This window comes from Elgaria multicarinata, chromosome 3 (assembly GCF_023053635.1).
Source record: "Elgaria multicarinata webbii isolate HBS135686 ecotype San Diego chromosome 3, rElgMul1.1.pri, whole genome shotgun sequence".
In the NCBI taxonomy this organism is placed as follows: Eukaryota; Metazoa; Chordata; class Lepidosauria; order Squamata; family Anguidae; genus Elgaria; species Elgaria multicarinata.
Window position 1 is genome coordinate 95,492,139 of NC_086173.1, and position 72,089 is coordinate 95,564,227.

Below are 72,089 nucleotides of genomic sequence, written 5' to 3' on the forward strand. Positions count from 1 at the left end.
CAATTAACAGTGCAATCCTATGCACACCTATTGGGAATAAATCCCTTGATGTTCAATGAGACTTTAGATAAGTGTGTATAAGATGGCTGCCTAAGTTTTTGAAATGGCTGAACAAATGGTTTTTCATCTTTAGATGACTCTGTAAAGCCAAATATGCTCTGCACTCTTCCTTGTATCGGCAAATAAATCTTTGTGAAACGTTGCTTCACCGCAAAGCAATTACAGGCTTTAATGGGCGAATAAAGGGGCTAGTTCCAGCTGTCATAATCATCTGCCATCATTTATATAGGACACTGGAGAACTGACATGCTGACAGGTTACATCAAGTTTTACCTACTGAATATATCTAATTGTCAGATACCAAGTAGGAGTTGCAACAGTGCAAACTACAAAGTTGTGGCTATGGTAATTCCTCCCATGGGAGGAATATAAATGCGGGATATAAATGCAATAATAAATAAATAAATCTTATGGCATCCCAGACATTGTCTAAGGGCCATAAAATTGCTATCTTAAATAAGGTATGTGTATTATTACACACACACACACACACACACACACAAGATGTTACTTATCCCAGGTTACAAATAAACATTTTTTTCTTTGTATATACATAGATTTTATAAATAGCTAAAGCAGGTTATTTAAAGAACAGAATGAAATATTTCTATGGATTGCTTTATTTCTACAAAAATTAAAGAATATTACAATGGACATTTGGGGAAACCTGTCGAGTAAGAAAAATATTTTTTCATTAAATATGTCAGAAAATGTCAGAAACAAACGTCAGAAAGAAATAGGATTTTTTATCATTTATTGTGGGAATGTCCTTATGTGATACACAGAAGGATTAATAAAAATATGTAGAAAACATTAGGTTACAAAATCTCATTACATCTCATATTTCATCTTCTTAATTTTATGGACAGATTTGTTAGTCAGCAACATGAGGAATTAACAGCTCTTTGTTGATTGTAGCAATAATTATGTATTCAAAACAGTGGAGAGAACAGATAACACTTTCAAGAGATGAGTGGTTGGATAAAATATGACATTTTACTATCATGGCATTTTTTAAAAAAAATTAACAGAAAAAAGTAAATGAGGGGACAAATTTAAAAAACAAATAAAAATAAAAATGGACAGGCTTATTTACCTGTTCTGATTCCATTCCATATTTGAATAGTAATTTATTAATCTTAGATAATAGATGTTCTTTATGCCTCAACAGATCCATTCTTTAATCCACAACAGATCCATTCTTTCTCTCAATTTGAATATATGCCAACAGGAAGCAATGTGACATGTGCTAATAATACACCCTTGTTAAATATTAAAGCAAAAATAATTGCTTTACCTCTGAATCCTCATGTTAGTTAGATTTCAGGTGATCCAAGACAGGCCAAATGCGTCTGTATGAACAACTTTAAGGAGAGAATTATTTCACCTCTCAGACCACAACTATAGGGTTCTGAGAATTGCAAATAAAACACTGCTGTTTCCTGTCCAGACTGAACAAACATACAGGAACATGATGATAGCTGATGTCACCAGGGCTTTGATGCCATCCTGAACAAATGAATTTCTTTTTTGACATTTAGCTGATTCTATGCTTCCTTGCTGAAAACACTTTAATCCCTCTTGGACTGCATTCAAGTGCACACGAAGAAAAGATGGAAGTTAAGAACATAAGTATAGCTATGCTGGATCAGACCAAGGACCCATTTTGTACAGCATTGTGTTGAATCTGTTCAGCCAGTGGCCAACCAGCCTTTCTGGAAGATATCTAATCCTTTGAATTGTAGTATCTCTATATACACTGGGAAATACAACAGAATCTTGGCATGAAAAGAAAGCTATCCTTGTGGACCACCCTAGTCACAGCAAGGTGGCAGAACTACGGCTATGGCAGGCACTTTGCTATGGTTCCATGCTAGCACCAGGCAGATCTGCCCATCAAGGCCAGACACAAGGACTTTGGTTGCCCTTGAGGGTCCGTGGTGGATTTTCGCAACAATGCTGGTTCCAGCAGACAGGTTTCTGTTCAAGGGACTTCAGGCAAAGCAGGAATGGTCAACAGGCAAATGGTCAAAGCAGAGGCAATCAGTCCAGTATGGAGTCAGGCAAAGCAGGTGTGGCTTTCCTGGTTTGTCCTTGGCCCGACAGCAGTTGTCGTCAAAATGATGAGGGAAAAACACTATGTAGCTTGACATTCCGGATCTGGCGATCCTTCCTCAGGAGCTGATTAGACAGAATAACATGAAAAAACAAAGAAATAAAATGGAGCGGTTAAAAGCCTTCTTCACGTTCTTGTCGCCTGTTGTTTGCTGCAGAGACGTCGAGCTCCTTTTTCAAACAGTTTTTTACAAAAATATTTTTAAACAGTACAGACATTTGTGTAAAGAGATTAAAAACTTTTCTACTCTTCAGCACTAGAGTCTACCTCTCTTTCTATTGGTCTGACAGCAGGTGTCACATGCAGCAGTACAGAGTGTCTTTAGATGAGCATTTTATCGCATATTTGTGACTGGCCACTCATGGAATTTTGTGGGTTATTTTGATGATGCAGTGATCCTCCCGTGCATCTCCCACTTCTTCTGTTGTTTTTTTGCACTACAAAATAAGACCCCAGAAATTCATTTCTTCTTGGCTCTGTCGATAATTGGCATCATTTCCTGCTGTGTGCAGGAGAAGCTGCACTATAAAATGTCCACTGAATGGGCCACAAGGTCGCTACTTGCTTCTTCTTTCTTCCCTGTGTGAATATTTATTTATTTATTTATTTATTTATTTATTTCACTTATATACCGCTCCAATAGCCAAGGCTCTCTGGGCAGTTTACAGAAATTCTAAAATTGAGGTAAAAACAAGTATACAAAATTTAAAACTCTAAAACACAGAACATACACACATAAAGCATTAAAAACCGATTAAAAACTAAACATGTGGGTAATTAGGATGTGCTGTCATATGCCTGGGCAAAGAGGAAAGTCTTAACCTGGCACCCGAAAGATAGCAGCGTTGGTGCCAGGCGAGCCTCATCAGGGAGATCATTCCGTAGTCTGGGGGCCATCACTGAAAAGGCCCTATTCCTCATTGCCACACTCCGAGCCTCTCTCGGAGTAGGCACCCAGAGGAGGACCTTAGATGTTGAACGTAGTGACCAGGTATATTCACGTCGGGAGAGGCGTTCCGTCAGGTATTGTGGTCCCAAGCCGTGTAAGGCTTTATAGGTCAAAAACAGCACCTTGAATTGGGCTCGGAAACATACAGGCAGCCAGTGCAAGCGGACCAGAGCAGGTGTTATATGGTCAAACCTTCTGGTTCCCGAAATCCATCTGGCCGCTGCATTTTGCACGAGCTGCAGCTTCCGAACCATCCTCAAAGGCAGCCCTACGTAGAGTGCATTGCAGTAATCTAACTTGGAGGTTACCAGAGCATGGACAACTGAAGCCAGGTTATCCCTGTCTAGATAGGGGCGTAGCTGGGCCACCAACCGGAGTTTGTAGAAGGCACTCCGTGCCACTGAGGTCACCTGAGCCTCAAGTGACAATGATGGGTCTAAAAGAACCCCCAAGCTATGAACCTGCTCCTTCAGGGTGAGTGCAATCCCATCCAGAACCGGTAGAACACCCCGCATCCTGTCAGCAGAATCACCTACTAACAGCATCTCAGTCTTGTCTGGATTGAGTCTCAGGCCATAGCTAGACCTAAGGTTTATCCCTGGATCATCCAGGGGTCAAACCTGTTCATCTAGGTGACACACAGGGGATCCAGCTCAGGCAGGGGCGAACCCTGGATGATCCCAGGATAAACCTTAGGTCTAGCTGTGGCCCAAGTTTATTAGCCCTCATCCAGTCCATTGTCGCAGCCAGGCACCGGTTCAACTCATCCACAGCTTCTCCTGCTGAAGATGAAAAGGAGAAATAGAGCTGCGTGTCGTCAGCGTACTGATGACAGCACACTCCAAAGCTCTGGATGACTGCACCCAGCGGCTTCATGTAAATGTTAAACAACATGGGGGACAAAACCGACCCCTGCGGGACCCCATACTTGAGAGTCCACAGGGCCGAGTAATGTTTCCCAAGCACCACCTTCTGTATCCGACCCACCAAATAGGAGTGGAACCACTGCAGAGCAGTACCTCCCACTCTCAGCTCAGCGAGTCGTCCCAGAAGGATACCATGGTCAATGGTATCGAAAGCCGCTGAGAGGTTGAGGAGAATCAACAGAGTCACAATAAAGAGGAAGCTGCTTGTCCCTATTGTGGGAGAGAACCAGGAGGCAGAGCGATGGCAGGGAAATATGTTTTTTTCCCCAGCATCTCAAAATGCCCATAGTGTTCTGTAGCAGAACATAACTTTGGCCAACAAAGTAGAGGGTCTTCAAAAGGCTGAAATGTCATGCTGGTTGGCTGTCATGACAAAGCTGAAATACTTCAGCCCACAGGGACCCTGAAGTGTGGTCCTGGTTTCTGGGGGCTCTACTTCTTTGAGGAGGATTCCTCTAGTGAGGGCATGACACACTTTAAGCATGTCTAAGGGGTACCCTACATAGATGTCACATCATGTAACAAAGCCTCCAACAATACTTTCAGCTTTGGAAAACACAAATTCTATCCCAATCTGTGAGCCAGAAAGAAAGGAGAGCTTGACTATTCCTTGCTGGTCAGTTTCCAGCCCTGTAGCCCCAATTCTTTTTACCTCTGTGTGATTTCACACTTGTGTTTGCAAGGTATGCACAGCTTTACAACATGGACAAGGGTGAAAGAAGCTGGGCAGAGACAATTTCAAGAGAAAATGGGCTGCCAGAGACAGGGCTACTTTCTATTCCATCTTAAGCCTCCTCTGGTGTAAATCACCACCTTTGTAATGGAGAAGTCCCCATGAGAGCTTTGTTACATGACACTGCTGTGACATATGCAATTTGCCCCTAGCTTTTAATGGATCAAAGTGTCATTCTCAGGGCTTGCTCACTCACATAACATTTCCTCATGCAATTGCTCCAACATACGCATCTCAGACTGGCATTTCCTGCCAATAAATGGATTGTTACTAAGTTTACTACCTAAAAACCGCATTAGAAAATGTTAAACAAGAACAGGTCCCAATTCATTGGGAACACAATTTATTCCGCTCCGAATATCACACAGATAAATGCTTAAATATTTGTGCTTGTTTTTCATGCTTTGCATAATTATTGACAGAGAATTTCAATTTGTGTCACGCCCTCACCTCAACAAATACGTCCGATAGTTTGCAACAACAAGAGGCTGGGTGGCTGGGAGGATCTTGGGTTCCATATATATATACACATATATATATATATTATATATATATATATATATATATATATATATATATCCAAGAGCCCTACTGATGGAGCTATTTCCTAATTTTGAACTGGATTACTGCTTCTACCATGAAGATCACGGGTGAATTTGTGGTCATCTCTCTGGCCCTTTGTTTCTTTGCAGGTAAGTTTCTTTCAGGCAGGATTTCTTTCAGACACAATTGGTACAACCGAGGGTTGGGGGTTGGAATGTATTAATGAGACTTGACAATTGGATTAATGGGACTTTGCAATTCTGGAAAAACATGTTTGAATAGTGACATGGAAAACTGGACTGGGCCCACTGAATCTCTGAAATCTTCTTGAAAGACAGCAATAAAGCCTTGGCAATGCAGAGAACATCTTAGGGAGACTTATGAGTTTAGAGAAACCGGATAATGAATTTTGTCCACATAGTGCAATATGGGGTTCATTTAGTAAAAGAACTTTAACGAATACAAAACATTTAGGTAAAGTTAGATTTTTCAAAAAAGTGTAAGATACTCTCATAGGTCCTTTGACTGAACTCCTCCTTAACAAATTTCTTCCAAAGACCCAGTTTGTTTTATGAGATGTATTTGGCCTCTCTACTCTCATATGCAAAAGAGCATAATGGCAGGTTCCTCAGTGTAGGAACTGGAGTACAGCAGAATTTGGGGACAGTGTGATAAATGTTCCTCAGAGAAGGCAATGTGTGCCACCCCTACAGTAATCATGGAAAAAGGAGGCTAAGGAGATATATAGAGATGTACAAAATTATGCATGGTGTGGAGAATGTGGATAGGGAGACATTTTTCTCCTCAACCCCCTTTAAAAGCCATCCAAATTGGTGACCATCACTACATCTTGTGGTAGTGAATTCCATAAATTAACTATGCACTGTGTGAAGAACTACTTTGTTTTATCTGTCCTGAATCTCCCACCAATCATCTTCATGGGATGACCCCGGGTTCTAGTATTTTGAGAGAGGAGAAAAATGTATCCTTATCCACATTCTCCACACCATGCATTATTTTGTACATCTCTATCATGTCTCCACTTAGCCTACTTTTTTCCAAGCTAAACAATCCCAGCTGTTGTAACCTTCCCTCATAAGGGAGATGCTCCAGCCCCTTAACCATTTTAGTTGCCCTCTTTCCAGCTCTATAATATCTTTTTTTAGGTGTGGTGACCAGAACTGTACACAGTATACCAAGTGTGGTCACACCATAGGTTTGTATAACGGCAGTATGAAACTGACAGTTTTATTCTGAATTCCTTTTCCTAGAATGCCTAACATGGAGTTTGCCTTCTTTACAGGGTCCACACACTGGGTGGACATTTTCATTGACCTGTCCACCCCTCCCCCCCGCCAAGATCTCTTTCTTGGTCAGTCACCACCAGCTCAGATCCCATCAGGTTATTTCCTCACTGAGAACCACTTGGCACCCTAAAGGCAGTTGCGTAACAAAAGACTTGGCACCATTTCCAATGAAGTGGAGGACCAGGGGAAGAAAGAGAGGGCTGCCCAATCACTTCCTTCCCAGCTAAGTTCCTGCTAGAGTAGCTGCTTAATTGGCTGTTTTTCTTTGAGATATATATTTTTGTAGCTTTGCTTATGTTTTATTTTAAACTCCTCAATATGGATGATTTTAGGATACCTAAAAATGTTTTTTAGAATAGTCAAAATCTGACCAACAGACCACCTGGGTAGCAAACTGTGAACAGCAAATGTTAAGTTTTGATTTAATACCCCAAGTTCTCAAAGAATGGCCCCGGGGATCAGATTCAGAGACACATAAAAAATAAAGTTTTACTCCCAACATGATCTAGAAGTAATTTAAAAATCATTTTCTCCACACCTGCGTCTTTTAAAATTAACTCGTGGGTTTGAGTGCAATCTACATGAGTTATCAGTAGCATCCTTTAGAAAGGCATTTCTGGCATTGCATTTCCAAACTATGCCTTCTCAATACTTAAGGGTCGTTACCATAAAATACCTATAGAGCAGAGGTACTGTATATGTGGTGCTCAAGCAGTATAGGACCTCAACCATTATTTATTATATTGTTCTCTGTATTCTGAACCCAGGACAAAATTTATTTTGAATCTGTTATGGGATATATCTGACAGTGATGATCAAGTTAAAGTTATATATTTGCTCTCTGATGCTGACAAATTTGTGACAAGACAGAGTTGCAAGATTCGCAGTGGCTGCCCAAAAGTTGAGAAGAAGATTCATAGAGGTCAATATGGTGAACTGTAATTATGTAATTTAACATGAAGTTTTAACATATCACTAATATTAATTTTTATACATTTATAGACCTTTTAATGTAAATTCTCAGTGTTTCTTATTTTAATTCTTTGTATTAAAATGAACTTTTAAATATTTGTGAAAACCTTTTTTAAAAAAATCTTTTTGTATTTTACTTCTTTGTATTGTAGAGTTTTTGTGTGCTTACCTGTATTGCATTTGTAAAGTTGGTATGACCATGATGGTTGAAACAACAAATAAATAAGAAACTATATAAAGAGAGAGAGAGAGAGAGAGAGAGAGAGAGAGAGAGAGAGAGAGAGAGACCCAGTATTGGGCAAAAGGTGGGATACAAATAATAATAATAATAATAATAATAATAATAATAATAATAATAATAATAAGCAGCATGTGGTGGGCAGGGAGAGCAGCAGAGTGGAGAAGCTGTCATGTGCAATAGCTTACGGGCTCTCCAAGCCCCACCCAATCCTCTGAAAGGTAAGTCGGCTAGATGACCTCAGAGGCCCATTTCGCTTTTTACTTTTTAAATGGAGGAATGGAGGTGAAATTGCCTCAGTCCTCTTCTTGTCCTGCCTGGCTCTTGGTGGCAAGGCACAGGATAGGCAGAGGGCTCTGAACTTGGAGCCCTCTGTCTATCAGGAGTGCAACGCATGGAACTGATTTAGAGAAGGGATTTAGTATTGTAATATGTATTGTATTTACTCTTGTTTGGAGGGGGGAAGAGTCAGGATGATTGTCTGCACTTGAAAACAACAATGAACAAATGGTTTGAGTTTAAAAATAAATACGTAAATGGAGAACTGGACTACAAGGTGAGATAGGGGAAACTACAATAGCCCACAACTTTGCACTGCAGTAACTCCTAATTGGTCTTTGACAGATATATTCACTAGGTAAAACTTCCTTCTTTTAAGAATTGTGTGTACTGAATGGTGCTATTAAGGGATCTGTGCATCTGTTAAGTAAATCCTCAGTGTGATTAGCAACACTAAAATTTTAATTAAATCAAGGTCAAGATATCCATCTATTGAAATCAATCAGTCTATTGGAAGATCCTTAGTTATTCCCAATGAGAATTTAGAGGACCAAAAAACCCTGAAACTTTCAGATGGTTCAACATATCCTTAAGCATGGACAAAAGGAACAACTGATTAGGGATCCTCTTAGTTTATTTTATTGAAGAAACACAGTGAGACTGAGGGAGGTGATAAGAGTTGTAGAGAGTCCATGGGAGTAGTAAGAGTGGAAATCAAGAAGGAAGTGACTGGATGAGTAAATAGGATTATTTTACAGCATCAGCAAGGCCTGTCTCCTTAGTGCACATTCATTGACCATATATTACAGATATGAAATTGATCCTTATATTTAGGATGAAGGCAGGCTTAGCAGCACTTAAGGATTCAGCAGCTTCCTTGGTTCTGAGTGTCAATTCTTCCATCACCTGCTCTGGAGAAAACAGAAGGAATTTAGGGTCAGAGTCATGAAGATATCAAAAACATTTTAAAGAAAATTTGATGGAGCTGGCTAAGGTTATTATACATTTGTGCCAAGGTAAACGTTTGTCCAAATCACAGTGATATCACTTAAATATTTCTTTCTTTCACTAATGGAGAAGAGTGACTTGCAAAGGTCTAACTATATGTGGAACAATACCTATTTGAACACCTTTAATGTCTTTTGTTGCTATTGTAGAATATAGCTTTACATTTTCTAAAATAATTTTGTTACAAGGTATATTGACCATTTTTCAGTTGTTCTTAGAGATTTTTTTAATGCCATATTCCCAAATTCTTTTGGGGAAATGAAAACAATTGCTTGCAATCAAAAGGTCTTCTATACCTTGTCAACCTATTGGATTAAAAGAAAAAGGACACCTGAGGGGTGGAGAACAGTTTGATATCCAAAATTTAATGAAATCGTCAATTTTCAGTAACCAGACAGGATATAGGAATTTCTGATACAGTCTTCATAGACTGGAATCTTCTCTGGAAGAAGCATGGAGATGGGAGGGCAGAGGGAATGAGCGCTGTTCAAGATTGCTAGGATTCTCCAAACATTTCATGCCCAATTCCCATTCGTACTTGCAATTGCTGGTCACGTTGTACGAATGGGAAACTTGAGTAAACTGAGCAGCAATCGAACAGGAGTCATGTACAAATCTCCCCAGATTTCCAGAAATCTCCCCAAATTTGCACAAATTTTCTCCATAGACAAAAGTGAGACTGATTCAGGCCTTAGCTAGACTGGGCGAAATCCCAGGGCGAACCCTGGGATTGTCCCTGTGCGTCCACATGATGCACAGGGGATCCTGGGATCAGGGAGGGATTATCCTCCCTCGCCCCGGGATCTCCTCCTCCCCTTTCGGCCCGCTTTTTCCGCGGTCTTGGGCAGAGCCAGGAGCGCTGCACCCATTGGGGATAGGGTGGGGGTAGTGGGGAAAGTACTTAAAATTAAAAAGAAAACTTACCTTTAGCGCATAAGCGTTCATGCGCTCCTGTGTCTTTAAAAAATTAAAAAATGGCAGGTGCAGTACCTCTCCTCCTGAGGTCGACGTGCCTCACATGTAAACGGAGGAGGGATCTCGCATTAATCACAATATGAGATCTTCCCTCCTCCGTCACGGACTATGAGGTAGCTCTAGCTAAGGCCTCAGGCTACTGAGGAAATTTACACAAATTGGGAAGTTTGGACAAATCGGCCTGGGAATCAGGAATGAGACAAACATGAGCAGGCGTTCGACAATTTGTGAAGGATGTGTGCTCATGCTTTTGCTCATGTTCAGAGCTTTAGCACAGGGCGTGTATGCATGTTTTGTGGGCCAAAACAAAATTCTCATACATTTCTAGTAGGGTTGGTCGGACCTATGTGGGTCTGTGACCACCGGGCGCTCGCTGAACCCTTGCCGTAGCCCAGCCCTGCTCGCCAGCATCTGACATGATGTTTCACTGGGTCTTGCTCCCAAATAAAGAGACATGTGATTGCAGACTTAGTGTACTGGATCAAGGTATAATGAAAGGCCAAAGTGAAATTCCCACGTTAAGTGTGAACTAGACCTTATGAGGTCAATGTCTGTGTCCAAATCCTTATTTCCTTTTGACTCTAATACAGGGACAGCATTTGCAGTGGAAAACAGGTGGGTGGGAGAGCCACTGTAAATAGCCCCCAGGCAGTTTTTAACAGATCCTCACCCCTTCACCTGGATTCTGAAATGAGAAGTAAGATGAGAGAAAAATGCATCTTCTCCATTGTGACCAAATTACTTTGTCTTTTTCCCCCTCTTTCTGTCTTACCTTTGTCACTCTTTCTTCTTCAAACTTTCTGGCAGCCTGCACTGCTTTACATCTGAGAAGAGAACCACAGTGTGAGAGAGGTATTATTACACTTCTGAAGGCCCCATAAGTGTGCACAGCACATTTCATTAGGGTGTGCACCCAGGTAATTTTATTTTTATTTTTAATAAAGGACATTATTTTTATTCGTTTATTTATTATACACTGTAGACACTGATGTGCTACTCTGCATTTGGCTTGCCTGATCGTGGAAGGGTGATTGGAGGTGAGGGGGTCATTGGTGGGACTTTGTGATGACACTGGCTAGAGGAGAGGCTCACAAGGCAATATTAGCCTTCAGGGGCCCTCCTCCTCCTGGCCTCTTTGAAGCATGGCTCTGGGCAGAGTGATTCCTTTTTGCTCCTCCTGCTGGGAGCAACAGCATGCTTTTGGGGGCAGCAGCAGTGGAGCAGCTGGAGGGTAGCCAGAGGACTGTTCCTGCTGTGTCTGAATCCCCTCTGGATCCCTACTCAATGGCTCCCTCAATCAGCGCTTAGTGCTTGAGACATTAGGGTGTGTCTGGGCACACCCTGCACACCCCTTGCACACGCCTATGTAAGGACCACTTATGCCAGAATGACGTCAGCTTGGGTGGGTATCATAAGCGGCACTAGGCATTAAGAGGAAGCCTGGAATATGTGGAAGAGGCAAAGCACAAACTGACTGCACTATTTACTTTACCTGTAATTAATTATTATAAATTTCTAGAGACAATCTATATAATAAGAGCAAGACAAACCTTAGGGCATGGTCCTATATTCTTGATGCCAATTTCAGATTTAGTTTTCCTGAGAAAAGAAAGAGAACAAAAATGAATGAGAACATAGATACATCCCTAATAACTTCATGCTGGAAAGATCATCTCATACATGGTGTGAGCCCATATGTGAATAATCAGAAATATCTTGAGTTCAATTGGATTTAATCTCAAGAAAATGGGCATAGGATTGCAGCCTAAATTTAAACAACATTCTGCAGATTAATGGCTAAAATCTCTTTACGGTAATTTCTAATCAGCTATCAAGATTCAGGAAGATTTCTTTTTCCAACTCAGCCTAGACATTTCTGTTGGGCCTGCTGCTGATGGCTGCTTCAGCTCCTGCATAGACATTGCATAGACATATCTTTTACAAATTATGGTTCCTTAACAACTGTCACACATATTCCTTCAGCTTGAAAATGCAAACTGTCCTGATATCATTTGCCCGCTTTGAGTTTATTCCAAACCACATAATTCTGTAAAAATAAAAACAGAGCCTGGATGGTGCAGATATCGATTAAGTGCCAAATGATGCTTTCCTGCTGACTTAGCTTGCTGTCTTGATCAAGGCACAGCTAGGAAATGATGGTGAAGTATATGTGCTCGAATATATGTGCTCGAATCCCTGTGTATTCAGCCATGCTAGTGCTGTACTAGAGTTGCCACCTCTTTTTTCCTGACAGTTGCCTCATCTCTAACAGCTGTATGGCAGGCAGGTATATCATGGTCCTCTCCATGGTGAGAATAGATTTGCCTAATGAATATTGCCAGTGCTGGTGGGTGTCAGCTTGGTTTTAATAAGAATTTACCAAAATTGGCAACTTTCTTCATATCTGGGATGGACACAACTTGAGACTTAAAAAAATCTGAATCAGGTGAACGTGAAACTGATAGAGTCATCCAACTCTAGGCACAGTGTTAGCTGCATGAATATCCCAGTGAATATCTGTTTCAGTTCCATTAATGAAAACATAAGTCATCCAAATATTATTATGGAAAAAGCTAGCCATAAAAGGAAATACATATGTATGTCAGTATACTCACAGGATTTTGTCACAGAGCATACATTCATTGCGGTGTGTCTCACCATCTGTGTCACAAACTTCCTGAATGCTCCTCTTGCAAAGAACTCTTCCTCTGTTTTGGGGATACTTACTGCAGTTAACCTAATGAAACACAGCAACATTATCAGAATGGACACCACTTGCAGAATTCCACTGCAGGGGAATACTGACTGTGCTGTGCCTCCCTGTCACATTAAACATATTGTTTTGAGCTAATACATAAACTACATATTATGTTAAATGCGTAGTGTGTAGGGGTTATAACATTTTGCTTTAATTTAGTGTAAGCATGTAGGGGCCCTGATCTAAATTGGAACCATCATGTGTGTATGGCGTGGGTGGAGGTTAAACCAAGCCACACATGCATCAGTCTGGATCAGGGATTCATAAGCTTACATTAAATCTGAAGTAAAACAAAAAGTTAGAATCCCATAGATCATACACATTTTACTTAGCATATAGTTTAGCCCTGGAAGAGATAATTACAAGCAATCTTGGATAGACTGCAACCCCAGAGTAGTTCCATTTCAGCCAACAGATCAGTAATGTTAATCCTCACCATGGCCTCACACTATTCACAGAGTGGAATCAAAGAAGGGCAGAATTCATGTGCACTTTCTAGAGTTAATTGGCTGGCCGCCACATCAAAAACTGGGTATCGGACTAGATGGCCCTTTGGTCTGATCCAGCAGTGCTATTCTTTTATTCTTAATCCACAGTTCCCCATGCTGGGAAACTTTGCCTGGATGACACTTTGAAGACATTATAGCTAACAGTAAAAATAAAAAAGCATTGCTGCTACCTCAATTTTATTAGATGAGATTTATGCAACAGTCGGACAACTACATCTTAAGTCTAGGGCCCCTTGTTTTCTATTTGTCTCCTCTCAACTTTTGGTTCTCTCCATGTTGTTTCTCCCATGTCCAACTCCCATTGGACCTATGCTGCAGGCAACAGTGGAAGAAGAATGAACACATTGATAGATTAGAGCAGGGGTGGGCAACTTGTGGCTCTCCAGATGTTTTGGACTACAACTTACATCAGCCCTGGCCAACATAGATAATGGTAAGGTAAGATGAGAGTTGGAGGCCAAAACATCTGGAGGCCACAAGTTGCCTACCCCTGGCTTAGTGCCCCTGAATGCCACCTTGGTGAATGCCAAGTGTATTTACAAAAGAACCAACAAGATCATTAGGTATATGTCTTAGAGTTCTCTTGTCAATTCTATAGATCTTTCTTCAAGGAACAGTTTTATACTAGTTTCTGTCATTACTCCTCCAAGATCCTTATGTTGTACATAAACCTGTAGGAATTTAACTAATTCTGGGATGATATATTCATACGGGCAATAAATACTAACATTTTGGTGACAAAAACAAGTACCTAAAGTTGTATCCCTATGCACACTTACTTGGCAGTAAATCCCACTGAACTCAATGAGGACTTACTTATGGACTCCAAGTAAACATGCCTAGGAACATGTTGCCTGAATCCCTGGCACTGTGAGTGAAAGATAATCTCACCGTTCCACGACCAACTTCAGGACATTCACCTTCATGCTTTAGTGCAAGGATATGTTCAGCTTTCCTGTAAAGAGAAGAAGTGTTAAATTGGCTTCCTACTATTACAGGCAATAAACACTCACTAAAGTGATGAAAGCCTATGGTCAGGTTATGGTGTAGTATGTACAGAATAGTCCTAAGACAACACACACAGAGAAGACATAAAGTCTGGGCTTGCATGATCAAATTGAACCATGGTGGTTCAAATAAGCCACCCGGCAAGCAATGTCGTAAAACCAGGGTGGTTTAAATAAGCCACTGTGGTTTGCGGGCACTGTTTTAGAGTTGTGATGACTTGTTAATCATGCGAACAATGTACCCTCACTTGGTTCGCATGACACAACAACCTACAAGGGTGACTTGATTATGGAACAGGCACTTGTGGGCACCCATAATTTGATCATGTGAACCCTTGATGTCAGAGGAATCCATTTGGGAAGAATCCCCCCCAACTTCAGCTCACGCATCCCGAAGCTTGCCAAACACTCCGCACAATGAGTCAGGCAAACTTGTGGTTTTCCACTCTTTAAATATGTGGAAATCATGATCTGCACAAAATTGCGAGTATAACTATTTATGGATATTGCGATGTGAGCAAATTGCACTATTTGTGGCCACAATTTTGCTCAAATTGCGATTTCCATAAATAGTTATACCTGTGATTTTCCTCAAATTGTGACTCATACTTAAAAAAAAAAAAAAAAAAAAAAAGTGGAAATATTTCTGCGCTTTGGGAACTGACTCGCTGCTCAACTCACAAATGTGTGCTGAATTAGGAGCACCAGAGGGATCTATTGAGCCAAAAGCGAACAGAATTTCCCCACAATGGCCATCCCTAGTAAACCTTGTTGAAATATTCATGCTGAGATTGGAGAACAGTGGCACAGGCAGGCATTTTAAATGCACTTAATTAATGGCACCATCATGACTACATGTACACATTTAGTTTCGAATATGCACCATTTTGTAATAGAAAGATATCATATATTTTTAAAGTAAAAATAATAAAATGTGCATCTGTAACAATGTGCATAAAATTCCGGCTGTTCCATGAATATGGCAGGGCGCCATCAGCACCAGTGGGCCCTGGTATGCCCATGCCAGCTTAGTGCTGGCAACTGCCCCAATTACCTGCTGATCTCTGGATGATAATTTTGTGGGGGGTGGGATGCTGGGCTACAGGGTCCTAGGCTTCCCCCTGATCTCCAGTCCCAGCAGCGCCACTGGTAGAAAAAGACCTAATGGCATTCTAAATAGTGTGTGTGTATGTGTGTGTGTGTGTGTGTGTGTGTGTGTGTGTGTGTGAAATGCTGTAGTCACCCATGTTCCCATAGTCACACATTTGGGATGATACTGGCCAAAGCCATTCCCGCACCCCCAGGATAAGCCACAACTGCCGCTTCCCTGAGTACCCAACTTCTATAGTTCATAATTGAACAAATGCTGCCAAAGTATTAAGAGATGTATTGTCAGATTTGAGGATCTTTTCACATGACTATTGGGTATAGAGCCATTATGGGAATGGTTCTTGAAAGTCCATCACACAATGACTTACAAACCAGAACTTATGTGCAACTTCTACTATGAGCAGGATCCAGTTTTGGATTCCACTGTAAATGCTGCAAAATTTGATAAAAAATGAACAATGACCAAGATATTTGTAAAAGCATCACCATCTGTCATCTCTTTAACTGAGATTGTTTCTACCCTTGTTTTGGGTTATGGCAAATCACCAAGAAGATGTTTGATAGCTCACTATGGGATGTAAACACAATTAGTATCCCACAATGAAGGCTTGCATGAGTGTAATAATGCACCAAGTGTTGTTTTTACTCACAGTATCTCTGAACACAGGAAACATTTATTTCTGTATGTTTTGCCATCAGTGCCACAAACAGGAGACCACAGAGCACTGCAGGAAGTCCCTTCCTTCTCGAGATCAGCTAGAATTTTACTGCAGTCCAACTAGAAGGGGGGAAAAAGAGCTAAGATATTTTCAGGGGTTGTTTCAGTGTTTCCAACTTGGCTGAAATGATGGAGGCGAGTTACAATACAAGAAAGATTATGGCCATCCAATTCTTGCTAATGGTTTCAATTGGGAAAGAAATTGGTGCAGACAAATATCAGTAAAAGCTCTAGACTGACAGATAATAAGTGGATGTCACGTATGACAAATAAATGTCCACTCATTTATCAACAAGTTTTCTGATCTTAAGCATATACATTATGGAGTAAAGCTGCAGTCCTATGCAGTTTACAAGGGAACAAGTCCCACAAACATCTTCCTTAGAACTCATAAGAACATAAGAAAAGCCATACAGGATCAGACCAAGGGTCCATCTAGTCTAGCACTCTGTTCCCACAGTGGTCGACCATCTGTCAACCAGGGAACCATAAGCAGGGCACGGTGCAACAGCCCCCTCCCACCTATGTTACCCAGCAGTTGGTTATATAGACTTACTGCCTCTTTGGCCTTAGCTAGACCTAAGGTTTATCCTGGGATCATCCAGGGTTCGCCCCTGCCTGAGCACTGGATCCCCTGTGTGTCACCTAGATGAACAGGTTTGACCCCTGGATGATCCAGGGATAAACCTTAGGTCTAGCTATGGCCTTAGACTGAAGGCAGCACATTGCTATCAGGACTAGTAGCCATTGAGAGCCTTTTCCTCCAGAAATGTATCCAACCCCCTTTTAAAGCCATTCAAATTGGTGGACATCACCACATCTTATGGTAATGAGTTCCACAGTTTAACTCTGTGCTGAGTGAAGAAGTACTTTGATCTGTCCTGCATCTCTCACCAATCGGCTTCATGGGATGACCCTGGGTTCTAGTATTATGGGACAGGGAAAAAAATGTCTCCCTATCCATATTCTCCACATCGTGCATGATTTTGTACACCTCTATCATGCCCCTCCCCTTAGCCTCCTTTTTTCCAAGCTATACAATCCTAGCTATTGTAACCTTCCCTTATAGGGGAGATGCTCCCTTAATCACCATTCAAGATCTAGAAGCAGTCCACCATCTTTCAGACTGGTGCCCACCTCTGAATTTATGGGGGGGTTTGCAGGCAGAGGTGGGGGCAAACTTTGGAAACTTCAGTGTCACAGATCCAAGACATTGGCGCTTTTAAGCAAGCTGTCAAGAACTTTCTCTTTAGGTAAGCCTTTTACAACTAAGATGTTGTTTTAAGTTAATGCTACCTCTCTGTTTTTAATTTGCAATTGTAATCTGCAACTATGGTTATTGCTGTCATTGTATTGCAGCTTTTATTCTCCCTCATGACTTTGAGAACATTCCTTGAAAGACAGGCTATTCATTTGTCAAATAATCAACCAACTCAGTGAGGCTCATTTCTAAGTAAACTGAATCAATTGTGCTCACTTATTCATAAGTATGTTTAGGATTGGCAGAATCCATATCAGAACTGTCTGACCCATCAGTTCACAGCTGTTATTATTCACTGCCACACTGAATAGTTTTTGTGTGCTGCTTTGATGGCTTTCACTCCCTACCCTCCCATTCCATGCTTGCCACTTAAAGCAACCAGAGTGACAAAGAATATAGAAACTTAGGGCTGGCATCAAGGGTAGGTATGGTTGGGAACCTGCCAGGGGCCCACAGCTCAGCAGGGGCCCACTGAGAAGATCCCCTCGCAGTAGCTCTTTCTCTTTACCATTGCGACCTGCTTGTTCACCTGCCTCTCGCTATGGCAGTGGTGAGAAGGAGGAGCAGTGGATATGGCTGCCTACTTACTCATTAGCTCTCTGACTGTCAAGCAAGCAAGTGGTAGCAGTGATGAGAAAGAGGATGAGGGGCAATAGCAGCGTTGACAATGGTGGTGGGAAGACAGATTTGGTGGGCATGTTCAGAAGACACCTTAAACCATGGCTTTAACCATGATGGCTAAGCCAGAAAGCCAGGCTGAGTTCAGAAGACACCTTAAACCACAGCTTCAACAATGGTGAATAAAGCTTTTTGCTTTATTCATCATGGTTAAAGCCATGGTTTAAGGTGTCTTGTGAACACAGCCTGACTTTCTGGTTTAACCACCATGGTTGAAGCCATGGTTTAAGGTGTCTTCTGAATGGGGCCATTGAAGGAGGGAGCTCCTTGAGGGCATTTTGCCCAAGGGACTTCAAAATCCTGGAGCTGGTTTCTACTTAGCAGAAACCTCCATTAGCATCTCTAATTAACAGAGCTGCCCTTGTATTTGTCTGTAAATAAGTGGTTACAATCACAAGCTGTGAGCTCTTTCTTTACAAAAATACCTTTCTGATTTTCCCTGTAGACTTGGCATTCTAGTTTCTCAACATGTTAGCAATATAATTTGCAAGGTATTATTTATCATTGTTGATCAGATATGTGCTGGCTGGCTTGTTCGCTTCTATGAGGTTCATCAGATGAGGGTTTTAGTGCACGCTCGCTACTGCCCAGTTACAGATGTGCATGCATCCTTTAACGACTACGTCCTCCTCCTGTGCACCTCCCATTCCTTCTGCTCGATTTTCCATAGCAAAATAGACACCTTTTATTTCAACTTTTTTTAAAAAAAAATTGGAATGTGCCACAATCCCATGTGCATACAGGAAAAACAGCGTAATTAAAACGGACCCTGAATGGGCCACATGGTCTTAATTTACTTCCTCTTTCCCTTCCAGGGAGAAGAGGAAGTAATGAGGAACAAAAACAGGGGCGGAGAAGAGATGGTAAGGACACACGATTTCCCCCCATGTGATGACGCTCTGTGTTCATTTGTACCAGCCATGTGTCTTTTATTATTAGCTGCAATTCATACTCAGTATAATGTACCCTTAAATGGCAAGTGGCAAAAATGATAATAAAAATAATACACAATTGTAACTATTGTCAGAGAAATCTGCAATGGATTCAAATGAGCTTGTATTTCTGTGAATCCAACCTGCAGATTTCACAGTGGACTGGCTTTTACTAAATTGTGTAGATTCTTCTGGGAGTTCTTTTTTTTAAAAAAAAAGTTGCGGGGGGGGGAGGTTATCACAACTGCGCTCTTGCACAAATTTACATTTGGAATGAATGAAATTCTTGTACAAAAAACTCCAGTTCCATCAATGAAAGATACCTGACAATCTGTGAAACACAGACAGAACAGATGTAACAAAATTTGTACATCCCTAACTGAACCCGATTCAATGCAAGACAGGGCTGATATACTTTCAAGAGATGTACAATAGGAAGACTTACAACTTTTCACACAATTGTGCTGCTGTGATGGCAAAAGCTACACCTTCTGAAGTGTAGTGCCAACCTTCCAAGATCTGACTACATAGAATCATAGAATCATAGAAAAGCAGAGTTGGAAGGGGCCTACAAGGCCATCAAGTCCAACCCCCTGCTCGATGCAGGAATCCACCCTAAAGCATCCACCCTAAAGCAAGTGATGATGAGGAAACTAGCAGCTTTAAAAGTGCCTTCATGATTGTAACAATTTCATTCTTTGATCTAGGCAGAAAGAATCATCTATCTGGAAGCAGTAAAAGCTGTTCTAGAACAAGGATACAAGAATGGAGAATCGATGAAGCTACCCGGGAGTCCTTCAAAGAGCAGCCCATACATTCCTGAATCACAGCTTTTCACAGGGAGAGATAGCTCAGTTATAAGGGAGCACCCATCCTATAAAACCACACAATAAAAGATCCCATACCTGAGATGATCCCTGTGAACGGATATATATGCAAGCATACTATGAGAATAGCTCATACACTACAACACGTTTGCATTCTTTGCATCCAGCCAGAGGAGTCATCCGGTGAACTGACCCTTCCTTGCAATAAAGGATCTAGTGTTCAGTACCTAACATAACTGGTTTTGATTTAAGACACTAGAGGGCACTACTTCATTCGAACGATAGCAATTAACACAGTTCTCTGCTATTTGTGGATGGTCTGAGTGTGTTTTTCCAAAGGTCCCTGTTCTGGATGGGGTTGCACGCCCTCTGAACGAGCAAGTGTGTAGCCAGGGTGCTCCTAGATCCATCAGTGTCTATGGAGGAAGAAGTGGCCTCCACAGTGAGGAAAGCCCTTTTCTAGGTTTGTATAGCTATGGCTGTTCTTGGACAGGGATAGCCTAGCCGAAGTGAGCCATATGGTGGTATCTCAAGATGGGACCATTGCAATGCACTTCAGGTGGCACTGCATCTGAGGTTGGCCTGTGCAAAATGCCACAGCTAAGGCTGCTGAATGGGACAGCTTAACGGAGCCGTATTACACCAATTCTAAGGGAGTTGCTCTGGGTGCCAATAAGCTACTGGGCCAAGTTCAAGGTGCTTGTGTTATAATATAACCCCCAACATAGCTTAAAACCTGAATACATGACGGAACACCTTCTCTCTTATGCATCTGCCCAGATGTTAAGATTGAATGTGGATGCCTTCCTGACAGTGCTGCATTGGCCTGGAGTTCAATATGAGGTAACCCAGGTGACTGTTTTCGATACAGGCACCCTGACTATGAAATACCCTCCCTCCACATATATGGTCAATACTGGGTCTTACAAGCTTTTGGCACCAAACAAAGATCTATCTGTTCACTCAGACTTGATTTCCTGCCCTTCCCTGCATTGTGTAAACTGTTATTTATCTGTTACTATTCTTCCCTATTTGATTGGGAGGGTTTGGTCAATGTTTTATTATTTATTTATTTATTTATTTATTTTATTTATTACATTTTTATACGTTGTATGATTGTATTGCATTATTGGTAGTACCCTGCTTTGGGATTATTTTATAATGAACAGTGAGTAATACATTTTCCTAAATTAAAATAAATATATAAATAATTGTTAATGGAAAATGGAGAAAAAGTGTGCCTTTCCAGTTAAGTCGCCCTATATCTGTGAACCTTCTGAGGTTCTTCTTTCTGCAAACAAGAGCCCTGTTCCATATTGAATTTATTAACTTTAAATTCAGCCATCACAGTTGATGTATAAATGAATTAAATAAATAAAATGATTTCAACCTTATTGTAAACACAACTACATGCACTAACATTGGAATGTGTACTGCAAATTTCAGCCTGCAAAGGATAATGCACTGAATTCAGCACCACATCTTTCAAGGTATTTTGTACTTGGGGTCATATAACAGTTTTTATTTAGCAACGCTACAAACCTGACTCACCGTTATTGTCTTGTGACCAATATTTGCTCCATCGTTTTATAAGGAATTGAGTTTACCTTGACAGCCTTTCTTTTCTGTCTGTTGCTGAAAGGTCCTCTTTGGCAATTTTCATTGTAGTATGTCGATGTTCCCATCCTAGTAGAAAAAGGACATACATTTGTCGAATCCTTGGAAAAAAAAAGTTCTCTGGCAGAGTAGCCACCACAACATCCAGCCTCTCCCATAGAAATGACCAACTGTATAAAATGCTGACATAGTTTTAGAATATTGTTTGCTGTCTGTTGGAGCTAGTCTTGCTTGTCCTTCTCTCCAGTAGAATCTTATCCTGCAAGAACCCTAATGACCTGGCATTTTTCTTTGATCCCATGTTTTTTTGAGATGCAAGGTAATTTAAAAAGAATGTTTTGTTTCTAGCAATTATGGTTTTAGACATAAGCTTAAAACCATCTTGGAAGCATATCCTAAAGCAGACTTACACAGCAGGTGGTCCCACAATAATTGAGACTGGATTGGAACTTATAAAAGCATGGATGATGACTGACAACCCTCATTTCTCCAGGAAAAGCTTCTGTCTGTCTGATAAAATGTGCTGCTGACCATTGTCCTGTGCTTAAGACATTAAGCTCAGATCCAGGACCACAACAACTGTGTGGACTTTGTTCAACAACAAAGGAAAAAAGTATCAAACATCAGATGGTAATTATTTATCTCTGAGAGCAGGGATTACCAATCCTCATCAAGTCTTCTATAGATCTGTTCAACCTCATCCACCCAACCATAGTCTTCAAACAGTTTTAAAATGAGACCGATTCTCCTGGATGAGATCCAACAAAATGTAGACCTAACTATCATCAGCAATACTGATGACATCACACTCCAGATTTCCGGATAGCTATGCTCTTGCCCCTAAAATCAACTGTAGGAGAAATCAGTAGGACATTCCCAGTCATAGAAAATTAAGGCAGAGATTTGCAACCTGTCTCCCCACATTATGGTGCAGAATTGACAAATTCCACACTATAGCTTGTTTCACACAGATCTTTGAATATCTAGCATACTCACCCTCCACAATTGGTATACGATCTATAATCACCCTGTGCAATCCGATTATTCACTGAGCAGGGGTTGTTTGCATCGTATCTTTGAAGTGACCCACCATATTCATTGCAGTTTTTCTGTCAATGGAGAAGAAATACGTTTGATACTAGGATTACCTATTTGCTTGTTCACAAATGGAGACCATAATTGGGTGGAGAAATTTATTCAGTTGGGGAGGGGAGGTGTTTTGGTTTTTTTAAAAAACACCTCCTGGACTTGAACATGGACCCAAATGCAGTTTGAAGTAAGAAATCTATACATTTCCAAGCTTGTGATGTGTTAAACACAGACACACACACACACACACACAAATGTGTAAAGAAAAATGTCTACATTTACAAAATGTACACAAATACATTTTAGTCAATAGGTATATGTAACATAAAAACACATACGTTTAAAAAGGCATAGAAAAATGCATACATCATTGGCCTCAAAAACACCACCCTGATCACATGTTGATTTTGCATAGAACTCTTCTGCACTTAGGTGCTACAATGAAATATAGAGTTGGGAAACAGGTTATATCTCTACCCTGTAGATAATATATTATCCTCTCTTAAAAAGCATATAAAGATTCTATATTGGAACTATAATGGGCCGTTGCTAAGAGGTGCTGAAGCCCCCTATAGCATTTCCCCTCAAGGCTTTGTTGCATATACTTCTTCTGAAGAGGTGCAAGTGGGATGGTCAAATCTATTGACTTTTGTACTTCTCTGGATCTCTTATGCAGAGCCATAATTAATGCCACCTTGCTTCTCTCTTGCAGTTTAAAAATGTGCTAAGAATAACATAAAATGCATACATTAATACACACATTACAAAAAATGCATACCAGTTTCCATAAGGATTTTTAACATAAATAAATTACAAGCTCATGCAGAAATGAAACTGAACGCACTTGACCTCAAAAATCATGGCGAGATCAAGATTGACAGAGCTGTCCATCCCTAGGTGGATGAGGTCTGCTCTCTTTTCCACCAAGAGAATGATGAACCACAGTACTCCAGATCAGGAGTGCTTCACATTCCCCCAACCCTTTATACAGGCCTTCAGAGACTTTATCTAAAGGACTTTCTAAATGCCCCTCACTTGATCAGTGTGCTTATTGGAAGCTTGATGAGCCACATGTCACGTCCTTGTAGCTCAGAATGTGCCCATTTAACTGTCTAGTCCTCATGGCACAGGAGTGCACGTTTTATCCCACTGTCATCCTGCCTTGTTTACTGTTTTGCCCCTTGACCCTCACACGATGTCGTCCCTGTCTTTCAGTCATCTCGTTTCTTCCCCTCCATTTTCCATGTTTTTCTAGGGCAGGGAAAGTGTGGCATTTTTTTCTCCACATGGGATAGAACCACCCTTCCATCCCTATGTATTGCCATCCTCACGCTATGTCGCAAAACCTCTCTTCTTGGAGGCATCGGCATTGAAGGGCAGTTTTGCTGATGGAAGAGGAGGGCGTGCTGAGTTGCTTGAACGACCGGGATTGTGTTGAATCACTGTAACGTACTTCCGCTGCTCAAACCTCACTCTTATTCCTCTCTCATTCCTATTTCTCCTCCTCAAAAGGCAGAAACAGTGCCTAATTGATCAAATGCTAAATTGTTAAAACAGTTGACAACAAAAACAGAGCGAGGTGGGGGGGGAAGGCACCCACGTCCATCACAATGTTCATCAACCGCAAGATCCAATGAACTGGAGGGGGAAGGACAGCACAGTGGTGATACCAGGAAGCGTGAGCTGGCCCAGGTGAAAAGGTAAACAAGATGAAATAATGCAAGAATGCACGCACATGAAAGTGACTGGTCCTTGGCGTGCTAATGAACAGAGATAGAAATCGTGGATGCATACCAGGAAAAAAAAGTAGGCATGATGGAGCTTTGAGAAATGACATGCCACTATTCACAAGTTGAACATTCCTGGCTTTATTTGCATCAATGAAAAGGGAATATCATTGCATCAGAATAATTTTTTGATTGTAACCCACATTGGAAAATATCAATGTTATGATGCCTGCACTGATGGCTGCTTAATGGGATTACAGTCATGGGATACCCAAAATGTTTGCATAGTTTGGTTTTACATAGGCAGCTATCATTCTTCTTTTGATAAACATTTACTGAAGCAGAGTCAGAGGCTGGGTTCACATCCATGGTGGTGTATAAGTTATTGTATCCCCAACATGATCAGACAAATAAGCTACTGTGCTTATTTTCCCTGCCCTCACCCCTCCTCCCACTTGGCCAAGATGGTATCCCAGCTTCCTTTGCATTGGAAACCAAATGCTCTAATGCCTTTATAGTTTGCTGGAACGGGGTGAATTTTATATGCTGAGTCTCCTCATGGGGAGCCTCCAAAAGCTGTATTGGATAACTTCACAACTCTCCTTTTTCATAGAAAAGTGACCAGAAATGAACCACCTGCTAGCCCTTCATTCCCTGCCTTCACTTCGCATGCCCATCTTTTAGTCCTATCCCACAGCCCTTAGCCTCTCCCCTGTACCCCGCCAGCAGCCAGCAGCAAAGTAACAACACAGAAATAACAGGAAGTTGTTTATTGGCATACAAAGTGGCTTGTTTGGCTTCTTTTGTTTGCTTGGAACTGGGCTTGCTTAATACTGCGTTGAAGCTACTAAGTGCAATCTGTTGCTAGGCAGATCTTGGAAACAGATATCTGCCGACTGGAGCAGAGCAATGGCTTTGACCGCTCTTGCCAAGCAACTCTGTAGGTGATCTTTAAACTACTCTTTAAGTCACTGTGGAGCACCAGATAACATGATAAACCATGATAGTTTAAATAAACCTCACTACAGGCCATGGCTTATCACCATGGCTTATTTTGACTAAATAATCTACCATGGTGGGGAAAACCACTCACAAATAACACAATAAACCATGGTGGTTTTTAAGCTTATAAATCATGATGGCTTAAAGAGACATGTGAAGTAACTTTGGGAGTTCTGGGGGTGGTGGATTTTCTTCCCCTGGCTTCTCCCTCATGGGCCACAGTCTGAGAGAGCTGAAAACAAACACTAAAAAAATTATAGGGGGAAAATGGATTCTGTAGCACTACAGTCTACCAAAAAAGTCAAATTTAGCTTGTAAACAAACTAAATTTGAATTTTCTGGGACTCTGTGGTGCTACGGACACCATTTTCCTCCTACTTTTTCCCCCCAGAGGGTGCAGCAGCAGGGGCTGCATGCATTCTGTGTAGTGCATGTTGGCCACCCCCAATCTAAAACAAGCAGCAGTGGGAAAAACTGGAACACGTGATACAGCAGTGGTGCAGAACCTCAGATTCGGGAGCCAAATCCAGCCTGCCTGGGGTCCCAATCCAGCCATCTGAGGCTCCCCAGATGGTCACCCAACCTTTTCCCAACCCCCCCTACCCCCTGACCAGCTATTGGCAGTACCCCCCACTCTAAAAGTTACCAATGCCTCTCCTAAGGTTTTGCTACTGGCAGTAAGAGCTTTGAGCTAAAGTAGGCTGGAGTTCTGGATATTTTGGGCTCTGACCCATTTTGCCTTTGTCCCCACCCACCACTGGAATGTCGGCCCTTAGAACTTTTCCAAAATGCAGTTTGGCCCTTGGGTTGAAAAAGGTTCAACACTCCTGTGCTACAGAATCAAATCAAACAATAGCATTTAACAGAGCAAAACAATCAAACACCATATTAGCCCTCAAACAGAGAAAAGTGCTAGTTAGCCTGTAGTTAGCCTGTCAGTTACCGCCTGTCCTACTACTGGAGGGTGAATACAAATGAGGTCACTGTTGCAGCAATTCTGAAATCCTTGAAAACTATCTTGAGCGATCAATGTACTTAAGAGAGAGCTTTGTGGAAGGCAAAAAGAAAAAGAAAACCCCCCAGCATGGATAGTATCTCTTAGGCCTTAGCTAGACCTAAGGTTTATCCCGGGGTCGTCCCGGGGTCATCCCTGCCTGCTCCCGGGATATCCTGTGTGCCATTTACATGAACAGGGATGACCCTGGGACGATCCCGGGATAAACCTTAGGTCTAGCTAAGGCCTCAGACTGATATGAACACTGTGGAAAGATGGATATAAACAATATCAGGTCACAAAGAAGTCTGAAAATTGCCTAACCAAATTGGTGGGAGGCATCTGACTGGATGTTCCGGAAGGGTGGTATTGTGGCCTACATGACAGTGCTTAGTATACCAGGCTTGCAGTAGGAAAAGAGACTTGGTGGTGCATGAGGTAAGATGCCAGAGCCTAACTGCTAGGTGCCCCAATTTGATACCCCAACCCAACCCCTCACCCGTGTGCCAGTTCACACAAAAATCCTGATCACTGTTAAGCCTTGGCAGCTCATGGAACAATTTGAGAAGTCTTGCAGCTTCCATTGCCTAGTGTCTCTGCATGGGGAAGGGGGACCTGGATAGGCCTTGAAGTTGTCCATCAAGAACAACTTTACCTGGACAGCAAATAAGGTTGTTGCGAGGTAAGTGAAGAAACCTCAGGATGTATTAACTCAACACTGTGCAGGTCCATGGCCTTAGCACCCAACACAGATCACTGACATACTTGCCTAACCTATTTTTAGGATGTTTTAAGGATGTTTTAAATATGTTTTAATCATGTATGGTATGTTTTTAATCAGTTTTCAATGTGTATTTTATATCATGTTTTTATACTGTTTGTTTTATACTTTGAATGGTTTTAGTTTTGTGAACCACCCAGGGAGCTTCGGCTGTTGGGCGGCATAAAAATGCAATAAATAATAATAATAATAATAATAATAATAATAATAATAATAATAATAGTGCCTGCTAGCCATTTAGCAGCAGAAGCTAGCAGTTTCTACCACATAGGCCACTGCTGTTTTTAAGCTGTCTGTTCCTTAGCAGAAATGCCATCACCTCCTGCCACTTCCTTTGTCCATCCATGTCCATCTAAAATTAACAACAATTTGGGATTCCTTGACCAAAAAATATATTATTCTATCAGTCACCTTTCAGCTGTAATGGCTCCCAAGGTTATTTATAGTAAAAGCAATTGAGAAGCAATTCACAATTAAAGCAATTGAGATCTCAGAAGCTAAATCCAAAACCAATAGGCAGGGTACCTAAACAAATAACCGCAGAACATTATAAAAGTTTTTTTAAAAAACACACACACCAAGAAACCTATACAAATACATGCAGACACCCCCTAAACTTGCTTAAATGAATCTCTGAAGTCAAAGGAGACAAGAACGTTCTGAAATAGTCTAGAAAGCTGCCATACGTCAGTCAAAAGGTTCAAGGAAAGTACAAATTCATTTTCAGATTTGATACTATCAGACTGGGAGCTCAATAGAGACTGGGAGTGCCTAGCTCACAGAAAATAATTGTCTCTCCGTAAATGTTTATGTACGTTATTCATGCTGCTTTACTAATTCACTATAAGGTGGGAGTGAGTCACACCCTCTCTGTCTGGATTTTTAAAAGCTTCTTTGAATCTCATTTACAATTGTGCCTTGCAGAGTGATGTGGCACACCTATTGCTTGTATTGCTGTAGTAACATTTTTCTCTTGCCCCAGCTTTCCTAAGGGTGTGTGTATGTGATAACTCCTCATGCATCTGATGAAGTGGGCTCTGGCCTGTGCAGTTATGCTGTATTTATTAGTCTTAAGATGCCTCCAGCCTCTTGTTGTCATTTGCAGCAATGGAGTGACATGTCTATCCCCAAATGGTACATTTTCTTTCCCCTCTGAAAAGAGAGGAGAGTCAATTCTCCTTGAACCTCCAAAGGGAGGGAGTTCAACAGATTAGGAGCCACCACAGAAAGCATGACATTGGTAGTAATCTGATCCACCAGGAACTTCCACTGTGCAAATAGTCAACAGAGCTCATGCCAGGACAATAACAGACATAATTGTGTCATGATGTTCCACTTGTACAAGTTTGCTTCATTCTTCTTCATCATCACCATCTCCTGGCATCCTGCTTTAGTATGGGAGTCTTCTCTCCAGAGGCACCTCCACAACCATCTCTGCTGGGGAACATAAGCGGGAGGGTGCTGTCACAACCATGGCCTGCTTGTGAGTTTCCCGGGGGCAGCTGGTTGGCCACTCTGTGAACACTAGATGCACTAGATGGACGCTTGGTCTAATCCAGCATGTCTCTTCTTATATTCTTATCTTGCATTGCTGGATTCTGTGGTTTCTTGGCTCTGATCCTCCACTGCCAATTAGGAAACTCCCACACTATTCAGAATCTGTGGCTGGTGTTCAGAAATAATTTGTGTATTGTTCTCTGCTAAGTTTTTGGACTGATCTCTTTTATGCTTTATACTTCCCTGCAGAAAGTCATCTTCTGGGATTATTTTTCTATGAGAATGTGAACTCTTAGCCTGAACATGTGACCTAGGCTATGAATGTTATGACATAGAATTTGTGTTTTCTACACCATAGTGATGCAAGCAGAGACAAACCACTGGATACAATATAAGGGAAAAGCAGTAATCACTAATGGTGAGGTCGCACCTTGCATAACATCCTCACCTCGTTTAAGTTCCCTCCATTTAGGTTCCCTTGAGCGATTCTGTTCCCATTTGCATTCAGGCTTTGTCCTCTTCCACCACCTCCACCGCCAATCTTGCCTTCTCTTGCTTCTCTTTTGCTGGAAGGCATGGAATGCAGAAGAACATGATTATCAGGAATGGGAAGCTCAGATTTCCACATTGAAATGCTTGTTAGATACTGAACATTCAGTGAAAAAATGGAAAGAAGAAAAAAAGACCAGCCAGTGCAAAAACAAAAAATGGAAACAAAAAAAACCATACCCATGTAGCAAATGTTAATGAAATATCAACTGGTTTGTTTATATGCGGCACATACTTATAGGCTAGTTTTCCAGGATTCTGGCTGGAGTTGCTAGATTGTATGATAGAACAGGGACTGGATTAAATTGGGGAGGGGGTATAGATTCTGTAGGGCCTCTGGCAGGGGCGCTTAACTGCTTTCAGTCTGAGGGTTTGATTCAATTTCAGAGAAACTCTTAGGGGATGCATTCCAGTAGTGGGTGGGACAAAAGAAAAAGAGGAGGGGCCAAAATTACAAGTATATTGTAACTTAAAGCTCTTATTGCCAGTAACTAAGCCTTAAGATGCAGTCCAACCTTTTATAATGGGAAAAAACATACAAAACCTGGGGCCACAGCTAGACCTAAGGTTTATCCCGGGATCATCCAGGGTTCGCCCCTGCCTGAGCACTGGATCCCCTGTGTGTCACCTAGATGAACAAGTTTGACCCCTGGACGATCCAGGGATAAATCTTAGGTCTAGCTATGGCCTGGAAAACCACCAATCGGTGTTTGGGGAAAGTGATGAGGCCAGGGGAATGGGTGTGATCATTCGGAAAACCCTGGAGGGGCAGACTTGGTCCATGGGCCTGAGGTTTCGCATCCCTGGATTGTTAAATTTGAGCAGGGAATCCTGAGTTCAAATCCCCACTCAGCCATGAAGCTCACTGGATAACCTTGGGCCAGCCAATGAGCTCCATCAGATGAGTGTTTTATTCCACACTCATTGCTGGGTACTCACAGATTTTTGCGGGTCCCTCTCAAGACATCATCTGCCTTTTGCGTGCCTCCCGCCCCTTCTAGCCTTCTTTATGCCACAAAAAACAAAAACAAAAACCACACCCCAGTAAGTCTGACTTATTTTAAAGATGGAAGTCGCTGCTATCTTCTGTTGTGTGCTGGAAAAGCAGTGTTCAAAACGGCCCACTGAATGGGCCATGAGCACATTGTTTACTTCCTCTTTCAAAAGAGGATGTAATGGGGGACAAACACACAGGCAGAGAAGCGATGGTAAGGAAACACTATTTTCCCCCATATGTTGACACTCACTATCTCCCAGCTTAACCTACTTCAAGAGTTGTTGTGGTGGGGGGGGGGAGGTAACAAGGGAGAAAAAAAATCTGTCCTCTACAGGAGATGGGGAGGATAAAACCACATGAAACAAAGAAATACCATGGCTTACATATAGGACACCACAGTGAGAAGTGTTCACCAACACAGTGGGAAGGATCTACCAACTTAAAACAGCTTGATGAATGTGCTGTTAAGATGCAACATTTCTCCCCTACTCTCACAGAGAATGTTGCCTACACTGATCAATACAAATGCTATGAAATGGGTAGGGAAAGTACTTCAGGGCTATAACTGCATGTGGCCCTTGCCCCCGTTGTGCCCCCCCCACCTACTTCCACTGAAATCTTTAAAAATGCCCTTTTTATGAAAGAAAGGGTGGCTTTAGAACTACAGAGTGTCGAAAGGGTCAAATTTACCTTGCAAATAAGCTAATTTTGAACCTTTGGGTGTTCCGTTGTGCTACAAACACCAACTTTTAATTTACAAAATTACAGTATTTCTGGCACCCTCGGTGGAGGGATGCAGTTGGCAAAAATGCTCCCTGAACTTCCCACAGTTGTCTATGGATGAAAATTTTAAAACAATTGTAAATAAGAAAAAAAATCTAATACTTAAAATAGGGCTGTATAGTAACCTAAGAATGGGTTCAATAACTAGCTCACTCTAACAGTAATGAAAAGGTAAGCCAAATAAGAACGCCGTCACTGCTGGCCAAAAGTTGATATTCATTTGATATGGACTGGCCAGTTCCTTCCAAGGAAAGTTCTGTGTGAAGCGATACAACCTGATATGTGCATATCAGGTGGCTTATTATACTGAAGAAAATGGTCATGTTCAACGTTGCTGGTTTTAAAACACAGTTGTCTTCAATGGGAAGAATGCCAGATTGCCAACAGACTTTAGCTGCACATTACAAATTTTCCATTCTTCATCATTTTGGCTAGGTGGTTATTATTATTATTATTATTATTATTATTATTATTATTATTATTATTATTTTCACTCCCTCCAGGCCCATGATTTCATCATCCCGCAGTTAGAGAACACTCACAATTTCTCTGCACACATGATGCACTTGTTGCTATGAGTGTTGCCGGAAGTGTCACGTACTGGGTTATTCTCACGGGTGCAGAAGAGCTCTCCATCAGGCCCCATCTGTGATCGATACTCATAGCATTCATCACCCCTCTGGAGAGAAAGAACACAATTTAATTTGCTGGTCTGGTTCTTAGAAACTCTGGAAGATCTTCATCCACAGGAAACTCATCACACATACATACACACACTTGAGACAGGGTGTGACAGGGTCAACCAGATGCCACCTATCATCTTGTCTCCAACTGGGGAATTACTCAGAGGAGTGTCTCTGTCTTAGCAGCACGTGTTGGGTGTTGTCTATTATGGCAAACCTAATTATCATTCTTTCACAGGGATATTCATATTCAAAGCACACAATTGATCTGGATTATAAAGGATTTCTCCCCCACTTTTCCCAACATGTTTAAAACACAGTGGAGACTACCAGATCACAGCAATCAGAAGGTGAACAGCAGCATTAAAACAATTCAGAGATTGCACATGCCTCTATATCAACTATTGCAGAGGATGATGAAATGGGAAGAGTTGCAAGGCCATCAGCAGTGAATAAAGCCAAGGATGTGGCTTGGAAAGCAGACAAGGAAGAGCCTGCCCTTGATATTGCAATATTACTTCATGGCAAAAATGTTCTGAAGGTAGCTTATGGAATTCCATCTCTATGAATGAGAGAGAATGAGCTGGTCAGGTAGCTCTTTGGGAATATCATATATACTACTTTTTGTCCTTTGGCAGACAGGTGGGGTACTAATATAGGCTTGAATCCAACATTGCATTTATGCAAAGGATATTTCTGTCCTCTCCTCCACCACCTCCCAGCAGTTCCTTTTATTCCTCCAAAACCTGCTTTGGAGGAGTCTCCCAACCATCTGGAGCAGATTTGGGGTGTGTCAGCTACAGAATAGGGATGTCAGAGAAATCCACAAAAGAATAAATTCAGATTTATATGGATTCTGCAGCAAACTTGCAGACCAGCTTTTCTTGAGTCACACGAATTCTGAGGATTTTTTAAAAAAACCTTTCTGGAATTTTATGTAAATTTAGTTGTAGAAAAATATATAAAATTAAAAAAACACCAGCTGAAAATGTGCATTTCCCCCATAGGCTAAAGCATGAAAATATTTCGGGGGATTTTATGCATTTTAGTTACGGGGGGGTGAGTGTGAATTTGCCCAAATGTGAATTTATGCAAACTTGGGAAAATGGAAAAACTCTAATTCCACCAATGAGCATTCGATGAATCAAAAGGCATGTGGTAATCTGCAAAACACAGATGGAACTGATTTTACAGTACCTGTACATCCCTAGTCCAGAATACAAGACCTTGATTATGTTTTGTGAACCGCCCAGAGAGCTCCGGCTATTGGGCAGTATAGAAATGTAATAAATAAATAATGTTTAGAGTTTTGGTACATGTTTGGGATGAAGCTCACCCTTCTCCTTCTTGGTCACCATGGGAAAGAAATACAGAATGCTAACAACCAGTGATACACATTTAGATACAATTTTATCTCACCACATTATTTCCATTTTGTGGTGGGTTCTTTTCAACAGAAGTCATTGTACCTCCATTTTTGCTGAAAGAAAGAGTTAAGAAAGCTTTAGTTTATAGCAGATGAGTGGCCTGATTTAGTTAAAAAGTAAACAGATGATTGTCTACTCACAACTTCTGTAGGCACATTATGCACTTATTGTTATGTTGTTTGCCAAAAGCGTCACGCACTGGATTAAGCTCTCTGGTACAGGAAACATACCCCTTCTTGAAATAAGGCCAATATGCACTGCAGTCTTCATCCTACAGTGAAGGAAGAAGATTCATTTTTCTCATTATAGTCTCAATGAAGATAGACTGTATACTAGCATGGGAAAGGGAAGCTATTTCCTGGATCTAAGTTCACTAGAGCAGGGGTCCCCAACTCCCAGGCCACAGACCAGGAGCGGTCCGTGGCCTGTTAGGAACCGGGCCACACAGGTGAGCTGTTTTCACACACCCCACCCCCACCACAGCGTACCTGGGTGCAGGGCGCCATCTTGCCTGCCCAGCCGAAGAGAAGCAAGGATGCTGGGGTGGGGTGGGGCGGCTTTGGAACGGCATGCCCAGCTGGAAGCCACTCTGGGAGAGCGACTTCCAGGCGCGCCGTTCCGAAGCTGCCCGCCCGCCCCAGCGTCCTGGCTTCGCTTCGGCTGGGTGCCCACCCAGTCGAAGAGAAGCCAGGATGCTGGAATGGGGGGGCAGGGGGATTCCCCAAACCATCCCCTCAATGCCCACCCATCCCGGTCCATATAAAAATTGTCTTTCACTAAACCAGTCCCTGGTGCCAAAATGGTTGGCGACCGCTGCACTAGAGAGCAATGTGGTCAGGACAATTTCAGTCATTTTGGATAAATTGGAGAGGAGAAGGTACATGTAAGCTACCTTCGGTTCCTTGCATGAGGGAAAAAAAGAAGGGATATAGATGTAATCATAATCAGTGGCTGAATCACACCCAGTGGCTCAAGTTTTCTATTTGAGGTAAGGAGCACTGCAAGCAATTTTCAAGATGATAATAAAGCTAATGATTTAATCACAAAGAGTACAAACTACTCAAGATTAGCGCTGATTTCAACAGGAGTGTTAAGGACATATACAACTCTTTGTCATATAAATCAATCAGACAAATGTGCTTCATATTGAATTAATTGTGCCCAGTGCTTGAGAATCAATTTTGTTTGTTTATACCTTTAAATGTACCATACTGTTTGTGGCCTTTGTTGCGCATTCATTGCTTGCGGCTTTTAAAAATATGTTTGACACTCACTAAGGCCATAGCTAGACCTAAGGTTTATCACTGGATCGTCCAGGGGTCAAACCTGTTCATCTAGGTAACACACAAAGGATCCAGTGCTAAGGCAGGGGCGAACCCTGGATGATCCCAGGATAAACCTTAGGTCTAGCTGTGGCCTAAGACCGGGCAGCTTATGTTTGGAACTTTTTTATACTCTGCAGAGTCACATTGGGAGGGCGCAATCTGAACAGGAAAAGCAGCAGGGCTCATCCTGAACCCTTGTTCCTCCAATGGTGCAGCTATGTAATTTTAGACCCTAGCCTTAATGTTCGTATGCTACCCCACATATAACTTTAGATGGCCATATGTATTACTTCAGCTGTGAAACACAAAGCCAACATTTATTTTCTCCTCCATTCCCCTGTACTGCTACTCCATGCTTTAGAACAGCTTCTATATTCCTGATACATATAGCAATGACCCCCTAAAAAACCTGTTTGCCTAACTAAAAAGAAGAAGAAATACTCTGAGCATGTGCAGTTTCACATTCTAAACTCACTTAGGGAGCAATCCTATCACCCATAAACAACATCTAGGGGACCATAGGATTTATCGAATTCCTGGATACAAGGTTGAAGACAGCACTTTGGTCTTGGACCCAGGAGCCCTAGCTCCCCTCCCCCCTCCCACGCCCAGTGTGGAGAGAAGTACACCAGCTGCCTCCCCTAGCCCCAAAATCAGCCTCAGAGAGGAGGCAAAGGCGGAGTGGGGCCGTGATTGGGGAAGCTAGCTTATGAAGACTCCTCTAGACTCCTTCCCTCCCACTCTGCAGAGCCCCAGCTAGACAGGCAAAAAAAGCCCATCTAACAAAAATGTGGAGCGAGAGGAGCAGGAACATTGCCTCTGCTCTCCTCCCAGTCTGCAGGGAATGCCCATTAGACTCTGAGTTTGGAGGCTGATGGGCATCCCCCTAGGATTTCATCCCTAAATCGTAACACCGTCATGACTTGAAGAATAAAATGTTTGTTTCTGATGCTCTGACAAGAAACACATGTACTTGGGAATAAGCACCATTTCGTTGTAGGAAATGATAATATAGTTTTAATTTAAAATAATAAAATGAGCATCTGAAACATCTGGTACATCTGGCCAGTTGCCTCTGACTATCTTGCCTGTGTAATGTCAGCCCCACTGAGCCCCATCACTTGCCACTTTCTGGGTGGTTATTTGGGGGCTCTCTAGGCTGCGCAGACCTGGACTTCAGCACTGAGGTCTATCACTATCTGCACCCCTGGTCCCACCCACGTTTTTTCTACAAGTTCCCTCCCCCAGTCAGCCCAGTGGGGTGCTCAGCCTATGTTTATAAAATTTTACCTACACAACTGTACGTAGGATAAAAGAAAGCACTGAAATCAGGAATTGATCCAAGCAATTCTATCAAGAAACAAAGGACTAGTTTGGGAAAGAAAAGCCCAATAATAATAAAAAGGTTTGCTGCCTAGAAAAATACGCACATAAGAAAAGGATTGGCCAAGATAAACAAGCTGCAATTAGGGCTTCCTTATGCTTGGTTCCACACCTTGCCCTAGCTAGACCTCTTGTGTGTCATTACTTCATTAAGCACTAATTGGATGCCAACAATGTGCTTTGAATTTTACAAATAGAGAAGGCGGTATGGTCACTGCCCTGAGGAGTTTACAGTCTCACAGTAAAATCCTAGACTTGTCTATTTAGAAAGTGTGTCCCATTGAACCTAATGTGAATAGGATTCCAGCCTTAACCACCGAAAGGTGATAAAGAAAAGCCACATTGGCTTGTGCTTGTTAGAAATCAAAAAGCACACTAAGGCAATTTCAGTTGTCAGTTACCAAATGGCAGAAAAACGTGGAGCCAGAATGTTGCTGTTTTGCAGTCACTGTACAGAGACAGGTTTGTAGTGATCAGAGTGTCAAATAAGGACTACAGATACTTGGGTTGACATTCCTGCTTAGCCATGTAGCTCACTGGGTGAGCTGGGGCTAGTTAACCAAGGTTACCTATTTCTCTAAGGATGAACAAACCAGTCTATACTTGACCCATGCCAGTTTTGCATCTATTCAATCATAAGTCAATTCCATCCAATTCCTGCACAATTCTACATTTTTTTTAAAGCACAACAATTTGCATTCATTTTTGTACACAACCTTTCCTAATATATAATTTTATATGTGTCTTTCCGGAATATACACTTTTTGGGGGGGCAACTTTCACTTTTGTATGCAGTGCTTGAGTTGCGAACTTAATCACAAAATTTGGATAAGTATTACTGTGTTCTGATCCACATATTAGCTGGAAAGTGAAGATGAGACCTGTTCGCTTTTAAAATGCAGACCAAACAAAATTCTCCACCATCCCTACCAATCTTATTGGGAGTATAAAATAGGAGAAAAGGTAGAACAAAACTGGAATATATTGAAATACATTTCCTATTCAGTTGCAAAACCATTGGGTCAAATGCAAGGCTTAATATCATAATATCCAGTTTTAGGTATAAGATGTTTGAAAAAGTTATCAAAAGGTCCATCCTCAGCTCCTCACCATTTCTGAAGAAGAATCTTTGGGCCAGACTCTTCCACCATTGTTGGCTAATGCGCTGCCTCTCCTGTTAAAGAAGACAATGAAGTTATGAATGGAGAATGTAAATGGAATATCACTATGGGGATGGGAAACTTGTAACCCTCCAGATGTTTCTGGAATCTAACTCCCATGAGCCCCAGTAAGCATAATCAATGGCCGTCAATATCAGGACGTTTCCTACTCCTGCTATAGCATAAAATGCATTATGAATCCTAAAACCTTTTCTTCACTCAAGGATTTCTTCTCCTGGAATGCATGGCATCTTGAGTTCCATGATGAAAGAATGGTGCAAAATAAAATGTACGTATGATAAAAGAAAACATTAGAAATAAAGATTTAAATTAGGAAATGAGTTTATTTGCATAAAATTTTTACAGCCAAGGAATTTTCCTTACTGAATCTTCTCTCATGTACTTAAATGGGATCCCATTACCATAATATTAGAGTGCTTTTCATCTTTTACAGTCCCAATTCAATGGAAGTTAGTTGTGCTGAATCTCTATTTAAATCAATAGAACCTATTACTCATGTAACTACTTTGTACCATTGATTTCAATGGGAATAAAATGTTACTAACTTTCTCTGAATTATGGCCTAGATATGTATTTGCACAAGCCATGCATAAGACAAGGAGGTTAATGAAGAGCCCATCTGTACAGATCTGGTTCTAGTTTAGAGAGAAAGAGATTGAATAACTGATCCCTGATCGCCCTACAAATCATAAGGAATGAGCCCAAATCTCTCATTATTGTTGATGGAGCCCTAATAATGAAATCTAGATAGCTTCTCTTTGAATGAGAGGCACTGTTGAAACTAAACACCGGCATGATTTCTAATAAATCCTGCTGTCTTGAGGACTTTGAATAAGAAAGCGACAGGATCCTTGAATTCAGCTTTGGTGTAGATCTTGCGTGGATTGGGAGAAAAGAGTTGCTTGAAACTGATCTCACTGTTCTGGGGGTTATAGGTTGTAGTGTTTGCCTCAGCCAGGGGGTTTCTGCTATAATGATGAAACTACGAATATGTAGGAGGAGGAGACACATGGGAAACAACGAGTATAGCAGCTCTCATCATTGCATGAGCATCTGTGAAGCAATCATATAGCTCTAATACTCACAAGACTTGTCGGCACATGACACATATATTTGTGTGTGTTCTGCCATCAGGGCCGAAAACAGGGTCAATGTCTCTATTGCAGTATAACTTCCCACTTTGCAATAATTGTCGGAAATTACGGCACATGCCCTCCTAATGGGATAAAGGTGCAGTTAGTGAGGCTTGCCTGCCTTTGGCTAATGCAACCTTAAACTATTTACATCGATTGGAGTGAACAATTTGAAGAAATAAAAAAAATACAGCACTTTTCTGTCTTTTGCTTTCTCTTTCTCTATCACTGAATGTCAAGATTTATTTTGTTTGGCAGGAAGAAAAGCACACAACCAAAGACCTTCTTCCAAAATTCAGGCAGTGTTTTCTAGAGGGAAAAGATTTTTTTTTAAAAAAAATGCATCTGAGTTGACACCCAAGCTCTTTGAACACCCCCCAAGAGATTTCGCTGTGCAAAACCCATTAAAATCAACAGGAGCCAGTGGCAGAGGAGACCTTCATAGTGGATTCCACTCATTGTTACCCAGGTGTTTCAATCATGATTATAATTGATGAGGACAGTGGTTCTATAACTGTGTACCAGGGCACAGTAGTATACTATGGAACAAAGCTGCCTTATACCAACTCAGATAACTGTTTCCACTGACTGGCAGAGACTCTCTAAAGTTTCAGACAGGAGCCTAATCCCAGCTCTACCTGGCGACCCTAGGGATTGAAGCAGGGGGCCTCTCCGTGCAAAGTAGGTGACACATACCATATACCACTTTCATAGTGCTATATTCTGCTTGGTGTGCCTCCTGCCTTTTATATACTGCTTTCATACCGCTTTCATAGTGCAATATCCTGCTTGGTGTAGATTAGGCCTTAGTATGCGCTAAGATTCCTTCATGCAACCTGTGTTGACAGTGCAGGGGGATCCCAGAAGCAGCATCATTGCTCAGAAAGCATTACCAAGTAGGCATTGAAGAGGATGGGATGCTAAGAGGCAAGGGTAACTGGGCTATCCCAGAGTTCCCAAGTGAATTCCTGTCCATCTTTTAAAGCAGGGTCCCCAATATGCCATCCTCAGGCACCATTTTATTATTTTATCCTATGTGGTGTTCACCACTCCAAAAATCTTGGATTTGGATCTGTATACAAATATTGAAAATAAGTAAATAATATAAACCAAAGCATTCACGGAGACCTCCAATGGCTCCCTTCCTTTCCCCCTTAAAAATAACTTTTTATGGAAAACCTTCAAAAATATTAGAGCAGTCTTCTTTCTCTCCCTTTCTAGCTCATGGGCTTGGTCTTTCTCTGTCCTCCATCCCTTTGCCTTGCTATTTCCCCTTCCTTCCAGCCTCTACTCTTGCTATTTCTTTGCTGCATACACACCCACAGCAGTTTCTCATATTCCCAAATGTGCCCAAATGAGCTGGAGAACCCTGCTTTAGAGAGTTGATCAAGAAAATGACTGCCTCTTGCTGAATGTAAGAGTGAAGTTTTAATCCAGAAAACAAAAACAAACAAACCCAAGACTGGCCCAAGTTATAAGCTGTTGGGAAGCATTGAGCTTGGACAGTGCTAGGCTTAGTTAAACTTCAGCAATGTATTACTTTCACACATCACATATGGATATTCTTCACCAAATGCAAGTGAATTTACCGCATGTGAGCAAAAACAGGCACTAGAATTCTCAAAGCCTATGGACACTGATGAGTGTCTTACAACACGATTAGCTAAAAATATAGTTTTGTGCCTCTTATTTTTCTTTCTAAAATCGTACGGTTGGTTCCTTATTTAGTCATAGTTAGAATAGACCCATTGAAACCAGTGGGACTTAAATTAACCATAACTAAATTAATTCCATTCAGTTCTAGGGATTATTCAGAGGTCTTAGCTAGACCTACCTTTTGTTCCGGGACAGAGGAGGGGAGATCTCGTGTTGGTCTCGTGACCTCAGGAAGAGAGGCATCGCGCCCGCCATTTCAAAAAAAAATCTTAAAGCAACGGCAGCGCACAAACGGTCGTGCGCAAAGGTAAGTGTTTTTTTAAAAAATTAAATTAATTTCCCCACTGCCCCTACCCTACCTCTGATGGGTGTGGTGCGGAGCGGGGTCAAGCCACGGAAATGGGCCACACATTCCACGGTCTTGGGCTCAGCCCGGGACCACGGGAAAAGCAGGCCCAAAGGGGAGGGCTCTATCCTGGGGCAAGGGAACCCTCCCTGATCCCAGGATCCCCTGTGCATCATGTGGACACACAGGGACGATCCTAGGGTTTGCCCCAGGATATAGCCTGGTCTAGCTAAGGCCTAAGTATAACTGAGGCCTAATCTACACCAAGCAGGATATAGCACTATGAAAGTGGTATATGATATGTGCCAATGGGCCCCAACAGTTGTCAGTGCACTTCAATACCGCTATAAAGCAGTAGTGTAGATCCTACCTTTTATATACCACTTTCATACTGCTTTCATAGTGCAATATCCTGCTTGGTGTAGATTAGACTTAAGTCTAGAGAATCAACTGATATGTAGGTGATGTGATGCCCATGATACAGCACTCCAAAAATAAAATGACCACAAGTAGTGCATCCAGTTTATATTTTTTCGTATATTTAAAATTATTATTTTAAAAATCTAAAATTTAAAATTTTATAGCTTTTAAAAACATTTAAATATAAACAGATTTTAAGAGGTGAAACGTTTCAACATAAAACACCAGCTTCAGTCACAAATAAAAGTACAGTTCAAATTCAATAGGATATTTCAAATTCCCAGATCTGAGGTCGGCGAGAGCACTCCAACTTTAGAGGGTGTGGGGTGGAATCCAAGATCGCAAACTACTCCCCCTCCCCCTTGCAGCCAGTGCCAGCTGGCCTCCAAGGTTAGGAACCTGACCATGGAAAGGGGGGAAGGGGGGGTTGGTGGGCAGGGAGGGGAGAATGGAGCAGCCAGCCTCCTTTCCTCCCCTTCCTCATTACTTTTGCTAGATGGGGGGGAAAAACCCATTTAGTGAAAATACAGGATGGGAGGACAGCAAGGCTAAGCTTGCCTCCACCACTCCTCCCATCATATATTGGGTGATCATAGCCTCTTAATTTGGGTCTTACAATCCATCCGATGAGCGTTGTACTGCACGCTCATTACCGGGCACTCACGGATTGCTCACATGATGTTGTTTGCCTTTTGCGCGTCTTCCGCCCCTTCTGGCCTTCCTTGCACCGCAACACACACACCCCAGAAAAAGTCTGGTTGCTGCTCTCTCCTGCCAGACTGAACGGGCCTCGTTACTTCCTGTATTCAGAAAGCAATGTCGGAGCGACAATGGAGAAGCGATGGGAGCCACGTGTTTCTACCTAGATGTGATGGGACTCTTAGAGAACACAACCGAAAAGATTGCACCCTAAATACTTCTCAATTGGTTTGTTTTCTGGATCAAGACAGAAGTTGCTCCAGTTGCTGGGGAACATGGGTGGGAGGGTGCTGTTGCACCATGTCCTGCTTGTTGGTCCCTTGCTGATGGCTGGTTGCCCACTGTGTGAACAGAGTTTTGGACTAAATGGACCTTTGGTCTGATCCAGCATGGCACTTCTTATGTTCTTAAGTTTTATGTAGTATTAAAAACATAAGAACATAAGAAGAGCGGTGCTGGATCAGGCCAAGGGTCCAGCATTCTGTTCACACAGTGGCCAACCAGCTGTCAACAGGAAGCCCACAAGCAGGACATGAGTGCATTAGTGCCCTCCCTCCCATGTTCCCCCAACTGGTATACTGCCCCTGTCACTGGATGTAGCATCTGGCAGCACCAGGACTCGTAGTTGTTGATAGCCTACTCCTCCAGGATTTTGTCTAATCCCCTTTTAAAGCATTTCAAATCTGCAGTCATCATCACAATGTCTTGTGGTAGCAAATAATGTCATTTTCCTAATTATTAATGGAATATCATGGTATTCCTGGTCTGAAGATATCTGAAGAAGCATTTATAGATCGATTTGAAACGAAACCTTATATTCAGGAGCTTCCTCCCCCACCCCCCACCCCAGTAACAAACTGATTTAGGAAAAATAACAGAAAGTCAGCACTAACCTGGTATTTAGCTTGACTGGCAACATCTGCAACAAAAGTACAGATACAGGTTGTAACATTTTGCGAAGTCTTTGTGGAAATTCAAATTTAAAGAAATGTTTACTTAATTATCCAAAGAGGTGGCAAGTTAATACCCCGATCCAAGCCTCTTTCTGCTTTGTTTCATACAATTAGGGCACACTCCAATGCAAATTTAGAGAATAAAAAGTCTTAAAACTCCCAGCATTCCCCAGCAAGCCTGGAGAATAGCTGGCTGGGGAAAGATGGAAGGACCTTTTTTCTGTATAAACTTGCATAGGATTTCTCCCCAAGTGCTCATCTCTCTTTTCTCCCTACCCCACAAGTGATACGGAACCTATGGAAACTCTGTCCTTAGAATGGTGTATGTTCACTTTAACGGGACCTAACTTAAATCCAAGTACTTAGATTTAATAAGATTATGCACGGGGCTGTCCATCCACTAAACTGGTGCAGAATTTCTGAATAAAGATGAACTGAGCTATAATATATACAGTAGCTGCAAATTCTCAGGTTCATAGATGATCAAACATGAATTTTATGGTAATCTGGCTTGAACATCTGCATAACACCCAGACATTTCTGTATGGAGCCCATAATTTTGTGGGTGAGCTATAGGAAGTTTGTGGCACATCCTAGGCAATGTAATTTTTGTCACAAACATCGTCCCACCCAAAACCAAGCCTAGAATACCTGTCCTCGATTACACTGATTCAGATGCTTTAAAAAACATATGGTTAAGGCCTTTTTTGTTTCTTTTCCCCATTCCAAATTTGCTGTTAATGACTTGTGTGATATATTATTCTAGTATTTCAGCCTTCCCCAACAGATGTGTTGGACTACATTTTCTATCATTTCCAGCCAATGTAGCCAATGGACATGCTGTCTGTGGATGCTGGGATCGAACAGATCTGGATGAGAAGAATTGTGTTGGATCAGACCACCAAAGGTCTATCTCGCTCAGTATTCTGTTTCCACAGTGGCCCAGCCAGATGGCCATAGAAAGACCACAAGCAGGACATGAAGGCTGGAGAAGGGTGTACTATTTAATATGAAGCAGCTTAATGACCAATTAATGGGGAGCTCTCTATATAGAACCACATTGCCATAATTAAATCAGAGATTTACCACTTCTCCTTTAACATTGTTCTTAATCTGTTATTTTTGCTACCCTATTTGTTTCTCTTTCAATATCTACTATCTATTCTGTTATGTTGGGAAACCTATTCCAACAGCAGGCACTCCAGATGTTTTGACCTACAACTCCAATCACAATAGCCTTAGCCAGCATAGCCAATGGTGAGGGAACATGGGAATTGTAGTCCAAAAAATCTGGAGGGAAGGCCACAAGTTGTCCACTCCTGCATTATGCCATGTTATCTCCCTTCTTAAGGCACCTTTTGATGGGCACACCTTGCCACTTACCCACAATTTCAGGACCACCATGGAAGCTGTAGGGGAAGAAGATGCAACATTTGCATAGAAACCTCAGAAAAGGTGACACCCCACACCTCAGGTCTCCCAGGCAAGAAGACTCCACAGACCACAGACAGCCAACATCCTCTGATGCCAGTAAGAATTGAAATCAAAACAGACAACTAGGATAGAACTTCCAGTACAGTTTAATTGACCAATTCATTGGTCTCACAACTGGTATAAATGAAAGTATCAACATTTAGGTAGCATTTTGAGAGGCAGGCTATCCAATTCTAATCATAAGGGAAGATAATTAGATCTAACCTCTCCATATTCCTAGAATACACTTCTATATGGGGATACTGGTTACAAATAAGTGTGAGCTAGCTAGTGTAAGGTAACTATGGATATTGAGGAAAATAATAAGAATGGGTCATCCACTAAGTATCTCAGTTGTCTGGCTCTGGACCACAGCTCAGAGCCTCAGAAAATAGTGAACTCTTGGATTTGAAGAATGAACAAACCTAGTCCCTGGGATATTCATTTAAGGTCCTGGGATCACCATTTGACCTCTTCAATGGTACACTGTCATATCCTTCTGCTTACACCCACTACTTCTGCAAGTTCTTAGACAAATTAGTCAGCTAATAACCTCTTGGAAAGGCAGCATCAATGGCAGAGACCACAACAAATACAAAAAAAATCAAATAGTTGAAAGAAACTGCTAGACTCATCTAATTCATCTTTTTGCAAATACAGGATCCCCTACATTTTCTGATAATGACTAACTCCTATGTTTGTTTATATATCCTAGAGCTGTGCACAAGCGGCCTCTCAAAATTTTCCACCCTATTTGTGAGTAGAGAAATTGGGGGGAGGGAGGCAATTCTACCAAATTTCTCCAGGGAGAGAAATTCTTCAACTATTTCTCAAACGTAGGCATCACCATTGGCAAGGCTTGTAGAACCCTTCCTTCCTTCCCCTAAGGTTTTTGGGTTTTTTTGCACTGTATCAACTATGTTGGCAGTCTGGCCCCCATTTTGTATCCTCCATAATGTCCCATTTACCTAGCATCACTCCACTTCACTGAAAGGAAGGAATGCAGCCACCACAAAACATAATGGTGAAGAAAATGTGGTGAAAATTCCAAAGTGTCTTTTAATTTCTAGGAGGTAAGAAAAGAAAAACCTCAGGAATTTCCTGAAAGTTTTCTTTCCCCCATGAAAAGGGCTTCAATTTTTCTGCCTCATTCTCAGAGGCAGAATTTTTCTGCCTCATTCTCATTTTATAATTTATTTTGAATGTGTATTGGTGGTGTATTGGTGGTGGTTTTGACCTTATCTAAGTACCGTAAGGTGGATGAGGGTACTGTCTATATTTTTCTTTCTATTCCACATCTCACCTTTGCTCTACAGTCTCCCAGGCTACTCTCACTTTCTGATCTGAAAAGGCCCTATGGGAGGAATAAATTTATGATATCTTCTCCTGAGCGGGAAGTGCTGGAAGCCAAGGAGGCTACAGACTATCAGAGAGATGATTATATAAAACAGGACACATACACAAACCTAAGGAGGTTCGCTTGGCACCTACGTTATATGCTTTTAGACACCAGGTGAGGACCTTTTTATTCTCCCAGTCTATAAATAAATTTTAACTTGGTGTTTTAAATTTGTAATTTTGCATTACTGCTGTTTTTATCTGGTCGATCTTTTACATTGTATTTTATATTATGGTTTTATACTGTTGTTTTATACTTTGAATGTTTTTAATTTTTGTGAACCACCCAGAGAGCTCCAGCTATTGGGTTGTATAGAAATGTAATTAATAAATAAATAATAAACAAATAATGCACACATACTCCTCAGCCATCTGATCAGTAAGGTAAGCACAAAACTCTGAACCAAACCCAAGATAATTTCTCTGAAATTTCTTCACCTTTGAATTTATTTCCGAAAGCATTTCCCCCCCTATCAGATTGCATGAGAATGGTTGAAATTCTCATGGGAGAAAATTTTGGCACAGCAGCACTAATATATACAGACCACAACAATAATCTCTATTGTGGTTGGAAGGTGAAATAACGAGACGAGACAAGAAGTTGGATTTAAAATAGGGCCACATTTATTTATGAATAAAAGAAGATGGAGGCCTAGGCGGGCATCCTATCTTGGCCAACGTCTTGGCCATAATTGGGATTGGGCGATCCATTCATATCCTGACCGGTGATGTGTGTCTATCGCCACCCATCAGGATTCCCCTTTTGGGATAGGTAGGCCTTCCGATGTCACTCCCCCTCATGTTGCAAAACTCTGAGTGAGTGAGTAAGGTTGGCCTAAGAGGTAACCCTTATCCCGCCACGTGGCACCACAAGACTCCCAGGTGACGGCCTCAGGTATTACCAACTACCACAACAGTGCCTAAGAATGCTCACCAACCTTATCCTTGCTACCGATGCCCGTACACCTGCCCCCAGTCAAAATGTGACCAAATTTAACTAATTAGCCTAATTTATACTCCCCTGCTGTCTCACAGTATGAAGTAGGTGAAAAAACTCCCAAAAGAAATTATTGAGAGCAAAAAATTCCTACTTGGCCCCCCTAGGGGCAACTGGTGAACCCACACTGTCTACAGGGAGGGAGGGAAGGAGCCACAAAACAAAACACAGAGAAGGCTGGGGAGGGGAAGCACTCCATAAATAGTGTCTCCAGTCCCTTCCCCACCTCAGTGGCGCCAAATGGAGGACGCCTATGGCGATCCTCCACACGTCTCTCTCTCCTCCCCGGCAACTGCCTCACCACATCCAGTCAAGCCGGGTGTGGTGTAAGGCCTTTCAGCTATGCTTGGTAGCCTTATGCTTACTTTTTATCTCCTTATATTGACCCACATTATTATAATATCCATAAGCATGTCAATCAAAACAATCTAGTTACTTCAGAATCATCCCCATAGTCATCTTCATTCCTATCCAATGAACCCTGTTTAAAGAGTTTAAGTATTCCAATTTCTACCATTAGGATTCAAAATGTGATTCAAAATTCAGTCTTGTTTTGGCAGACAAAAGCTTCATCCAAAGGTACATTAAAATTGTTCTCTCCTTTCCCTCTCTCTCTCTTTCTCTCTCTCAATAAAAGTGAAAAATTACGAAAAGAATTGTGTTCACCAGAATAATAAAGCATTACTATTTCCATATGCAAAAGATCAAACAAGCTCCTTCTCCAGTAAAGTAATATCTTAATTTCTTTGAAGAACTGAATGCTGCTGTACCTAATTCTTAGGTAAAGAGATACCCATCACATGGACAAGTACTGATTATATAAGAAATTCAACTTACCTTCAAAGTGACTGAAAAGTGCCAGGATCACAAATACACCTGTCACTGTCATGGTAAGGATAGTGCTGGGGAAGCGTGCTTTGATTCTATTAGATCATTGCTCACAAGAAGCTTCACAAAAGGAGCTCCCATTGTATACATTTTTATAGGAGACCAGTTTCTCCACCTACCTTATGACATAGGCAAAGCACCCATCATTAGCCACGAAAACCAGTCTGATGAGATCTGGTTTTAATTCTAATGATTCCATCAACATAACTTCCATTGGGATGGGACAGGCTGGGAGCCACACCCTGGATTTTGTCAAAATGAGGTATTTACCAATAGGTCACCCTGATTTTCATTACAAGCAGGGTATTCTGGCTGTGGACACTCCATCCAAAAAATACATTCAAATGAAAGATTATTTTGTAAACCACTCTGGGACTATAATTGAGGAGAGGTATAAAATACTTACAGTAATAAGAAATAACAATATTACTAGTCTGCACTTCAACAATTACAGGCTCATACACTTTAATAAACCAGTTCAAGCAGAGATGACAGGATGTGATTTCTGAATAGCTGAGCACTGCTGGAAATCAAGCTCCATTAAAGTCCTAGCTGGGAGTTCTCTAGCAAAATCAGATCATTATTTGGAATTTTGCCTAAATCTCAAATTGCACTTTTAGTAGTATTACTCTATTAAGTCGCTCACAATTAGTTAAAGTTACAATTTTTGGAGGGTCCTATGTGAAGTATTTTGCTCTAAAATATTTTGCTGTAAAATATTTTGTGTAAAGATTCAAAACTATTGGCTGATGGGATTACAACGTCAGTGCTGATCAACCCCACTGCTCTCTTCCTGCAGTGTGAGATAGGACTAATTGTATGAGGCTTGTTCATTTTGCCCTGGTTCATTAGAGTGACTGAAAGGGGATGCGTTAAGAGAAATTTTGGAAATCTGCCATTTGTAGATTCCTGCATGATAGCACCTTCTGTCTCTGGCAATGATTACGTACATAGAAGTGGAGATGAGGGGAGTGGAGATGAGAGGATTGAAGGTTGCAAGGTTAGTGATAGAGCTAGTTTTATAAAACAGATTCACTTCGTCCATCCCCCCACTCAAACTCCCTCTTTTATGGTGTCACCTGTATAGGGGAATTTTTTGTTTATTTGTCTCCCTGCTTTTAAAAATGGAGCAACTGTATGGAGAAGAGAAGAGAAGAGAAGAGAAGAGAAGCAGAAGGGCTGAGAAGGGCTTCTATTAGGGCTAGTAGTGAGAACAGGTGAAATCTGACCCTCCCACGTCCCACCCCATCCAAGGGGGAAAGAGAAATGTATTGAAAGTAAACCATTACTCTTGAATGGGGTAACTCATGTCTGAGGTAGATTAGGCTACTTCTCTGCATAAGGCCCTGTGTCTTAGCAGCAGCAGTAGTGTGGCTGCTTCTGTCTGAGAGTGGTGGCCTCTTCCTTCATTTTGTTTCTTTTTACCTCAAAATAGGCCTTAGTGTTTGTTGCTATTTGACTTTTGCCACCTTTCAGCCTTGTACCTCATTAAAAAAGAAGCTATTGTAAGCAGTCATACTGCTATTACAGGCCTAATTTACCTCAGATGCATGAGTTATGTCATTCAAGTATAATGGTTTCCCTTTATTTTCAAGACACTCTCCTTCCTTGGGTGTTAATTTCACCAGATTTCACTAACCCTCATAGAAGACCTTCTCAGATATTTCCACAGCTAAAAACAAAAAAGGGCAGAAGCACTGACCAGCCACTGTTCACTCCCTTTCCCTTCTCCATGCAGTCACTGCTTTTTTAAAAGGTGGTGACAATTAAAATATGCATAAAATAGTAATATCGGAGGATAATAAACAATTTATATATTATTTGTAATAACGTTGAAATGGTCCTGAGACATAAACAACACTAGTTTCCCACTAAACAACTTTTCTCTTCTCACATCTACCCATACTTTCCCCCCATAGGATCACATACAAATATTTTGTTTGCTGTGCTTTCTATTGTACTCTTGCACAATGGCACTGCACATTATTTGTTCCTTCTGAATTTTTGTAAAATCATAATTGTTATTACAGGCGAATTCACTATTTTCACCAACCAAGTCTCCAAGGTAGATAGGCATTCGTGATGTCACAACACTGTCTACTGCCTGGGGGTGGGGGGGGGCTTGGCTTATTATTGTTGTTGTTGTTGTTGTTGTTTCACTTTTATCCTACACTTAGCCAAAAAAGGTTCTCAAGGTGGCTTACAAAAATATTTCTTAAGACAGAGCCTGCCCACAGGCTTACATTCTAAAAAACATGACACAAAAGAAAAAGGGATTGTGAGGGGGTGGGTGGGGGTGGGAAGAGAAGATTCAGGCACTAGATTTTAGATTCACTAGATTCTTTCAGCCTTGATTTCAGCTGTGTTGTTTTTGAGTGGATTACAGGGGGAAAACAAAAACGAAAGTGAATTATAATTGCTTTGTGGGGAAATGGACTTTTTTAAAAATGAAGAAGAAATCCCTATTCTCTCCATTCCACATAAAAAGTTTTTTTTTAAAAAAAATTAGGCTATACATGATTTATCTGCTTCAATGAGATTTCATGTGATGTTAGCTACGTCGTTGTCAGTTTCACATGCTTTCAGTGATAAGTCTGTTCCGTCCCTTTCCCTCATTCCATTCACTTATTGCACTGGGCAAAGGGGTTGCAGTCAAGGAATTTTTTTGACAAGGGAAGATTCACCGAGGGGCTCAAAGTCCTGCAGTAGTTGCGAATCTGCACTGTGTCAGTTATATGATGCAGGCACAGATTTGCAGCTAATGTGGAGCTATTCCACAAAGCTGCACAGAAAAAATACAGGGACTAACCCCCACTTTTTCGGTGGGAGCGAGGTCACAGCAGCTCTTCTGCCATGTGATTGCACTCGGTGGCCAATCTGGGGGGTGGTCCTGGCTGAAGGTGACCAGCGATTGATGGCCAGAAACCAGGAAGGAGAGACAGCTCTAGTACCAGGATGACTGCCAGAAACCTCTTGCTACCTTCTTGGCATGGGGATTACCCTATGCCACACAGGGTAAGTGAAACCGTGGGGACAGGGGGGAAGGTGGCAGCAACTCAGCACCGTGAAGACAGCCCTCAGGATGTGCAGAGGGAGCATCAGATGTAGACAGCATTTTCCCCTATAGCAGCAATGTAGATTGAGCTAACCATGCATAGTTAAGACATTAGATCCTTGACATTCCTGCAGATATGTGGAGAGGTGGTTTTAAAGCAGTACCAGCATGCCCAGGCCTTCACCTCCCTCAAAGCCTGCTGAAACTTTTTAGAAAGTTCTACTCAGCCCGCTCCAAATTTTGGTTACAGATGAAAGTAATTATTACCGAAAATGCCTAAAGCAAGCTAGTCAGAGATTGGGAAGGGTAGTGTTGCCAGACTGGCAACCCAGACAACTATTTTTTCCCAAGCAAGTGTTGACACAGGGTCATGCAGGTCACTTCTGGTGATTTGAGAGCTGTGTAGCTGCATGGTGCTGACAAAGCGTCCCAGTAGCAAGTCATAGAGGGTGCCTAACCCCTTGGCTGCCTCTCAGAACTGGTGCCCTGCCCAGTTTTGCCTCCTACCCTTTAGCTCATTAACTGTATCAGCAATTTTAAAGGCAAAATGACTCTCTAGGTTTGCAATCTGGCAACCATAAGTATAGGTCCTGATAGTTTGATCAGCACTAGCAGAGAGTGGAGTAGAGTGCTGGGTGTTTACTAACTAAAGTGGTCAGCTTCCAGGAATGGAAGAGGGCATGTAGAGCTGACTGTAAATCCATGTGAGCCAGAATCAGGTGAAGAGGGGGGTGGAGAGAGAGATTTCCAGAAGCAAGCAGAGGAAAGCAAGCAGAAATGTAGCTAAGCAGTGTCCTCACTCCAAGGGGTGAGTTCTTGGGACTGAGGAGCAAGGCCCTAGAGGACAGGCTTTGCCCTTGGGGTCAGCTGGTGGATTAGTATGGCAGGCTGTCCTAGAAGCCTAGATGGCAACCTCAAAATACAAAGCAAAATACAGAATGCTGTGTGCAGTTTTGGTCACCACACCTAAAAAAAAAAAGAAAAAGAGATATTGTAGAGCTCGAAAAATGCAGAAAACAGCAGCTAGAGTGTTTAAGGGACTGGAGCATCTCCCCTATAAGGGAAAGTTGCAATAGCTGGCATTGTTCAGCTCGGAAAAAAGGAGGCTAAGGGGACACCTGATAGAGGTGTGCAAAATTATGCATGGTATGGAGAATGTGGATATGGAGACATTTTTATCCCTCTCCCAAAATACTAGAACCCAAGCTCATTCTGTGAGATAAAAGGAAATACTTCTTCACACAGTGCAAACTTAAATTATGAAATTTACTACCACAAGATGTGGGGTTAGCCACCAATTTTGATGGCTTTAAAGGTGGTTGGATAAATTCCTGGAGGAGAAGGCTATCAATGGCAACTAGTCCTGATGGCTATGTGCTACCTCCAGTATCAGAGACAGTAAGCCTATATACACCAGTTTCCGGGGAAGATGGGTGAGAGGGTGTTGTTGCACCGTGTCATGCGTTTGGGTCTTGGTCCCCAGGTAGTTGGTCACTGTGGGAACAGAGTGCTGGGCTAGATGGTTCCTTGGTCTGATCCAGCACTGTTCTTACGTTTTAGAGTTTGGTCTGCCAGGTGTGCAGTGGAAGTGCAGGAAGTAACAAGCTGGAGCCTGAATTCAAGACACTCCTGCTGGTACCTTACAGCATTGGATCCCAAATAATCCCTGTTCTTCTTCCACCATTCTCCCAACTCTATTCATGTGAACACCCCGGGATTTCGCCCTGTCTAGCTATGGCCTTGGTCCATTTATCATTTATAGCATTTATTAAGTTATTTAGAGCTGTTTTAGAGTTAATTTCCAATAACAGTCACAAAATAGGTAAGATGACACACACCCCTCCACACAGCCACATTCCATTGACTAAAAGATCTTGGTTTTGCTGTCACTGCAACAGCAGTAAATCCCTACTTGTCAGCATGTTTGAAGTACTCAACATTTTCTGGTCTGAAAGTTATGTTTTTAAAAATGTATTTATAACTAATGTTGCTTTTTCATATATAGTTGAAGATTAACTGTCTTACTGTGCCACCTGATTCACACTTTTGTGCAATGTGAAAGGTGACACAGGTGTTGGTTACAAAATGGTGGCGTCTGAAGGAAACTTGAAATGGCATCTGTGAGGCAGCTGCTCTACACAAGGAACTGATCACATAGAAATAGGGATAGGAGAGAATTGTGTTGGGTCCACATAGGATTGCACCTTCTGAAGGTCTTGAGTATTTATAACAAATCTTTCTGCAAAACCCCATCCCTGTGCCTCAACCACTTGTCATAAGATATTCAGTTGCTGAGGTGAAAAAATTAGAGATGGCCAATTTTGTGTTAGTGTAGCCTTTTTGTTTTGTTTTGTTTTAAAACAGATCCTCTAACCATTTTCATGTGGTAGATTGAGGGTCTTGTGCTCACTGACAGTTAGTGGCAGTGGATGTGTGACTTGTTTGACCACTTCACCCTGAGCACAAATTACTCTCAACTACATGTGGAAATAAGTCGAAATCATGTGGCAGCTTAGCACAGGCTCAAGAGCAAGCTGCACGCTGCAGTCGTTGTGGTGGAAAGGCACTCCAAAGTCTGGTTTGTCACGAGGATTATGAGCACAGATATTCAGAGATTTCAACGAAATATATTTCAAAGGCAAAACCACCCACTCCTATTCATTCAGGCTACCTTATTTTGGGGGTTTGGTTCCTTTTCTGGTCCAACTCACAACAGTAATTAGCAGCTTTCTTAATGCAAGTGATGCAACTTTTCGTGGAGAGAGATATGGAATGATGCTTAGAATCAGTGGTGCAGCTAGGTAATTTTAGACCCTGGATGTAATAGTCTTGGATGAGGGAGGGGGAGCTTTTAGTCAACCATTTCCTGATACGTTATAACAATAATAGAAGCATTGTTTGCCAACTCTGATTTTAAAAAAGGTACACTGAGCATGTGCAGTTTTGCATTTTAAACTCACAAATCAGAACACCATCATGACTGCAGGCACCAAATGGAGTTTGCTTCTAATGTCCTCATCACCTTCTACTCTTCAGGTGGAAAATGAAATTAAAGATAAAGAGATGAAACTTGGCACCAGGGTAGCTCTTAAGTAGGGATTTAGCCATTCCATGTTTGAAGCAGATCCGTTCATCCCTTGAACTTTAAAAAAATCCTAAAAATCAAGGCATGAGCAGATCTGTTTCAAACTTTATTTCTATGGAATGGAAATGATGCAGAGGATATATTAGCTTTCCTGAGGGCAGATCTTACTTAACTACAGCCCCAGACAGTCAAAAAACAAGTGGCTACCTCCTATATCTTGACAAAAGTACATGTCCTAGACATGGCAAAATAGAAGAGCACTGTTTGGGACTCAAGTGCTTTCCCAACTTTTAAAGGCTTTTTTTTAAAAAAAAAATAGTAATGCTTTTCTTTCATGATAAGACTCTCCAGACGCAAACCTCTCCCTACACACACAAACACATATGTCCCTCCCCAGTTATCAACATTAAAAACCATCACAGCTAATATAGATATAGCCCGAGCAGTATATATCTATATTGTGATATCCAGTCAGACTGGATTGCCAGAGTAGGGTGGACAAAGGAGGGGGAAACTTTCCTCGAAATATTCCTCCTTCCCAACCACTTTCCCAGTGCAATGGGGCTCTTCTACTGTACCCCACCCCTCCCTTCTGATCAGCTCTGAGGCTCCATAAGTGGCTGTGCCACACTATGAAGGGAGTGAAGGAGTAAAATTTCTTTAAAAATCAAATACATGGCTTTAAAAAAAAAAGAAATTGCAGGTGGGGGGAAGCTTGATCAAGCAGCAGCAATGATCAAATGAAGTATAAAAGAACACACACACACACACACACAGAGTAAGCAAGTTGTTAATTGTAGGATTATTGTCCTGGAAAGGAGAAGAAATTCTAAGTAACATCTCTCACTCTACCCCTTCCAAGGTACCAGGCAGTTTTAAAAAGGATACAATCCCCTACACACTTACCTGGGAGTAAGACCATTACACTCAATGGAACTTCTGAGAAGACACTGATTATTCTACTAAGGAAATGTCTGTGCTAGAGGAAGCAGGTGGCCATTTTATTTTCAACTTTCTAATCTATCGGAAGCAGGAGGGAGGGGGAGAGCGATGCTACTGAGCATGTGTTGCATTATCGCTGAAGAAGGCCTCTGTATTTACTCTAATAGGAGGAATAAATATTAATAAAAAATCAACTGAAGGGAATTTTAAAAAAAAGAAAAGCCATTCCACTAACTACAATGAAGGAGGAAGAAGACACCACCAATGGATTAATGGGTAAGGGGCAGAATACTCCAAATTGCGTGGATAAAAAAATCGCCAGCCTAAATTATCAGAACCATTTTGATTCAGAAAGATTTTTTTTGTTCTTTAAACTGTCCCCCTTCCCTCAATCTTACACCAATCTTCTTAAATTTTCAGGATATGTAAAACCAACATTTCTTTCTGGCACATGTAAATTTCAGGAAGATTGGTGAAACACTTTTGATTTTATGAATGTTAGAATGACCCCCCCCCAATTACCCCTTTATAATGGTAGAATGCTATATCTACTCTCCGACCTTAACTGCAGGGACACTGCCAGGTTCCTGTAAATAATTATGGGCTTCAAAACATTCTAGGAACATCCTGCATGATGACATTCTACCGCAGGGTGCTGGGCAAGATCTACACTACTGCTTTAAAGCGCTTAAAAGGGCCCAGGACACACTCCATATACCGTTTTCAAAACTGTTATAAAGCGCTTTAAAGCAGTAGTGTAGATCTGGCCCTGGTGGCTGACAGTGGGAAATGTACTGATAGTACACACAACTCTGTGTTGTTGTTGTTGTTGTTGTTGTTGTTAGTATGCCGCCTTTCCCCCAATGCTGGGCCTCAAGGCGGCATTACAAATTAAAACATATACAGTTAAATCCTATGAATACAAATATACAAAAGTTAAAAATATATTAAATACAATTCCAATAATAAAACATTTTCCAGAACAGGAAAGTTTTTGCCTGCCTCCAAAAACACGTCAAGGAGGGAGCCAGTTTAGCTTCCCTGGGAAGAGAGTTCCAGAGCACTGGAGTAGCCACTGAGAAGGCCCTCTCCCACATTCCCACCGGGCATACCTGTGATGGTGGTGGGACAGAGAGAAGATCTTAAAGCACGGGCAGCTCTTAAGGGAGAATACGGTCTTTCAGATAACCTGGACCCGAGCCTTATAGGGCTTTATAGGTCATAACCACCACTTTGAATTGTGCCCAGAAACATACTGGAAGCCCGTGAAGCTGTTTTAACAGGGGAGTTGTATGCTCCCTTTAACCAGTCTCAGTCAACAATCTGGCTGCAGCTTTTTGAACCAGCTGAAGTTTCTGAGCACTCTTTAAAGGCAGCCCCATGTAGAGCATGTTACAGTAATCCAATTGGGATGTAACTAAGGCTTGTGTCACCATGGCCAGGTCTGACATCTCTAGAAACGGACACAGCTGGCGCACCAGCTTTAACTGTGCAAATGCCACTGCTGAAACCTGGGCATCCAGGCTCAGAGCTGAATCCAGAAGTACACCCAAACTGTGAACCTGTGTCTTCTGGGTGAGTGTAACCCCATCCAGCACAAGCGGAATCCCTATTCCCTGATCTGCCTTTTGACTGACCAGGAGTACTTCTGACTTGTCTAGATTAAGTTCAATTTGTTTGCCCTCAGCCAGTCTGTTACTGCCGACACTGGTTTAGCACCGAAACAGCTTCCTTGGAATGGGGTGGAAAGGAGTAGTAGAGTTGGGTGGAATCAGCATACTGGTGGCACCTCACCCCAAAACTCCGGACAACCTCACCCAATGGTTTCAGGTATATGTTAAATAGCATGGGGGACAGGACAGAACCTGAGGGACTCCGCAGGACTCTTCTCTCACAAAAGTCCATGGAGCTAAGGCCAAAAGCCATGAAAAGGCAAGGAGAGTAAGTGTAAGGAGAGTAAGAGTAAGTGTGATCTTTGTTTACATTATCCAGTTCACCACCATGGAAATATACATGTCACTTGTCAAGACTGGGAACACAATGGTTGACACAATAAAATCAAACCACAGCTTTGTATGAAACAATTATTTATGTCAAAAACCAATTAAACATCTAGAGAAAATACAAAATTCGCTGCCTCAGGAGACTACCGATTCATTTGCAAGAGTGAGTTAATTTCATGACTGCTAACAGCATTTGTAGTTTAGATAAGAGTAATCAAAATCTCATCATTCAGGGCGTAAGTGGATTGCCTGGTGGAGTTATGAAGTGATTGCGCTCCATTCATAGCACTACACAATGTTCCAAGTACTTTAGGGGTATTTTACGCATGATGCTTAGCACCAAATAAATGGCACAACTGGGGGTGTGGTTGTTAATTATTAATTGACCTGAACCAATACAAATATTCCATCATTCTCCATCTGGATAAAGTAACAACCCTCCTTCCCCAAGCAGAAAAGAAAAGCGTATCAGCCTCATCAAGAATTTTGTTGGTGAAACTGCAAATGCCTATCTGTAGGAGGAAATACAATCTTTCGTGTAGGCTAAAAGAAGTAATGTGACACCTCAGCCCAGAGCCACTGGGCCTAGTCTGGCAAGGAGGTACATTTCAGTGCCACGAACAGGGTTAATTTTATGCAGTGCTTTTTTTCTCCACATCAACTACTCTTGCTGTGCCATGATCTCTTTGCCTCAAACCATGGTATAAAGAAGAAATGTTTTGAATAATAAGCTATAAGGTAAGGGGTTGGATTCAGATTTAGTCATACTTAGAGTAGAGCAAAAATCCTTACTAATTTAAGTCCCTTTGATTTAAATGGGTCTATTCTAAGTATGACTAAATCTGGATCCAACCCAAGAAATATTTTTCCTTTCCTTTCCTTTTTAAAAAGCATATCTTTCTGCATAGCATCAAGTTTGATCCATCCACTCAAATGGCAGTGGTTCGTGTGTGTTCTACTGTTGTTGTTTTTCTATGGCAAAATTGCTGGTGTTTTATCAGTGGGACCATTTTAAAACAAAATCATTTATGTATAGATTGTGATGGCATCTGGGCTGCCAATCATACCTAAAACACTGGCAGGAAACCAAGGTGTTTTCAGCCTGTACGTATGCAAGTCTCAGAATATGGTATCACCACACCCTGTTCTCATTTAGTACATAGTTGCATGGGGTGCCTATATTGTGATTTTGAAACCTATGTGTAGAAACTTCCTCAGCTAGCTAAAGTATTGGCGCCTATTAAACATATCTATGACAATGTCACATTGATGGCTGAATGGAGATGGAATTAATGGCATTGTTTGAATACATATTACACTAAACGAGCTGGAGAATCATGTAAAATAATTTGAAATAGGGTCTATAAAAGCAGTGAGATGAGAATGAAGAGATAAAATGCTGAGGTGATAGAATGAATTACTACTTCAAACTACAGGTGGAGATGCCTCTTTTGAATGGTTTTTAATGTTTTATATAAATTTGCGGATAGAAGAGGAACTGAGGAAATAACCGTAATTCACCCCTCTTTGGATGCCACTTTTGAATGATATAGAAATTTAGAAAGAAAGATGCTAGCCCAGCACTTTACTTGTTCCGGTTTTCTATTTGCAGGTTGCTTTTAAGAGGAGTACTCACAGCTGGAACACAAACTCTATGTACATTCTTCCACTTCAGCACAGGGGTGAAGTTCATTTTACTATCAGGGTTCCCAATCTTTTTAAGTCAGAGGGCAAATCTGGAATTTGAGAGAGTATTTGGGGTATTCTCACAAAATAGTTGCCATGGCGGCAGTGGAGGGGGGCGCTTCCCACGTTTATACAATGGGCATCCTGGTGGGCATGGCCAACACTCATTTCCCAGAAGCCAAATTGGTGAAAGCAGAAGAAAAATAACCTGTCCAAGAACCTAAGTAAAAGGCAGAGGTGAGATCTGATCTCCAAAACACAAAACCAAAGTTCTGAACTCAAGAATAGATGGGGCTGGAAGGCAGCACTTCATTTTGCTGCTTCCCAGCCTCCCAGTTGTTATTTCTTTAAAAAAAATCATAAGAAATCAAATCAAATCAGGAAGGGCAGGAAGCCTGTTGGATGCCAAGAAAGGTGCCCACAAACACTACATTGAAGATGCCAGTACTTTTTCATTCTGCTGCAATTGCATATGTAGAGAAAGAAAGGTGATTTAGGGCATAATTTTACACATGTTGAGACAGAAAAAAGTCCTACAGCTCCCAACATGCCCCAGCCAAAAGCTCAGGAAAATGGAACCAAATTTGTCTAGCAATAGGGAAGGGTGAAATCGCCAAGTGCTCACCCCATGGGTGCTCACCCTGCTACTGCTGCCACCCACCCCTGCAAGCTGGGCCATGCAAGCCTCCACTTAGTGCTCGGAAGGGTCAAGCAGGCACTGTAAGTGCTCAACAGCTGCCCACAGCCACTGCCGCAATTGTGCAGTTTCCCCTTCCATGCTAATGTCAGCTGCCATTAGCATGGAAAGGGAAATGTGCAATTCCCAATGCCTCCAAAAATCATGCATTCCCCCCCCCCCCCGGGTCCATGAGGGCTAGATGCAGGTGTCTGCTGCCCTCATGGACCCAGTTGGATGCTCGTAACAACACTATCTAGCAATGTCTCTGTTAGTTTTTAGACACACCAAGGAAGGAGTTCCATCACCTTTCCTATGAAGACCCCCCAGAAAGGGACATGAATTCTGCTTCAGTGAAAAGTATTTGAAATACTACTGTGAATGCATGACGAAGAAGGTAATATGTCACATATGGGTCTATGCCAAAATGCCAAAATATTGAATTGGCTCTCATCTATACGATGGTGGTAATGCTGCGCCCGGCGGAGTGAGCCACGGCAGTATAATAAGAGTGATAACACTCAAACCACAAGGATATCAAAATAGCTTTCATAGATGAATATTTCAGAAATTTCTACAAATGTACAAAATACAGGCACTACAACAATATTTAACAAAATCTGCAATATCAACATCCAATATACATAGGTGAACTATTCACATGAAGCGTCTTTTATATAAACAGTAGTCCGGTACTATTTTGCTGTTTCGAGGGTTCTTCTTCAGTATAATGCTGAAAAGTAATTCAAAAACACCACACTCAGCATTTATAAGCAATAACATATTATTATGGAATGCAAACAAAGCAGAAAATATTGGCCTCATCCACTAAGTTTACAGAAGGAGCCACGGCTACAATAGAAAGAAACCCACCAGGGTTTATCTAAAGAAAAAATAATGAAAATTTATCATTATAAACAATTCACAATCTCAGTAAATGATGCACAGCCATGCTGTAAAACTATCTAAGCTTACCACCATATAATTCTCGTTTCCTCAAGCCGACAGTAACGCTCTCAGTCCTTTAGAGGGTTTTCAAAAACGCTCCCAGATCTTATAGTATAGTTTAAGTGATTTAATTGGCTAATAAATCATCCTAAGGGAGGAAAGCTGTGAGCTCTAAAGTAGCATTTAGTCCGAGTGAGCCACGGAGCAGCCACATTGATGCTCCTTCCTGCCTTCTATAAGGGAAGGAGCACAGTTGCAGGTTTACAGGCACCACCGCTGCCACGTCCACCCACCCAAGGCGTCTGGGAGCATCCGCGCCCCCTCTTCTTGGCCTACCGCCTACCACCATTCCTGGGACTGGGCGAGCCAGCCCAAATGAGCTCACCTCCTTTCCCTTGAAAGAGGGAAAAGCCCATTCTGAAGGGAAGGGAGGGCAAGGGAGACCTCGTGCCTGGCTGGCCTAGAACTTAGGGGAGGGAGAGAAGAAACGCTGCCAGCAGTAATGGGCTGGAAGGCACCCCACTCCTTCCACCAACCACTCACCGTGGCTGCTGCTCTTGTCTCCGCCACCATGACGATGCTGGGCAGTTCTCCAAACTATACTAGGCACCAGCAGCCAGAGCCAGCCGGAATACCCTCAAATGAATTAATCTGCTTATTCCATGGATCTCTTTTTTCCCCCTTAGGGCAGTAGGCCAGGAGGAAAAAAATCTTCCTTTTTTCTTCTCAAAGAATTAGGACAGGAATGGGGGTCGAGGGTAGAGAGAAACTAACACAGAAATCTAAAGGAGGCTCAGTTTTAGTGCAATTAAGTGATGCTCATAAAGAACTTATCAAAGAAAATAGGCATTATATAACTACTCTTGTGGAAATTCTTTTGTTCACTGCTGTACAAAAGATTGCTCAGCATGGACATTGGGAAAGTGAGCCAAGTGATAACAGGGGAAAAGTTCTTGAACACCTGCATCTAGTTGCAAAACACAATCCCAGAATCCAGTCTAAAATAGATACTCGTCCTCGTAATGCAAAGCACACACATCATTCCATTCAAGATGAATTGTTAAACATTATGAGCAGAGTGGTTCTGGAATCAATTTCTCATGAAGTGAAGGAAGCTGGCTTCTTCGCATTAATTGCTGATGAAACTAAGGAAGCAGGAATAAATGTCAGCAGTTCATTATTGCCACAATGGCAATATATACCAACGTTTTGTTGGTTTCCATCCATGCCATTCACTGAATGTGCCTTCACTACTGAGTTACATAAAGGAAATCTTAGCATGTTGTGGCATAGATAGGGTAATGAGTGGAAAAATAAGTGGAGTGCAGACACTGCTCCTGCAAGAGGTGCCACAAGCCATCTATGTTTATTGTTTCTACCACAGGCTGAACTTAATTATTGTTGATGTATGTAAGAATGTTGATGTTGTTGCAAACTTCTTTAATTTTCTTCAACAACTGTACTTACTTGTATCCTCTTCTGTGCATCCACATTTCATTGAATTGCAAAGGCAAACAGGGAATAGAATTATTGAATTAAAAAGATTGTCAGACACTCGCCAGGTGTGTCAGATTGCATCGCGTCTAGCTGTTAAGTCAACACTTCCTGTACTTCTATTGCTTCTGAATGTAATCAGCAATGAATCAAATTTGGAAAGTAGTGTAGAGGCTTCTGGCATTCTAAACCAAATAGATTTTGACATTGTGTTTTGCTTGAATATTTTTAGTGAAGTGCTTCTTGAACTAAAAATGGTATCAGATCATTTGCAAAAATTCTAAAGTGTTGGACTGGGAGTCAGGAGATATGGGTTCTAGTTCCCACTCAGCCATGGAAACCCACTGGGTGACTTTGGGCCAGTCACAGACTCAGCTCAACCTACCTCACAGGGTTGTTGTTGTTGTGAGGATAAAATGGAGAGGAGGAGGATTATGTATGTCACCTTGGGTTCCTTGGAGGAAAAAAGGCAGGATATAGAGGCAATAATAAATAAAATTAATTCTCTGATTCACAAACAAAATATACACACCCCATATGCATCCCTTCTTGAAATTTTACAGAGGCCAGTCCTCTCTTTCAAAGTGTGCCAGAAGACCATCCTATATTTGGATGTATCTCTACTTGAAAAGAGGTCACATCAATATCACAACTAAATCACAATTGGGAATGTAGCCAGCTATTTTCTGGCATGATAACGGAACAGTCACCAAGTTCTCATCTTTAGTGTAAATTGAAAGGGAACAGCCCAGGGAAGAGCTTACTTATGCTTTCCATCCAGAGATGTTCTCAGGTAACAGGGACCTAGTTTGGATTGGGCCCTGCTCTAGAGCATACTTGGGCCATAGCTAGACCTAAAGTTTATCCCTGGATCATCCAGGGGTCAAACCTGTTCATCTAAGTGACACACAGGGGATCCAGTGCTCAGGCAGAGGTGAACCCTGGATAATCCCAGGATAAACCTTAGGTCTAGCTGTGGCCTTAGCATAAGAATTAATTAGGCCATGAATATTTTAATTCATACCTCTCCACTAACCTATACATTACATAGGGAGTATTCAACAGGTCACAATAATAATGTCATTTTATCTACTATTGCTTTCTTTAAGGTTCTGGTAATTGTTTCAGAGAAACCTTAACAATTGGAAAGTACCCCTTGCCTGTATTGGCTAACTCAATATTACAGAGCACATGTAGTTGCCTCTGAAAACCCACACCTCCACCTCCTCCTCCTCCTCCTCCTCTTCCTCCTCTTCTCTATCCTGTAACATCTATTCAGCCAACATTAATAGAGCATACGGGGAGTGGCATTTGGACTCTTGCTCGCTCCATGAGCTAGCAAACGAATGAATTCCAGGGCGGGGGAAAATGAGTTATATTGCAATCCCTTCCCCTAAGCAACGTGATTGGAGGGGGCAGGGAGATGTCAATCTCAAAACTTCCCCCCTCCCCCCCTCAGAATCTTCCTAATATGGAAGTGTGGTCAGTAAGCGATCCATCAACATGAAACGTGTCCTCACATCACCTAAAACACTTTTGGACCTATGAATCCATTTGGGGCTCCAAACAATCTTCTAACCATACCACGAGTTTCCAACAGTTTTAAAACCTCTCCCTAACCACACCGCGATTTCGGAGGTTTGTCGAATTTTCACTATGGAACACACACCTCTAGCATACACAAATAGTCTCTGAACATTTGCTACATGTATCTGACACCCACTGATATTTGAGTTTAGTATTTGATATCTGACAACGGATTTTTGACTGTTTGCTAGTCAACATGCACTGCTATTTACTATAGTAAATGTTCAATTGCATATCTCAAGTGCTTTTCAAATGGGGCAGTGTTGGGCCTTACCATTTGAACTGAGGATACATCTTCGAACAAGCCCAACATTCCTCTATGGCTGCATATGGTAGAGATAGATGAATAATCGGAAACAATTTGTCTATCATTGGTAAAAGAAATGTTAAAGATCTAAAGAATCCAGGATTCCCTAGGACATTGTTTGAAAACCAAAGGTATATTATGCTGGGTATCTAACACTGGCTGGGTCCACACATCATGCTAACCCATGGTGGGTGGCAAGCTAAACTAGTAGGTGATTGTGTAAACAATCTACTGTACTCCTGTCAGATGATCAGGCAAATAAGTGAAACAGAGTAGTTTATTTCACACACATCCTTCATCCCTCCTCCCCCTGTAGGTCTCTCACCCATGCAGGCAGATATCTCAGCTTCCTTTGCGATGGGAATAGAGGTCGCTTAAGAGAAGCAGAACAGTGGCAGCATTTTTGGCTGCTCTTGCTGAGCACCTCTGTAGGCAATCTCGGGGAGGGGAGGGGGGATATCCCGCAGACAACCTGCTAACCCATCCTGGGTGGTTTAAAAACAAACCATCGAGGGTTTGCATGTTGTATCAATTCAGGCAATATGTAATGTTAGGCTACATTTGCTAGCTGACATGACTAATGGTATTAATATATCACATGCAATCGTAAGCAGTATTTGGCAGCTGAACCCTTAAGAGCTTTCCTATTTAAAGCATGTCAGGATCAAAACATCCAAGCAAATCAACAAGCCTAAAGCATTTACATTTCTGATTGGGAGTCAATAATTTTACATTCAAACTACCTATTAGAATTTCTTAGAATGTAAACTATGTTTTAATCAGTATTTTGTGTATTTCATACTTGCTGTTGTTCCCAGCTTCGATCAAAATGGAGAGGCGGGTAAGAAATAAATTTATTATTAGCATAATTATTAAAAAAATCTGAATGGCAAAATCTAAAATGTCAAGTTTGAATGTTTGCAAATATTTGTTTTAGCTCTTATCATGAAGTCAGACCAACCTATTCAGCAGCACAGCATATTGCATGATCTTTGTTTCCTCCCTGAATTATTTTCCCTTTATTTGACCTGATCGTATATGTAGGTTTGGTGTGACTGGTCTATTATCATACCAGACAGCCTCATCCCCAGTGTCTGACTCCAGTGCAAGATGCTATTAAGTGCTGAGATTAAACCATTTTAATTTAACTATCACCATTGCCGTCTGCTCCACAGGCTATTGTCCTCTTGGGTTGGCATTAAGGGCTAATCTTGGGCTAATTAAATAGTCTGTGCTGAACATGTTGCCTTCTTTGGCTGTTCAAGACAGAAGACATAGTGCTATGTAAGTTTATCTAGAGCTCAGAATGTAATAGATAGAATGGGGAAAATATTAAAAAGTTGAATGAATAGCACTAATTTATTTCCAACCCAAAAGGACTGAACGACTTCATGTTGCATAACTTCCTCTAGGAGTGATTGTATCATGAATGGACCATTTACTCTCTTCTCTTACACCAGTATGAGATGAAATCACACCTAAGATATGCTTTAATGCAATTTTTACTGGGAGTACTTACAAAGCTGCCTCCTCCCTCCAGAGAAGTGAATCGTGGACAAAACTCTTCAAGATAAAGAAAATGAAGGACAAGGTATACTAAGGTATACTTTGGCCTACAATGAAGTTTATGTGGACAAGAAATACAATCTGGCATGTGGAAATGAATAGGTACAAGATGTGCCTAATGTGTTTCATGAGCAATGCAACAGACATATGTGATGTTATAACAGGGGTGTGCATTGGATTTGGCTGAATCCCAAAACGTTTTGGAGAGAGACAGTGTGTCTACCAAAAAAAATTAAAATCATACATTTCTCCTCATATCAAGAAAACACCAAGGGAAGTGGGGCGGCAGAGGAGGGGTACAGTTTTGTGACTGGTAGCTCTAGGTTCTACTCATAGTGAATAGTTTATCAGGGCTCACAAATCCCAGTGCTTTGGGGGAGGGTTGTTAAAGTAATATATCAAAGGATTGATCCAGTGTTCACTGCTCTTTGCTAGTTCTCTCTCCAAGGAGCAGGAATGTTCAAAGAGGTTTGATGGAGTCTGCAGAAGCTGGGAAGGTTTAGTATTGGGTGCTTGCTTCAAAAAATATTGTGTGTTCAAGTCCTTCCTGTCTCTGCCATGGTATTCTCTACATCTGTTATCCACCCCTGCCCTATTGCACTTTCTGTGACTTTAGTGTCAATAGAAAAGGGGGGAAACTGTTTTCATTAATCATAGATCCATATCCCTTGCATCTATCCTTCTGAAATTGTGCAGGTTTCTTGCCTAGGGACACTTCTTTGACACATGCCATTTTCATACACATTTCCCAAAAGAGCAATAGAGCAGGTTAGGAGATGTGAATAACTAACCCACTCCCCAATATTTGAATAATAATAATAATAATAATAATAATAATAATAATAATAATAATAATAATAATACCACCCAACAACAACACTGCATCTATCCTTCAGAAACTTTGCAGGCATCTTAAGTAGGGTCACTTTTATTCTATATGTTATTTTTGTAAATGCTGCCATAAAAAGATAGGAGATCAACAAATGCTTTTTTTATTATTTTAGAAACTCCCCTATTATAATGGGTGCTCTTGCACAGAACTTCCTGCACTTATATATCTGAAACCTGTCAGGCTTGATCCACAGAAAGGGCAACTATTCTTGCAAATGTCATCTTATGCTACCAATGACTTAAAAAAAAGGTTACTGGCAGTTGCTCTAAAAAGAAAAGAAAAGAAAGTAAGTCTTAAAAAAACACATTTTTTAAAAAAAGCCCAAAGTCTAAACAGCACAAAAAAACTCTGAACCTACTTGTCTGGAATTTGTTCCCTCAGACTATTATGCCTGGAATCTCTTTTCAATTTTTACCAAACAGAAAAACGTTATAGTAGATGGTTGATTTCCAATGATGGTTAATGGAAGTATGAAGATTTGGGTTTCTGAATCAAAGATTCAGATTTGGATCCAGGCTGAAGAAGGCAGTTGGGGTCTCAACTGAATCTTGTGGTCAGTGCAAGCCCCTGCTACTACTCTATCACAGGCAAAGTGCTACAGATCATGTATTTTTTATTTTGAACTGCCTACAAACCATACATGTAACAACTGCCACAACAACAACAACACAGGGTATTATCCAAATGTTCAAATAATTGTTTGACATACCATGTCTCAGTAACTCTTGAGATGAGTAATATCTTCTTGCTCCATCTGACTAGGTTGTTTGTTTCCCAAACATGAACAAGTTTATCTGAGATTTACCAGATCAAGAGAGAATACAATGGCTTCAAGATCAGACCCCACTGAGTGATAGATTTACAAACTTTTACGATGTGCTTTGGGATTCAAGAATTAATATATGGGTAGTGGTCCCTGAAACTTCTCTCAAGCCAAATGACACAAAGACGTACCACAAATCATACATTTATTGCTCAAACAGTATCAGACAGTAACAAATCTTTATAATGGTAAAACAAGCAAAACACATTACTACGTACTATGCATTTAGGATGATTAGAAGCATAATAGAAATTGTGGCTAGCATATTCCTAGTAAAATTAAAGTTCTGTTCCTCTCAATCAACAAAGCAATTATCGTTAGATTTCATAGTTACCTATCTGGCAAGCATGGTCTGCAGAGCTTAGGTAATCACGTTTGGCAGTCTTCACATTCTCCCAGGATCTCTCTCTGGGCAATCAGATCTAACTTTGCCTTTTATAACGCTTGTGTTGACAATGACCTCATCTTACGTTTTAGAAGTAGTCATACCACTACTCCCATTTCTCTCAATGTTTTCCCAGGAGTTTTCCCAGCCCTTATTGTAGATTCCGGGAAGTGCTGGGACCTTCTGCGTGCAAAGCATGTGCTCTGCTACTGAGCTATGGCCGCTCCCCTCCCTCCATCTTTCTTCCCTCCTTTGGTTGACCTCTCCTACTTCTGGTCAAAGAGAGAAATCTGCATTTTATTTATGCTACTATTGTGTCATGCACATAGATACTGTAAGAGTAGTTTGTGGCCTCCCTCCAGATCCAGAATAAGTAGATGAGTTATATGGCTATGTTTTAGGTAATCTGGGTAGACCAAGAGCTCCATCACACCTACACGTTTGCCATGGTTTGCCCTCAAATTATCCACCTTAGGCCTTTGCTAGACCTTCCTGAAAATCCGGGGGAGAGGAGGGGAGACCTCACATTGTGAACAATGCGAGATCTCGCCCTCGTTTACATGCAAGGTGTGACGAGCTCAAGAAGAGAGGTGTCGCGCCTGCCATTTAAAAAAATTTCTTAAAGGGCCAGTTGCGCACGAGCACTGGAGCAGAAAGGTAAGGGCTTTGTTTTGTTTTGTTTAAATTGATTTCCCTTCTCCCCCCACCCTAGCCCCGATGGGCGTAGCTCCCGGCTCCGTGTGAATAATCGCACAGAGCCGGGAAAAGCCACGGAAATGGGCCACACACTTGCAGTCTTGGGCTCAGCCCAAGACAGCGGGGAAAACTGGGCTCAAAGTGTAGGGCTTTATCCCAGGGCCAGGGAGGGATGATCCCTCCCTGAGCCGAGGATGCCTTGTGCGTCATCTGGACGCACAGGGGTGATCCCGGGTATCAGCCTGGGATTACTGCTGGTCTAGCAAAGGCTTTAGTTTCCATAGTGTGTTAAAACTGCACTTACACCTTTGCATTTTTATTTTTCATTCATGTTTATACCTCTCCTCTACTGTGCACCAGTGGCCTTATCTAGACCTAAGGATTATCCCAGGCAAAGGAGGGGTCGTCCCTGCCTGCTCCCAGGATCCCCTGTGTGTCATTTGGATGCACAGGGATGATCCCGGGACAATCCCAGAATATAGGCCTGGTCTAGCCATGGCCTGAGTATCACTGTTGAGATCTCCTTTGTACCTACCCCTACAGTTCATTGGTTGGGTGGTAGTTGGACACCTCACCCTCCCTAGTAGGCAGGGCACTCCTGATCTTGCACTGCTTTTTCCTAGGAAGTAGCTTCCCTTGTTACTGAACTCACTTCGGGAAAACTCTGTCTCTCTCCTACATACCTCTGAGTAAACCCCATTGAACAGAGACAGACTTACTAAAATGGGGTTTACTCAAAGGTAAGCATGCATGGGATTTTAGTATGAATTGGATGTAAATGCAGTTGAAATCAATAGGATTTACTCTTGAGTAAAGGAACAGCAGGTGGCTATTTTATAAACTTGGAAATGCACAGTTTAGCATGGAGAAAGGGTCAATCCTTCGCACTTGCAGATTACCAGGAAAAGGGTTTAAGGGGGGAATTTAAAAAATCCTAAAAAATCAAGGGATGGACTGACCTCATTCAAACTTGGCATGCTGAAAACTCTACTTAAGCACTATCACTGTGCCAATTTTGATTTCTTTATCTTTAAAAATGAGGGAGCTGTGGGCAAGTAGGGTGCATTTTCCACATTTCTTCTAAGGTGAAAATTTACCCCTCATCATGCCTACTCAGTAGTAAGAACATAGAGTTAAATCGGACCCCTCTCCCTCCCCTTCATGGTTAAGTGGAATATCAATATGGTTGGGGTCTAACCCTTTTGCAGCAAATGGTTATTGAGAGTGTTTAAACTGTGGTTATGTAGCCACCAAGGTTAGGAATGGTTCACACAACAAACTAAGTCATGGGTCACATGACATGCTAAGCCATAATGTTTAGCTCAAAATGCTTAACCACCATGGCTTAGCATGTTGTCTGAACAAGGTCAATCTAAACTTCACCAGAAAGTGGTCTGACCATGACAAAAGGGTCACAGAGAACCCCCCATTCCAGACCTCCAGACTCCTTTTTAATTGAAAACATCAGGTCAAGAGTATGTCCTACAGCATGTGTTGGGCCAATAAACAAGGTCATGTCTACATGTAACGTTTGCCCTGGGGTGGCTTTTCAGTAGAGGCACTGGCCAGCGAGACCACATCACGCCAGTCCTCTTACAACTTCATTGGCTGCCAGTCCAGGTCCAGGCCCAATTCAATGTGCTGGTACTAACATTCAAAGCCCTGAACGGCTTGGGGCCAGGTTATTTGAAGGAACACCTCTTCCAATATGTACCTGCCCAGATCTTAAAATCATTCTCCATGAGCCCATGCCAAAGGAAGCGAGGCAGGTTGCTACTTGGAGGAGGGCTTTCTCTGCTGTGGCACCTCGACTGTGGAATGAGCTCCCCAGAGAGGTTCACCTGGCGCCTACACTGTATTCCTTCTGTCGGCAACTGAAGACCTTTTTATTTTCTCAGTATTTTAACATCTAATTTAACTTAAATTTAAACTTTGCTGTTTTAATTCCGTATTTTATCTACATCAATTTCTGCTGTGTGGTTTTATCCTGGTTGTGCTTTTTATATTGTATTTAGTATTTGTGTTTTTAGACTGTTGGTTGTTTTATTATTCTTTTCATGGTTTTAATTTTTGTGAACCGCCCAGAGAGCTTCGGCTATTGGGCGGTATAAAAATGTAATAAATAAATAAATAAATAAATGGTTCCTCCTTTTCCTGATTACCTGCTGGGTTCCTCTCAACTGCACAAGGCTTAGGCCTAAATCACTGACTAATTCATATATGTCTTGCAAAGCTGTCTGTGTGATAAATGTGTTTATTGATAAGATTGGCTGAACAAACAGAGTCTTCGTTTGTTTTCTTGGCTCCGGGCCAAGACATTATGAAAGCATAACCTCACAGATAATGATGTCTTAAGCAAATAATAAATACAAGACAATAATAAATCTATGTCAAATTTCAAATTGACTAAATTAAGATGGAAAAATATGTATTACTTCAAGGGAGGAGACAAGTGCATTGGCATTGGCCATTGAAGGGGAGTTTGCTGGGTTAAGGGCCTATTTCATGCAGAGTTCCTAATTAAAGCTGTTTATCTTCCCTCCCCTCCAGATAATATCAGGCAAGTGCCTTGGCAGAAATGGGAATCGAAAACTAAGAGCCAAATGTACATACACAGAATGAAGCCCTTTTTTTACTTCAAAAATTAAACAAGAAACCCCACAGAACTTGCTACATCACTCATATATAACATGAAAATGATTATGTAAAACACACCAAACACATTTTGATTGTAAGGTCTTCAGTAGTCAAATATTACAGCATTATTATTTCTCACAAATAACATGTTAACAAATTTTTTACAGCCAAGCTTTGGACTAAGCTCACAAAGAATGTCAATAACAACAGTATCACTACCAGGAGGAGGGCCTTCTCTGCTGTGACACCCCAGCTGTGGAATGAGCTCCATAAGGAGGTTCGCCTGGTACCTACAGTATATTCTTTCAGATGCCAGGTGAAGACATTTTATTCTCTCAGTATTTTAACAGTTTATAATTTTAATTTTAACTTTGCTGTTTTAAATTTATTTATTTATTTATTTATTTATTTATTTATTTATTATTGCATTTATATCCTGCCTTTTTTCCTCCAAGGAACCCAAAGCAGCATGCGTAATCCTTCTTCTCTCCATTTTATCCTCACAACAACAACCCTGTGAGGTGGGTTGGGCTGAGAGCCTGTGACTGACCCAAAGTCACCCAGTGAGTTTCCATGGCCGAGTGGGGACTCGAACCTGGATCTCCCGACTCCCAGTCCAACACTTTAGCCACTACACCACACTACACCACAAATACACATTTGTATTTTAAAATTGTATTTCTGCACTGCTTCTGATTTTATCCTGGTTGTGCTTTTATATTGTATTTTATATCATGTTTTATACTGTTTGTTTTATATTTTGAATGGTTTTGAATGGCTATTGAGCGGTATAAAAATGCAATAAATAAATAAATAAATAAATTCACAACCAAATCAACAATGGTAACACCATTCCAGGCTCTAGCTTCAAGAAAGCATATGGACATTAATAGTCCCAGGCACCAGTAAAACACCGCCAAGGGCTTCAACTTCATTTAAAAAAACAAAAAACAGGTAGCAAGTAACAGTAATTGTTAACGGCCCTTTGGCATACTAAGGGGCATTGTTTCCTATCTCTGGATATGCTTCAGTTTTTCACGTGAACTGTAATAGGGTTTCTGCAGGTAAAATTGGGCCTCTTGAGGCCCCAAGCTTTTGACAGGCATGGCCTCCTGGTCAGGAGTCGTCACTGCTTCCAGGACCAAACAATATCCTGACAAAGAATATTAAGGTATGGATTTGGGTCCATACCTCAGTATTAAAGTCCAACAAGGCTTTTCCCCATCCCCATCCCAAGATTCCTCTACTCTTTTTGACCACTTTGAAATCCCTTAAATGTTCCTTAAATGCCTGAATGGATTCTTTACATTTACTTACATTTCACTTTAGGCAAAACTCTGTATGACACCATGACCTGTCTCAGGGCCAAACTAAACATTTTCCTATGTTTACTTACTTTACTTACTTTAATGTAAGTGTGTGAGGCTCAATAGGGACCATTGCAATTAGTGTGGCAGGAATTTGAGCTTTCCCCTCTCTCATTTTCACCCCAAAATTCTACCACCACACCTGGGGGGTGTGTGTGTGTGTGTGTGTGTGTGTTGTTGTTGTTTTTTAAAAGTCTGCATTGATTCCAATAGGGATATGATTTTTAACCTTTCCAGGGATGGGGAAAGGAATTTTGGGACACAAAAAAAGGGGTCAGGTGAAGCTCAAATCTCCCCTCCAGAATTGCCATGGTTCCAGTCTGAATTGAGTCCATGTACATTTATTTATTTATTGCATTTGTTTACCACCCCATAGTCGAAGCTCTCTGGGTGGTTTACATAACATTAAGACACTTAAAAACAACCTACGAAAATTAAAAGCCACAAAAAGATACAGCATACAAATTTAAAACCACATTTATAACAGCTTTAAAAACTATGAACCTAAAAAACAGTACACCTCAGTAAGTAAGCATAACATTTAGTTTGGCTGTCATACTTTACTCTATTATTTACTTATTTATTCAAAATATTTCTTAGCTGCCTTTCAGGGAAGAAGCTACCTGGTTTGCCCTTTCTTGCTATCATGACATCTCCTGTTCTCTGTTGCATGGCTCACAGAGCCAACAGATCTGTCTAATCACACTCCTTCCTTCGCTGCATATGCACACAGAGGGGTTGATGCCTTAGTCTATGGACGAGGAGTAGGCAACATATGCAAATTGGCTCCCCCGATCCAGACGCAAGTCATTGTCTGCCAGGCTCTGTGTCTCCCCATTATTCAGACTGATGCAGCTGATATTAAAGATGCCAAGTAGGACCAATAAGGAGATGGTGTCATCACGCACTGTGCTACATCCACCTAGCTGTGCCCTGGTGACTACCTGCTCCTCTTTCCCAGTTCCTTGCTTGCTGATTCCACCACACCTTACTAATCACCTTTCCTAGTCAACTTGTTGTGCTAAGACTGTGAGCT

At 41.6% G+C, this 72,089-nt stretch overlaps 2 protein-coding genes across 2 annotated transcripts; both read right to left on the reverse strand.

Moving 5' to 3' along the window:
- Positions 1-8,893: 8,893 nt before the first annotated feature.
- On the reverse strand, positions 8,894-33,314 carry LOC134396770 (serine protease inhibitor Kazal-type 5-like). The gene is made up of 12 exons (XM_063123336.1): positions 33,193-33,314; positions 33,045-33,105; positions 31,485-31,621; positions 29,062-29,179; positions 22,520-22,632; positions 21,514-21,592; positions 16,141-16,268; positions 14,265-14,328; positions 12,722-12,843; positions 11,657-11,705; positions 10,879-10,930; positions 8,894-9,034 (listed from the first exon to the last, which is right to left on the reverse strand). The coding sequence occupies exons 1-11, from the start codon at positions 33,207-33,209 to the stop codon at positions 10,925-10,927; spliced, it is 894 nt and encodes a 297-aa protein (XP_062979406.1). The 5' UTR covers positions 33,210-33,314; the 3' UTR covers positions 8,894-9,034; positions 10,879-10,924.
- Positions 33,315-36,858: 3,544 nt separating this feature from the next.
- On the reverse strand, positions 36,859-46,972 carry LOC134395403 (serine protease inhibitor Kazal-type 6-like). Its single transcript, XM_063121565.1, has 4 exons — positions 46,854-46,972; positions 42,089-42,114; positions 38,027-38,157; positions 36,859-36,934 (listed from the first exon to the last, which is right to left on the reverse strand). The coding sequence occupies exons 1-4, from the start codon at positions 46,903-46,905 to the stop codon at positions 36,859-36,861; spliced, it is 285 nt and encodes a 94-aa protein (XP_062977635.1). The 5' UTR covers positions 46,906-46,972.
- Positions 46,973-72,089: the final 25,117 nt, after the last annotated feature.

Coding starts and splice junctions, on each gene's coding strand:
- LOC134396770 (XM_063123336.1), bottom strand. Junction 22,633..29,061: donor ATGGAGGGAACTTAAACGAG/GTGAGGATGTTA, acceptor CTCCATTGACAG/AAAAACTGCAATGAATATGG. Junction 21,593..22,519: donor TCGTATACCAATTGTGGAGG/GTGAGTATGCTA, acceptor TTTTTCTACTAG/GATGGGAACATCGACATACT.
- LOC134395403 (XM_063121565.1), bottom strand. CDS start 46,905: ATGACAGTGACAGGTGTATTTGTGATCCTGGCACTTTTCAGTCACTTT. Junction 42,115..46,853: donor ACTTTTCAGTCACTTTGAAG/GTAAGTTGAATT, acceptor CTTTTGTTGCAG/ATGTTGCCAGTCAAGCTAAA. Junction 36,935..38,026: donor GTCATGTGCCGACAAGTCTT/GTGAGTATTAGA, acceptor CTTCTTTAACAG/GAGAGGCAGCGCATTAGCCA.